Below are 67,247 nucleotides of genomic sequence, written 5' to 3'. Positions count from 1 at the left end.
TGCTGGCTGTCCTTCCAGAGAACTTGGGTTTAATTCCCAGCACCTACATGGCAGCCCACAACTGGGACTTCAATTCCAGAAGATCTGATGCCTTCTTTCAGCCTCTGGTTAACTTGTAGACATACGGTACCTGACAGCCATACAGGCAAAACACTCATATGCATAAAGTAAAATAAATCTTTAAAACAGTTAAGAGGTAGGGAGGGGAGGAATGAACAAAGGACCCAGGCCTCTACGTGGAGCGGGGACCCGGGGTAAGACTCCCAGGAAGAAGCGGGCGCTGTACCCTGTACCAAGGGATGGACTGCCAGGGGCAGTGGGAGAGACAGGAAGCTAGGCTGTCAGTGGCTTCCTGATTCCCCAGGAGGAGACCCAGGAACAGATCCGCCTGCTCATCAAGGGAAACTCAGCCAGCAAGACCAGCCTGAGCCGGGGCCCAGAGGAGGTAAGATGGGCACTGGGCAAGGTTTGTGGGCCCGGGCCACCCCACCCACCCTCTGCATCCCGCAGGTGCTGGCTCTGCTTCAGCGGAAGCTCATTCCCACCTTCGAGGCTGTAGCACCACAGAGCCAGGAACTGCTCTGCTGCTTGAAGGAAGAAGCCCAGCAGCTGCCCCACATCCCGCTGGACCCCCTGCTGCGGCGCCATGCCGAAGGGTGAGACTGGTCCAGCCCCATCTTCCCTCCTAAAACCCATTCAAATAGCTCCAACTCGAGGTTCAGTGAGAGGCGAGCCCCACCCAGAAAATAAAGGTGATCAAGAGGACATCTGACACCCACCGCGGTCCTCCACACTCACAAGTGGCCCAGGGTCCCCAGGCTGCCAACCCTCACCCCGTATCATCAGCCCCAGTGTGGTCTCCCAGTCCTTAGGCCCTGTGCCCCCGGAGCTTCTGGAAATCAAACTGCCTAGTATTCTGTTGCTTCCCCCAGGCTGGAGCTGCTACCCAGGATTCTACCATCCATCCATCAGCTGGACCCCAACACCCCAAGGGGCCCCAGCCTCATCTCTCTGAGTCACACGCTCGGGCTGCCCGTAGGGAAAGTGAGTGGCCACGCCCTGTGACTTGTCTGCCCATCCCAGTCCCAACCCTAAGAATCCTAAGAATAAGGTGACCCTGTCCCTCTCCTATCCCCAGGCACCCGAACTACTACTTCCAAAGGCTGCCTCTCTCCGCCAAGACCTTCTGTTTCTCCAGGACCAGCAGGGTCTCTTAGAAGGAAATCTCGTCCGTATGAAGACCAGTTTGCCTCTGGAACCATCTACCCAGGGTACGTTGGCCCTGTCTGCCTTCCAGACGCAGCATTGATTCCTCTGGATTGGACCACGGGCTTCCTGAAATGCTATAACCCCCACTACCGTAGTGTGCTGGAAACTTGCTTGTGTTTGCTCCAGCTGCAGAGCAAGCTCTTGCTGTGTGCCCTGCTGTTCTCCCCAGTGACAGAGCAGGGAGCGCAGGTGCGCACGGCTCAGTGGCCTGGTCACGAGGTAGAATGGAGGTTGGTGGCTGGTTCGATTTTGGGTTTTTTTGGTGTGTCTCTCACTGGGTGTGTAGCCTAGACTGGCTTCAAACTTGAAAGCCTCTGCCTACCAAGGCCCACAGCACTGCCGCCAGCAAGAGCCTGGCTACCAACCTAGACAGTCAGGTGTGGGTCTACCTCTAAGGCTGTACAACCGTTTGCCAAGTTTCCTTTCAGTGCGCATGTGTGTCCCACCCACAGCATGTTTGTGGAGGTAGAGGACAGCATGTTGGAGTCTGTCCTCTCCTTCCCACCATGGGGTCCCAGGGATCAAACTCACGTCATCGGGCTTGACAGCTAACACCCACCTTTCTCTGCTGAGCCACCTGGATAGTCCAGGGTTGTTTTGTGATGATTGTTGCTTTTTTGTTTTGTTTTTTCGAGACAGAGTTTCTCTGTGTAGCCCTGGCTGTCCTAGACTCACTCTGTAGATCAGGCTGGCCTCTAACTCACAGAGAGCCACCTGCCTCTGCCTCCCGAGTGCTGGGATTACAGGTGTGCACCACTCTTCTGGGCTGTGATGGTTATTTTCTTGAGACAAGGTTTGGCTAAGTAGCTTAAGCTGGTCTCAGACATGTGATCTGCTCCCTCAGCTTCCCAAATGCTGGCTCTTAATGTATGTATCTGTAACAACTCCTGGATTCCTCTATTCTAGAGAGTGATTTTGTTCCCTCTCTTCCTGGCTTCTTCCCCTCTCTAAAAAATCCCTAACTCCATGTCAGCTCACCAGCAAGCCCTCAGAGTCCCAAATCTGGGGATCTATATCTGTCCCCACCATACCAACCTATGATTCAGCAAATTCCCAGAGAGAGCAGGCCTAGATAAAGAGCATTTCGTCACGGTGGAGCTCATTGACCGTGGCGCTCTGAGTTAGGCTTCGGTGGAGTTCTGTTCTCGTACATGGCGAGTAGGCCTGTGCAGCATCCTGGGGTTGCTAGGAGAAACAAGGATGTTTCCCAAAGCGAGCTAAAGCTGGAATTCGGGGAGTAGCGTGCCCGCCTGGCATGCTGCAGCCCTGGCCTTCATAAGCACGGCTGCATAAACCCAGGCCAGGCGGTTGGGAATAGTGCCACACACTTTGAGTACTGGAGAGGCGAGGCAGGCGTAAATGTGCGATCAGTGTGGGCTACATGGTGAGTTCTGAGCCAGCCAGGCCTGCATGGTGAGGACCTGTCCAAAAAGAGAGGAGGTGGCTGGAGAGATGGCTCCATGCTCAAGAGCACTTGTTCTTGCAGAGGACCTGGCTCAGTCCTCAGCACCCACATGGCAGCTCCCAACCGTCTGTACCTCCAGTTCCAGGAGACCAGCTGCTGTCTTTCAGCTTCTTCGGGCACCAGGCACACATGTACCGCACATACATATGCGAAGGCAAAAACACTCACACAGTAAATGGACCTAAAGTACATAGACAAGTGCACACACAAATGCAGGCACACACCTGCAGTTCCAGTACTTGGGAAGTCAAAGCAGGAGGGTCAGGATTGAGGCTGGCCTGTACTACGTTAGACCTTTCCTCAAAAGAAAAAAGTAGGGGCCAGGTGTGGTGGCACATACCTTAAATGCCAGTACTTGGGAGTTGGAGGCAGAAGGGTCTCTACAAGTTAGAGGACAGCCTGGTCTATACATGGAGTTCCAGGACAGCCAGAGCTACATAGAGACCTTGTTTAAAAAAAAAAAAAAAAAAAAAGAGAGAGAGAGAGAGAGAGAGAAAAGAGGTATGCTGTCTCCTGTAGGCTATAGAGTTGGGGAACAGGAAGCAAGCACATAGTGCAAACTGTCAAACTGAGGAGCCCGGACTCTGCTGGGGGTGGGGGCACTGGAGAGCCAGGGGGACCAGACTTCTGAGCAGGAGAGGAAGAAAGTCAGGCTGAAAGTTCGGGGGGCTTCTGGCTCACATGGAGGGTGGCCAGAATGGAAGACTAAGGCCTGGGGCCTGGGAAAGAAGCCATAGAGAGGGAAGGGAGAAGCCGAGTTGTGTGTCAGAGGCTGGTGGGCCGGAGGGGAGAAGATGGAGAAGTCCAGGCTGTGGCCTTGAAGGTGGGGACCCCAGAGCTGCCTCCACTTGTAACCTCCAGAGCTGCTGCAGCTGCTGGCGTCCCAGGAAAAGGAACAGGAAGAGGACATGGGGCAGGCCCTGAAGAAGCTGATGAACCTGATGAAGGAGGCTCTGAAGCACATCCCTGAGCTCCAGGCGATTGTTGAGGACTGGTAAGGACGGGCATTTGAGTATGGGGGAGTTGACTGTACTTCATTACGTGACCTGCCACGATGGATGGGAGGTTTCCTCACACACCATGCCTTTCCCCAGGTGGGAGCAGCCAGGCCAAGCCACCGTCTCTGAGGAGCTCCGTCAGGGCCTGTCCCTGCCCCAGTGGCAGCTGCGCTGGGCCCAGGCCACGAGAGCGCTGCAGCAGCCATACAAATGAAGAGGAGGCTAGCAGAAGAGTCAAGAAATGCAATTTAGCCTGGTGCTGTGCATCTATTGTCTCTACTAAGGAGGCTGAGGGAAGAGGACTGCTGTTGATTTCTAAGCCAGCCTGGGCTACACAGCTGGTTCCAAGACAGTCTAGGCTACATTGTGAGATCCTATATCAAAAATAGTATTTAACCCCCCAAGCCTCACCTCCCTCATAAAATACTTGAAAGCAAGCATCACTCAGTTTTATCAGTTTTGTCTTGGCACAGACCTACATTTTCTCCCCTGATGCTATCCTGTGGCTCCTCCCAGTTCTCGCCCTGCCATTCCCACTAAAGCCAAGAGAAGGAACAAAGTGGTACTGTGGCCCATACACCTTCAGGCAGCTGCTTCACTCTCCTCCTCAGCAGATTAAATACAGGATCGCAGCGCCTGCCTTCAGGGATCTAGTGACCTAAGAGGAGGCAGCCAGCTGGCAAGTTGGATGGCTGTATGGTCCAGTGGAGCCTAGCTGGAGACTGTGAGGGGGGAGATTTTCAGGGCAGAGGTTTGCTGTAAGGGTGATAGAAAGCTCGGTGCCCTGCCAGGATGGAGAGCCCTGTGTAAGGGCAGGTCAAGAGAATATGGCCTCTTCCAGGGCTCTGCTTTAATACAGTCTGACTGTAGCCCAGGCTAGCCTGCAACTCATGAGCCTCCTGCCCCCACCACCCCACCTCAGTGTTTATATTACGTAAGGTTCCCTTCTTTCCTAAATGCTGCGACCAAAAAAATGGGTGAAAGCAACATAAGAGGGCTCATTTCGGCTCACACTTCGAGGACAGTGGGTCCTGGCAGGGACGGTAGCTGCGTGGTGCTGGTAGCTTAGAGAGTGCTTGTTCCTATCCTGATGGATCTGGAGACCGAATGTTGAGTAGAAACCAGAGATGAATAATGTTCAAGGCTCACTGCCAAGCAGCTCACTTCTAGCCAGACCCCACATCCCAGAGGTTCACTGACCTCGCAGAACAGTGCCATCACTGGGAGACCAAATGTTCAAGCATGAACCTGCGTGGGCCATTTCAGATATTTTTATGTTTAAACCTGAGACATTAGTAGTTTATCCTAGGAAAGTTATCTGACATTGTCTGACTTTACACATCCCAATAACACCTATTCAGCTTTGGGGGTCCAGTAAGATGGCTCATTGGGTAAGGGCCCAGGCCGCCAAAACTGATGACCAATCCCTGGGACCTACCTACATGGTGGGAGGAGAGGATCAGCTCCTGCCAGTTGTCCCCTGACCACCACGTGTGCTATGGTATGCACAAGGACACACAATCAAGTTTTTCATAAGAGACTCTGTAAATACCCTACAGTATTGCATTTAAGTTAGAAATACTAAAAGCAACTTAATGTTCCCAAATAATTCGTTGTAAGTAAGGTGACAACATAGTTACATGAACAATCTTAGTGCCCACACTGTGGTCTCAAGGTGTCATTTCTGACTGACCCCATCACTCTGGAGGTGGTTTGCAGGAGATGCAGGGTTCAATGTGGGTTACACAGTGAGACTCCACCATCCCCCCTTTAGAACGTAACATAACTCTATTTCTGTAAGACTGCACCAGGCTTTTTTACATGATGGGGCAAGATCTTGGCATCACCAAGGGCAGCCTACCATCATGTGCTTCTGAAGGGTACAACCAGATACAATGGGGTACAGTACAACAGCATCATGAGGTACACTGGCCTCCACACCATGAGGCTAGGTTCCACACCTGTGGATTTTATCTGTAATCCCAGCACTCAAGAGAGTTGAGCTCAGCCATGTTTTACTTTTTTTGGACAAGGTCTTAACAGTGGTGCAGACTTGCACTGAACTATCAAGTAGCCCAGGCTTGTAAAATGGCAGTAACCGGCTCTCAACTCCCTGCCAGTCCTCCTCTCAGTTTCCAGCCCAGCCCCTTCCAACGTTTCTCCCAATCGTTCCTCCCTCAGTTCCCCACAGCCTGCCTAAACAGCCCCAACACCAGCAGTTTTCCCAACACCAGCAGCTCCAAACTGTCACAGCTGTTCTAGCCTATCTGCTCTCTACTTCTGGCTTAGCTGTCTCCTAACAGTATCTCTGCTCCAACTGCCTTCTCTTCTCACTCTGCTAGACCCCCTCCACCTGCCGGTTTCAGCCCAGCCAATTATTTTTTAAATACAAATTTACTTATTTATACAGTGTTCTGCGTGCATGTACACCTGCCAGAAAAAGGGCCCCAGATATCACTATGGATGGTTGTGAGCCACCATGTGGTTGCATGGGAGTTAAACTCAGGACCTCTGGAAGAACAGCCAATGCTCTTAACCTCTGAGACATCTCTCCAGCCCTAGCTGAGTTCTTAAAAGGCCAGATGACTAGCAACCGGAGATCCTTTAATCACACTGTGCAGGATGGCCCTGAATTCACTGTACTCTGCCAGGCCCTGTCTCCTAACTCAATCACAGGTCTCCGCTAACATACCTGGTTGTACTTCACAGGTTTGTTTGTTTGGTTTTTTTTTTGTATATTTTTTTCTGAAACATATTTTCACACCAACATAATCTACTTGGTTATTGGGTAGCCTTCATCTTTAAAGAATTCTTTAAAAACTCCTCAGCTGGGTGTGATGACATATGCTTTTAATCCTAGCACTCAGGAGGCAGAGGCAGATGGATCTCTGAGTTTGTGGCCAATCTGGTCTACAGAGTGAGTCCAGGACAGCCAGGGCTACACAGAAACCCTGTCTCGAAAAACAAAACAAAACAAACAACAAAAATCCATTAAAAAAAATCCTTTTAGCTGGACTTGGTCTTGGGAAGAATAAATCCATGGCAAGAAATGTTTTTCCCTGTTTGTTTGCATGATTGTTTTGGGGATTTTTTTGTTTTGTGTGAAGTAGGACAAACAGGGTAAAGGGTAATTTGCCAAGGTCAAAAGGTCATTGTGCCTCTGCCCTAGTTTTTGTTGAGGTTATTGTCTTGGGACAGCGTCCTGTATTCTTGGCCCGTGGATGCTAACCTTGACCCTCTAGTCATTGGCCTCTTCTTCCTAAGTGCTGGGATGGTGAAAGTGCCACCATGCCTGTGGCTTCTTTGTGTGTGTTTTGGGTTTCTGTTGTTGTTGTTATTGTTTTAGATTTAAATTTTTTTATTTTTGTGTCTGAGTGTTTTGCCTTCATTAGGTGTGTGTACCGAGCAGATGCCTGGTGCCTGTCCAGGTCAAAAGAAGACATTGGATCCCATGGGACTGGAGTACAATAGTTGTGAGCCACCATTTCAGTGCTGGAATCAAAACAACAAGTGCTCTTAACCACTGAGCCATCTTTCCAGCCTTTCCTGTGCCTTAAATGCTCATTTAAATAACTGATTTTTAAAACGATTTCTCTCTATCCTGTGTGTTTGGCCTGCTTGTATGTCCTTGCATCAGGTGTGTGCAGTTCCCTCAGAGGCCAGGAGAGGGCACCAGATCCCTAGAAATGGAGCTGCAGACTGTTGTGAGCTGCCATGTGGACGCTGGGAATTGAATCCTAGTCCTCTGCAAGAGCAGCCAGTGCTCTTTACTGCTGAGCCCTCACTCCAGCCCTTAATTTAAACATAAATAAATAAAAACTGATGCTGAGTGTGGTGACCCGGGCTTTGCCAGCCCTGAGGAGGCACAGGCCAGTCTGGTCCCAGGACAGCCAGAGTGATGGAGAGAAGTCCTGTCTTAACAAAATGACCCCCACCCCAAAACAAACCAAAAACGAAACCTTTAACGGTAAACCCAGTGACTGAGAAGTCCCGAGAGGCCGATGGCCAGGGAAGTCAGTGTGCGGGACCCGGGGGAGGCCAGCGCGGGAAGGCGCGGTTCTGTACCGGTCCCCACCGCCGCGGAACAGCAGAGGTGCTATTACTTTTTGTAGCCTGCTGCAGACGTGACAAGGCGTGGTGCTGGCATGTGGTCGGTGTCTGACGGGGTGGTGTTGCTTCTGTAAGCTGATCCAGTCCCCTGTGGGAGCAGAACTTACCCTGTCAACCTCCGCCCCGGCTAAGCGTACTGCCTGGGCGGTGTTTACAAACTTCCGGAAGGCCTCCGAACTTCCGTACCTCCCCAAGGTTCCGGCTTCCACAGGGGAGGCGGGTCAAAGTGACGTTGTTCCGCTCTCACTCGCTCCTCTTCCTCCAGGAGGGCGTGACCGACGGGGGAGAGGCTCTTCCGGGCCTCGTCCTCCCCGCACTCTGATTGGCTTGTCCGCCTCCAGGGGGCGTGGCCAGGTCTCGTCGGCCACTGTTCTTCAGCCTGCGACGTCACGCGACGCACCCGTCGCGGGAGTCTGACGTCATCGGCCGGCTCCCGTCCTGAAGAGCCTGGGGCTCGGCCGTAGAACCCGCGGCGGTGGCTGAGAGTAGCGGCGAAGGCAAAGGCATCCGCGATGGCCGGGGCAGGACCGTCGCCGGGACTCCCGGTGGCGGGAGGGCCCGTGGTCCCGGGGCCTGGTGTCGGCATCCCGGGCAAAAGCGGAGAGGAACGCTTGAAAGAAATGGAGGCGGAGATGGCCCTGTAAGGCCCTGAGAAGGAGAGATCAAAGCGATTTCCGGGCATACCCACTCAACCCTGGAGCCTCCCGGTCTTCAGAGGCCTGAGAGACGGCTCCCTAAGGGGCCGTGGGACTCGAGGGACGCGGGCCATGGAGCCAGGCGCGGGGGGGCGTTGGCTGGGATGAAGGTGCTGTCGCGATGTGCCCAGTGCCCCAGCCTTGGTGAGAGGTCCTGACCTACGGTGTCTGTCCCGCTCTTCCAGGTTTGAGCAAGAAGTACTGGGAGCTCCGGTGACCGGAATCCCATCTGCGGTGCCCACGGTAGAGGCCATGCAAGTCCCAGCAGCCCCTGTGATCCGCCCAATTATAGCCACCAACACATACCAACAGGTAAGGCGAGAGCTACAGCTTTTGAGTCGTGAGAACACAATGCTTTGATCCCAAAAAGGGTTTATCTATGGGAAGCGATTGTCGTTTTGACTGGCATAGCAAATAACTCATGGTACCAGGAACTCGGGATGCAAGACAGAGTATATTTAATCCATCGGAAGCGTCCGTCCTGTTCGGTAGAACTTTTTCCGAAGTGGTAGAATGTTCCATATAAGCATCTCTTTGAAGTTTGTACTCACAGATTTGGGGTGTGCGTCAGTGGTGCAACATTTAGCCCGGGCAGAACCTTATTTTCTATGCCCACCACCGCAACAACAATCAAAATAATAGTAAAATATATATTTCTGTTAAGTCATTTCTAGGTCTCATTGATAATATTCCAGGTGCTTAACAGTCAGCTGTATATGATTAGTGGAAAGAAAAGAGGGAGGAGATATTTAAATGGAGACCAGCAGAAGAAACTTGTTAATTCTTTTCACACCTATTAGGCGGGCTGGGATGCAGCTCAGTGGGAGATCCTTGCCTAGCTTACCAAAGCCATAGGTTCAGTGCCTTGCATTGAAACAAAAAGAGGATCAAAAGCAGGTCTTTTTTTCCCTCGAGACAAAGTTTCTCTGTGTAGGCTTAAATGTTCTGGAACTCACTCTGTAGACCAGGCTGGCCTGGAACTCACAGAGATCCTCCTATCTCTGCCTCCCCTAGTGCTGGGATTACTGGCATGTGCCACTGTACCTGTCGATAAAAAGCGGCTCTTGAGGACCTTCTCTGCACTAGGCACTGTTCTAAGCAGTGAGCATATAGGAGAAAACAACACAAAAAAGTTAGTGTGGCCACCTTGGCATGACAGAATGGGAAGGAGGGCAAAGTTTCACTAGCAGTCAGGCAGGGCCTTTCTGTTTCAGTGTTAGTAAATGAGATATGAGCTGATAAAACCATGCAGGTATGTGGAGTAATAGTATCCCCGGCTAAGAGCTGCAAAGACCCTGACACAAAGTTTGTAATTGTCATCTTGTTCAAGCAGCAGCAGAGAGGTCAGTGGCTAGACAGGAGTGAATGCTTGGGAGCATGGAGATTCAGATGGTGGTGGAAGCTAGATGGTTCAGGGTCCTGTGGTCTGCTGTAAAAGTCTTAGCTTTTACGTCAGAAAGGAGGAACCACTAGAGAATCTAAGGAGAGTGGTAATGGTGCAACTTGTAGATTAAGGAGTTGGTTTCAAGGAGATGGAGGAAGAGGCTGATCTAGGTAAGGTGGACATTATTAGAGATAATGTGGGCTCTGCCCTGAACATGCCCACTCTCAGAAATGAATCAGGGACCTCTTTAGTCCTCAGGTGGGAGATAGCACTAGAGGGAAGCTGAGTCAGAGAAGTTGATCCTGGGAGATGACAATAATAGCTTTACTTGGTATATTGTAGCAGAGCCTGACTGGTCACCAGCCCCATAAATCACAGGGTAAAATAGTCTTAACCTGCTAGGGCGAGCCAGCTGGAACCGGTGAGCATCTCTGAACCAGCTCTCGTCCCCAATAGGTCCAGCAGACCCTGGAGGCCCGGGCAGCTGCTGCAGCCACGGTAGTTCCTCCCATGGTGGGAGGCCCTCCTTTTGTAGGCCCAGGTAAGTCACGAAGCAAGGGGCCCTGGATTGGGCAGGGTGGGAAGAAAGGATGGCCAGAGCTTGCCTCCCACAGTCCTCATCTGTCCTCCCCACAGTTGGCTTTGGCCCTGCTGATCGTGGTCACCTGGACAGTCCTGAGGCTCGAGAGGCCATGTTCCTGAGGCGAGCAGGTAGGTTGGGGAGCAGGGCCTCACATTTGGCCAAACATGCTTGTGTTGGTTTAGGAACTCTGGTTCTTTGCCTGAATCTGCTTTAGAGCCCTCTCTTCCTCCTGACGCGGCCTTTGTGCAGTACTTCCCTGACCATGTACTTCCTGATTGTCCCAAGTCACTCTCTTCCCAGTCTGGTCCTCTCCGGTCTAGCCATTTCCTGTCACTTCTCATTGAGAACCTCGACAGCGTCTCCCCAGCTTTTAGCACATTCTAGCAAACTCTTTGAGTTTGCTTACTATGCTTATCTTTTGCTTCCTCTGACAAGCTTTGTGAAGGGCAGAACTATTTTTACTTTATTTTATTTTATTTTATTTTTTTTGAGACAGGGTTTCTCTGTGTAGCCTTGGCTGTACAGGACTCTCTTCGCAGACCAGGCTGGCCTCAAACTCAGAGATCTGCTTGCTCTGTCTTGTCTCCCAAGTGCTGGGGTTAAGGGCATCTACCAACATGCCTAACTCCAAGGACAGAACTCTTGATTTTTTTTTAAGAGTTTTTCTTTTTCTTTTTTAAGATTTATTTATTAAATACCTTATTTAATAATAAGGTATTCTGTCTGCATGTACACCTTCATGCCAGAAAAGGGCACCAGATCTCACTAAAGATGGTTGAGAGCCACCATGTGGTTGTGGGAATTGAACTCGGAACCTCTGGAAAAGCAGACAGTGCTCTTAACCTCTGAGTGATCTCTCCAGCCCCCAGAACTTTATTTATTTGGTTGGTTGGTTGGTTTTTTTGAGGCAGGCTCGGTGTAGCCTTGGCTATCCTGGACACACTTTATAGACCAGGCTGTCCTCAAACTCACAGAGATCCGCCTGACTCCGCCTCCCACAATGCTATTACAGGTATGTGCCACCAGGATTACGGGCATGGTATGGAGGCAGAGGCAGATGGATCTCTGTGCGTTTGAGGGCAGCCTGGCCTACAAAGTGAGTCCAGACCAGCCAGGGCTCTGTTACACAGAGAAACCCTGTCTCAAAAAAAAAAAAGGGACATAGAAACACTGAGGGGAGACAGAGTGTCTAGACCAGCACTGGGTGACTCACTCGTAGTCAGGACTGTTTGTAATCTGGTTCCCTGCAGAGGCAGATCCGCAGCACAGTCAGTGTTGCAAGCATGGCTGGGGTGTCAGAGCAAGTCAAGGAACCATCCTTCTTTCTGCTTGTCATTCGCTTTAACCTTGAAGCCTTCTTGTCCGCCAGCCACTTCCTACACTAAGTCTCTTATTCATCAGGTGCACACACAAACTCACACACACAATATACTGCTGGATTTATGACATTACTTGTGAGAATGTGTGGTGAGATGTGTTCTTGGTTGGATGTAAAATTTTGTTGTGTTTTATTAATGCTTTTATGCTTTTGTTGTGTTGCGGATGGATGAAGCCCTGGCCTCGAACGTGTTCCACACTAAGCTACAGCCACACCTTGGCTTTTAGAAATAAGACCTTGCTCTGCAGCCAAGGCTGGCACCAAACATAAATCCTTGTGTCACTGACTCCTGAGCACCACAGTTAGGGGCGTGTCTCTGTCCCTGTTTGTCTTTCTTATCTGATGATGTCTGAATATTAACGTTTCTTCTTTAGTAAGTTATCAAAGTAAGAGGCTGACTCAGTTGCCCTGCCCAGCTCCCAGCTCCCTACCCTACTGTGCCCTCAGAAAGATACCATGGAAGGCTATTTTGATGCCTCCCAGTCTTTCTCCTGGGCCTCCCCAAACCCTGTGTGTTCTCTGCAGTATCCTCACCTATACTGGAGGGGAAAGGTTTTCCTTATAAATGCTCTCCCTGGTGGAGATAGTTCTCCTCACCTTTTGCTTGACTAGTTTCATTATCCGGAGGTCCTAAGTCAAGGGTCCCTTTCTCCAGGAGACGTCTTGTCCCTCTGGCTGGGTGAGAGTGCTCTGGCCCCCGACAGCTCCCGAGGCTGCCCCTCTCTGGCAATGCGTGGATTGCCTCCTCTCCTGGAGCAAGCGCTCCCTCGGACTCTGTGGTCTACTGGCTTCCCCACACTGCTCATACCAGTCTTGGGCCCACAGGAAAGCCTCTCAGTCACTTTGCCAGGCGAAGCAATGGCAAGACCACCTCATCTCGCAGAAGGCTCCTCAGCCTCCTCTCCAGGATTTCTTGGGTGCTCAGAGTACCTGTACACCTTACCCCAAGTGTCCCTTCCCCATGACACCCCCATCTCTCTCTCCCACAGCTGTGGCCCCTCAGAGGGCCCCTATCCTGCGTCCAGCCTTCGTCCCCCACGTGCTACAGAGAGCAGGTGAGGGGCCAGGGTCATAATCCCTGCCAAGCAATTTCCTGTAAGCCCTGGGACTCCCCAACTAACACCCTGACAGATTCTGCTCTCTCTTCTGCAGCTGGCGGCCCCAGACCTATGGCCCTGAGGCCTCCACACCAAGCCCTCGTTGGACCCCCTCTGCCTGGGCCTCCTGGACCACCCATGATGCTGCCCCCAATGGCTCGGGCCCCTGGACCACCCCTGGGTTCTATGGCTGCTCTGAGACCTCCCCTGGTAAGTGGGAATTGACTGCTGTGATTAAAGGTCCAGTGGGTGGGAGGCCCCAGTCCTGACATCTCAGTCTCTCTGTCCCTACTTTGTTTCAGTGTCTTTGTACCCCTATTGTTTATTTCTTTGTATGACAAAAGTCTTTGTTTTCTCTGCTCTTTGGAGGCAGAATGTGCTTGTACCTCAGGCTAGCCTGGACCTTGCTGGTCCCAAGTGGTGAGGCATGTGATGAGGCAGCTTTCTCCCATGTGGAAAAGTGTAAAGCAGAACATGGGTTGTGCATTTTTTCCACGTGTTTGTCTTTTCCTTTGATTATCCCCTGTGTTCCTGCATGCATTCACCTACATCTGTCTCCTTTGTTGCCTGCGTTTCTCTGTGTGCAGCTGATCAGATTTCTTTGCCCCCTGTTCCCTGTTCCCAGACCCTTGCTTTGTACACAATGGGGGCAGTAAGATGCGAGCTTGTGAGCTGCCCACCTGTCACATACCCTCCTCTTGTCCACAGGAAGAGCCAGCGGCTCCTCGAGAGCTGGGCCTAGGCCTTGGTTTAGGCCTGAAGGAGAAGGAAGAAGCAGTAGTGGCTGCTGCAGCGGGGCTGGAGGAAGCTAGTGCAGCAGTGGCTGTGGGAGCAGGGGGAGCCCCAGCTGGCCCTGCGGTCATTGGTCCCAGCCTCCCACTGGCCCTAGCCATGCCACTGCCAGAGCCTGAGCCTCTGCCCCTCCCTCTGGAGGTGGTGCGTGGCCTGCTGCCTCCACTGCGAATTCCTGAGCTCCTGTCTCTGCGTCCACGACCCCGGCCCCCTCGGCCTGAGCCTCCTCCTGGCCTCATGGCCCTAGAGGTAAGCAAGGAACATGCAGAGAGGAGACAGAAAGGGCTGGGAGAAAGCAGAAGCCCATGAGCTTGCACACACAGGAACACAGTCCTCTGGCCAGAGAGTGGTGGGGTGAAGCCACGGGGAGGCACCCTCTCCTATTCCACATCTGGAGCAGATCTAGCACTTGATTGGGAGTTGCCAGGGCTGGAGGCAGTGCCAAGTGTAAGAATTCCAACAGCCATCACTGCCCTACAGGTCCCAGAACCGCTGGGGGAAGACAAGAAGAAAGGCAAGCCAGAGAAATTGAAACGCTGCATTCGCACAGCGGCGGGCAGCAGTTGGGAGGACCCCAGCCTGCTGGAGTGGGATGCCGGTGAGTGGCCAGTGAGAGCTTCAACATCGCACCTCCAAGGACAGGCTGCGCCGAGCTCTCGGGGCCAGCAGGGGAAGGGAAGCAGGGTGACTGTATGCACAGTGTCTGGTGGCAGGACTCCCTCAGCACGGGTGGAAGGTGGAGGGCAGAGTTGGTCTCTGGGGCTTTGGTGATCTCTCCGTGTAGCCTAGGCTGGCCTTAACTTTCAGTCCTTGTTGTTCAGTCTCCTGAGTGATGGAATGACAGGTGTGACCCACTGTGCCCAGCTTGTTACCGAGGGCTTTCAGGCCTTTGCCCATGGGGCACCAAGGCTGCTGGAGGTCAAAAAGATGGTGCTGCAGCGTCGTGTGAAGATGGTGGCGCACACGGTGGCGGTGACTAGCTGACCTGTGACCTGTGGCCTGTGACCTACAGTTAACATTGTCTTTATTCGCCGTATCTCTGCGTGCTCACACATGCACACAGTGTGCGCTACGGATGGACCCCAGGGCCATGCATATCCTAAGCTTCCACAGAGCCCTGCCTTCACAGAGCAGTGCCCCTCCATCCTCATTTGAAACAAGAAGTGAAGTAATTATTTTGGTTGTTTTGTGAGGCAGGCCTCAGATAGCCCAGATTGGCCTCATACTTACTAGATAGCCAAAAAGGGTGTTGGATTTCTGACTCACCTGCCTCTACACCTGAGGCTGGTGTGCGCCCCCACTCTTCAGTTTATGTACGGCTGGCTGGAACCCATGTGTGAAGTCAGCTCTACCAACTACTCGGCATCCCTAGGTCTCCTTTGTTTTTCAATATCTCAGTATTCACTCCTAAGACAGACACTCTTTCATGCCATGATACTATCAGAACAGCTAAGAAAATAATAGTAATTCATTTATTTTGCTGTTGAGACGCCCTTTCCTGTGTAGCCAAGGCCAGTCTTGAGCTTAGAGTCCTTTTTAAAAAAAATTACTTTATTTACAATTGTGTTTTGCCTCCGTGTGTGTCTGTGCAAGGGTGTCAAACCCCTTGGAACTGGAGTTTCAGACAGTTGTGACTTGCCATATGGGTGCTGGGCTTTGAACCTGGGTCGTTTGGAAGAGCAGCCAGTGCTTTTAACCTCTGGACCACTCTGCAGCCTGCTCACCATCCTCTTGTGTCAGCCTCCTAAATGCTAGAATTACATACAGGTGTGCTTTGCTACACCCAGCTTCTGCTGGAGCAGGGAATGGTGGTGCGCACCTTCAGTCCCAGCACTCCGGAGGCAGAGGCAGGCAAGTCTCTGTGAGTTCGAGGCCAGCCCAGTCTATGAAGTGGGTCTGGGACAGCCAGAACTCTGTTAAACAAAGAAACCCTGTCTCAATTTAAAAAAAAAAAAAGGCTGGCCTATGGACCTGGGCACGGAGCTCAGTGGTGGAGCACTTGCCTGGCATGTGTGAGCCCCTGAGTTCCATCTCCCAACTCTGCAGAAAAACGTTAAACAAGCTGACGGTGGAGAGATGCCTCAGTGGTTAGAGGGTGCTCACAGTGCTGCAGAGGGTCCGAGTTGAGCCTGGGTGAAGCCACCCCAACTGCTTGGAACTGCAGCTCCAGGGGGTCTGACCCTTCCAGACTCCAGGGACAGCGCCGCCCACAGGTGCACTGCCCACCCACAGACACATGCACACACTTAAGAGGTAAAATCTGAGCCAGACCTCAGGGCCTGCCTCAGAGATCAAGAGCACTGGCTGCTCCTCCAAAGGTCCTGAGTTCAATTCCCAGCAACCACATGGCGGCTCGCAACCATCTCTAGTGAGATCTGGTGCCCTTTTCAGGTGCATAGGCATACATGCAGGCAAAACACTGTATAAACAATAAATATTTTTTTAGAAGTCTTTAAAAAGAAAAAGAAAAATCTTAGGCCAGGTATGGTGCTGCACTCCACAGGCAAGCAGATCTCTTGGGAGTTCAAGGCCACCCTAGTCTATCTACATAGCAGGTTCCAGGCCGGTTAGGGCTACGTAGCCAGGTGTGTTTGAGGTTGAGGCCAGCCTGGTTTATATCCAGCTTCCAGACTGATCAGGGATACACAGTGAGACCCTGTCTCAAAAACAGTAAAACAGAAGGAGCAGCAGCAGTAGCTAGCCAAGGCCTGAACCCAGAAGGGAGTGGTCATCCCAGCCACCACACCGCACCCTGCCCAAGTTGTGGACGGAGAGCCGGGCGGGCAGGGGCCGGTCTGCGTGCCTCTGCCAGCTTGAGCTCCCCTGTAGACCTTGCCCAGGTTGTCAGCCTCAGCCCTCAAAGGTGTGCTAGCTGGCCTGGCACCGTGGCACACGCTTTCATCCCAGCACTCGGGAGGCAGAAGCAGGTGGATCTCTGTGTGTTCAAGACCAGCCAGGGCTATATTGTAAGACCTTTCTCTCCACCCTCCAAAAAACGTTTTAGCTGAGGGCTCAGCTTGTGGATACTTGGCTTCAGGATACACCTCTGCAACCATTTTATAACAAGTTTCTTTTTTTTTAAGTCAATGCCCCTGCTAGAAAAATCTCTCCAGGTTGTCAGACTATTTCCTCCTGGGATAGCTTGACTCTCAAACAGTATCTTTAATCACCATGGAAACCATGAGGCAGCTTCAGCCATAGCTGAGAACAGAGCAGACTGCCTTTCACCCCAGCCCCCGCTGCTTCCTTTCCTGGAAGTCTTGCTGTGGCCTGGCGCAGTTCACTTGATCACTCAGGCCTCATGCCCCTATTTCTAAGGAGGAAGACAGCAAGTTAAGAGCATACCCAGTAGAGGTGCAGGCCCTGAAGAGAAGCCCAACAGTGGTGATACAAGTCCCCTTGGAGAGGGGCAGGCAGTGTGTTCCCATGTCCCCGTGGGATTAAAGCAGACTCCCAGAGGTGGCCGGCTGAGGAAGAGTGAGGTGGAGTGCAGCAGGCCGGTGACTGGCAGGCCTCGAAGGACCAAGGACAGAGAAGAACTGAGAGTTGGGGCTTCCTTGTAGAAATAAGTGGCCTCCATAGGTGAGGAGTGCTGCGCTGTTGGGGTCAAAGCTGTAGGCTCTGGCTGGGTGTGATGGTTCACACCTGTCATCAGTACTTGGAAGGTTGATGCAGGAAGATCAAGTCAGGCTTGCCTGGGTTACTACATAGGAAGAACCTTTAGGGGGCTGGAGAGATGGCTCAAAGATTAAGAGCACTGGCTACTCCTCCAGAGGTCCTGAGTTCAATTCCCAGCAACCACAGAGTGGCTCACAACCATCTACAGTGAGATCTCATGCCGCCTTCTGGCGTGCAGCAGAACACTATACATAATAGTTTTTTAAAAAAGAAGAACCTGCTTGGAAAGAAAACCAGGAAGATTCTAGTACATGGGTATTGGCCGTTAGTACTGGGGGCCGAGCGGGGACGCTGAACTCTTGTCTCTCCTAACCCAGATGACTTCCGGATCTTCTGTGGGGACCTGGGCAACGAGGTGAACGATGACATCTTGGCACGCGCCTTCAGCCGTTTCCCGTCCTTCCTTAAGGCTAAGGTGATCCGAGACAAGCGAACAGGCAAAACCAAGGGCTACGGCTTCGTGAGCTTCAAGGACCCCAGCGACTATGTGCGTGCCATGCGTGAGATGAACGGTGAGCGAGGCCCCTCCTGGGGGCAGCGGGTGTGGGGGCTGCTGGCTGAGCCTGACCGGAACCCTCCATCCCACAGGGAAGTACGTGGGCTCCCGCCCCATCAAGCTTCGAAAAAGCATGTGGAAGGACCGGAACCTGGATGTGGTCCGAAAGAAGCAGAAGGAAAAGAAAAAGTTGGGCCTCAGATAGGATCTGTGGCCAGGCACCCGCCCACACCCGGCCGGGCGCTTGCTCCTTCCGTCTGTGGGAACCCAGCAGACCACTCACCTGCCCCAAACCAGTTTCAATAAATTTGCCTTCGTTTCCATCCCTGACTGAATTTAGAAACTTGGCCAACAGGGCCTGGCGCACCCGACCTGAGAACATTCCGCAATGTAGTGTGTGTCCGTTACTTCTTCTGGTTTTAGTGGGGGGTTTAATGCATTTATTTTGTGTGTGAGAGCGTGTGTATGCACGTTCGTGCACGCTAGCACTCTCCTACCATGTGGGTTCCAGGGATCAAACTGGTGCTCAGACTTGGTAGCGAGCATCTTTACCTCCTGAGTCGTTGCACCAGCTCCCTCTGAGATGATCCCGTATGTCCCTGGCTGGCCTCAAACCTCCATATGGTTCACAACTGTACTCCAAGCGCTTGGGAGCGGAGGCAGGAGGATCAAGCATTTGAGGCCAGCTTGGATGACACAGCACGAACTTACTTTAAAAAGAGATCCGAAGCCAGGCAGTGTCACACTTGTAATCCCAGAGGCAGGTGGATCTCTGGGTTCGAGGCCAGCATGATCTACAAAGCGAGTCCAGGACACAGAAAACATCTTGAAAAAACAAAAAGGGTGTGTGTGGGGGGGACCCAGGGATTTGGAGATAGCTCAGCGGTTGACGGTACTGACTGCCCTTCTAAAGGATCTGGGTTCAAGTCCCAGTGTCCACCTGTCAGCTCACAAAGATCTGACACCTTCAACAGACAGGCATATGCCAGTGCACATAAAAGGAAAATAGTTTTTTAAAAGACTCATCTCTAGGGTTACATATGTGTGCTACCATACCACGTGTGGGGGTCTGGGAATTGAATTCAGGACTTTGTATACTAGAATACTAGATGGGCACCCTACCACCAGAGCCCCAGTTTTAACCCCTCGCCTCCTAAACTCTGAAGTGCACGGTGAGCAAAGCCCATTCCATCTGAGGGGAAGGGCTGGGCGAGGTGTATGATCTGTGCTTCTGACTCAAGCCTGCACTCTTGGCACCGAGGTGGGGTGTTGGGCCTTATCTAGGCCCTGCCCTTCTAGAGCGCACAGCCACCACAGGTAGGCTTCCATCTCTCCCTGGGCAATGCTGGGGTTGTCGTGATTCCAGCAGCTCTGACAGCCTGGAGTGGCTAGGCCATAGACCAGGAAGCCCAGGGGCTGACCTTAGGATAGAAACATCCTGAGTGACAGACTCTCTTGTGTGTTTTGAGGCAGTCTAGCATGAGTTAGCTTTGTAGCCCAGGCTGGCCGCTGATGATTAGTAATAGTATTGATTTATTTTTGAAGAGCAGTTATTCCTAAACCAGCTGTATACCCAAATCACCACACAGAGACTAAGATTTATTTAACTTAGAGCACAATGCTGGGCAATAATTACTCCAAGTCCGCATAGCTTCCTCCCATTCAGATTTCCCACATTATACTTGCTTTTTAGTCACATCTTAGGTCCGGTTGGTTCATTCCTTCTGGTGTTTCCAGGTCCTCTCCTCTCATATCTCTCTTCTCTCTTCCTGACTTGTCCCACTCCTTTCTCTTCCCCTCTGGGCCAGGATGTCCCACCTTATTCTCTCCATTGCTCAGCATTGGCTAGTTGTTATATTGGCAATTCAGACAACAAATGGTAGCATGTGAACACAGACTTGAGACAGGTGATGCTTAGAATAAACACCACCATGCAATGTCTGGATTGAAACCCGATAGCGGGGTAGAGAAATCAGCATTTGAATGAACGAGGGTAAAGTGTATACATTCCACAGGAACATTGTACCAACAGCTGGCCGTGAACGGGCATAACTGCCCAGTCTCCCAAGTACTGCCATCCCAGTGTATACTACCATCTCTGGCTTCGCCCCATCTTCCTTACCTTGTGGACCTCAGGTGTGTGCAGTGTCTCTGCTGAAACTATTCACCGCTAGGAATCTCCTGTAGGCTGAGCTTCCATTTCTCTTTCCTTCTGCAAACCTATCAGCTGTCTGCCTACACCTAGCTGCCCAAGAGGTGGAGACCTTTTGGACACCAGACCTAGAACTCAGATGTCCCTCTGAAGACAGCAGTGAACCTGGGAAGCTGAGACAAAGCTTAGTTATAAAGCCAGGCCTGGCTCAAAGACTGACACTTGAACCCTGATGCTGGGGTTGGGATGCATGAGAAGTCCACCACTCAGGAGGCTGAGGCAGGGGGATCCCCATGAGTTCAAGGCCAGTTCTGGGCTGCAAAATTAGACTGTCTCAAAAGCCTGCAAAATGAAATTTCTGAGCTGGCATATGCCTGTATGGGTAGGGAAGGAGAACTGCCAAGGACTACACAGAATAAGACCCAGACTTTAAAAATAGGGGTGACAACGTTGTGGCTGGATGTGGGGGCACACCTTTAATCCCAGCACTGGGAGGCAGAGGCAGGAAGATCTCTGTGAATTTGAGGCCAGCTTGGTCTACTTATTGAGTTACAGAACAACCAAGGCTACAAAGTAAGACTGTCTCAAAAAGAAAGAAAGAAAGAAGGAACAACAAAAGGAAGGAAGGAAGAAAACTATCAGGAAGGGAAATGCCTTAGCTCACCACCTTATAGAAGGTGAAGAGGCCCAAGCCAGAGGGGAGAGGTGAGGGCCTGAAGTGTACGAAAAAGGCATGGAGGCCTCCCAGAGATATGCCCATCAGAAACCGGGATTAGGGAACAAATTAAAGAAGGCTGGGGGGTGGGGGTGGAGAGACAGGGCCAAGCCTCTCCGGGAAGACCACTCAGGAGAGGTGTCAGATTTCTTCCCTTCCTGTCTTCCCCCACACCCTTCACTTTACAACTCTCTGACGTCACATTTTCCAGTCTGGCCACAAGGGTGAGGGCCTCCCTCCATGGCAGGAAGTGCCCCTTAGCCCCCTGCCACCTGGAATGGACTACTCAGCCCCCAAACCTTTAGGCTCCCTTCTCCCTGTGGCCAGTCCTTCCTACCCTGAACCCCTTTTCTCCCTGAAACTAAGAGTAAGAGAGGAGATGGGAAGGTGACCCTGGGAAAGAGGATTGTTCAAGAGCACAGGACAGAGGCTAAGGCAGGCAGGGATACAGGGGTGGAGGGAGGCAAGGCAGAGAGGCACTATCATGGCACAGTGGCTAGCAAGGAACAGAGAGACATGGAGACTGGGGAGTGACAGAGAGACAGAGTGGCCTCACCTCAAGCTAGTGAGACAGGGATCCAGGGACCACAGAGAAGAGGGAGACAGGAGAGGCCAGCTTCAGGGAAAGGAAACCTGGGGCAAGAAGGCCACCAGGCCCCTTCATGCCCCTGGTGGATGGACGAGTTGGGGGGTGGAGAGGATCAATGATTTCCCCAGGGGTTCATGGCTCACTCCACACTGGATCCAATCACAGCCCCTAGAGACTGTTCTTTCTGAGGTTCTTTTTCTCTGCAAACTAGAAGAGCAGGGCTGTGTCCCTGACCCTCCAGAACACTGAAAGCTGAAAGGGCTGTGCCAGTTCTGGAGGCCATTAAGAAGATTTGGGGCAGGGGCTGGAGAGACAGCTCAGTGGTTCAGAACACTTGCAGAGAGCACGGGTTTGGTTCCCAGTGCCCACCCCCGTGGTGGCTTGAAACCATCCGTGACTCCATGTCCAGAGAATCCACCGCTACCTTCTGATTTCCATGGGTACCGGGCATGCCCATGGTGCACGGACATACATAAAGATAAAGCCCTTGAACAGAAGCCTCTTTAATTTTTGCTAGGCATACGTGGTGCATGTCTACAATCCCAGGACCCAGGTAGACGAGGGAGGGGGACCAGCGGTTCCATCTGAGGCCAGCCTGGGCTGCACAATCAAACCCTCTCTCCAAGAACCAATGGGTGGGGTGAGATGGCTCAGTGGGTAGAAACACATTGTGGCCAAACCTGATGACCTGAGTTAGATCCCTAGGACCCACACCGTAGGAAGAGATCAGTAACCCCCACAAGGTGTCCTCTGACCTCTGACAGTGTGCACAGGCGCTCTCGTGTACACACACACACACACACACACACACACACACACACAATTAAAACGCAAACCAGTATCAGGCAAGATGGCACATGCTTTTAATCCTAGCACTAAGGCAGGCGTAAGCCGATGTCTGTGAGTTTGAGGCCAGCTAGGACAACATAGTGAGACCCTGTTCTGGAGAAGAAAGGGGGGAGGGAGAGAAAGAAGGAATAAAGGAAGGAAGGAAGAGAAATAATGAAATAAAACCCAAAGGTTTGGTGCGTGGGACGGTGGCTCTATGGCTAAAGGTGCTGGCCACACAAGCCTGATGACTCTAGCTCAGTCCCTGGAGACGACACCGTAGAGTTGTCTTCTGACCTGTGCATACATGTTCTGTCTCGTGCACAACAATAAAGTTAAGGGCAAAGGGGTAGAACACTCGCAAGATGAAGAAAGAGAAATGTTCGTATTTATTGTTTTTTAAATAGGGTCTCACTGTGAAGCCTTGGCTGGCCTGGAACTCACTCTGTTGACCAACCAGGCTGGCATTGAACTCCCAGAGATCTCTGCCTGCCTGGTGCCGGGCTTAAAGGCACACACTACCATATCTGGAAATAGGAATGCTTTTAATATTAAATGTTTACTCACTTGTAATAAGTAAATTTTTTTTTTTCGGTTTTTTTCAGACAGGGTTTCTCTGTGAATTCCTGGCTGTCCTGGTACTCACTCTGTTCTGGGCTTCAAACTCAGAGATCTACCTGCCTCTGCCTCCCCATCGCTGGGATTAAAGGTGTGCACCGCCACTGCCTGGCCAGTAAGTAAATTTTTAATGTTGAAATTAAATACTAAAATGGCCTCAAATATTTTTAATATTAAATATTTTCTAAGCAAGTACTTACTTAGAAAGATGAGCACAAATATTGCATCTGAGGCCAGGTTCCTGAAGCTAAGGCTTGCGGGCTTAGCAAACGAAAACCAAACCAAACAAAAACCAGGGCGCCTAATTACTGAGTCAGTTTAAAAACAAACAAACACTTTTTGGTACAGCCGTGTCCCAAATAGGGCGATTCTGTCCTGAAGCATTTGAAGCAAGCTGCAAACGTTACATTTCATCCCTGAATGTTTCCACCTTCTAATGAAGACATCTTTCCCACTCCGCCCCTTGCCACACATAAAATTATTCCATGCAATAATTCACATGCAGTTCATATTCAAAATGTCCCAGTTGTCTGAAACTGCTATCGCCCAGAAAGCCCAGAGAGAAAAAGAAACGGAAGAAAGCATGCCTCAATTTCCCCCTTCATAAACTTGGGATAAAAACATCTCCTCCTTAAGATTAAAGGAAGGCCCGTTGTGCATGGCTAGGAGGACCCAGCCGACCCTCATTTCGTCTTAGTTGGTTAAATTACTGTTATTATCGACCGTTCTTATGTTATTTTGATTATGATTACCGACTCTCAGGATTAGCTCCAGGACACCCTTCCCTGTGCCTGGTAGGGGATCCAGGGTTGGATTCCCTCCCCACCACCACACACCCCATCTGGCTGTCTGTCACCCTGCTGATTGTGACGTAGGCTGATGCTAGGGAAAGGGGGCATCTGGCCGGAAATCCCTCTTCCTGTTGCAGATAAGCCCAGAGCTGCCCAGCTGACCCCAGACTCTCCTCCCCCACCACCTTTCATGTCACAGCACCAAACCCTCAAGACGGGGAACCTGTCCAAGCCCCTCATCCCGTCCCCACTACCCTGTAAGCACCCCTTAGACCTCGGCACCCCCAGCCCTGCCCTGCCCCCGTTCCTCAAATACTTTCCCAAGCCCGACTCATCCCTGAAGGGGGACCGTTCCAGAGAGCACGGCGCATCCCTGAAGCAGGGGGTGCAGCTTGGCCACGCCCCCATCCCTGCAACTTGACCCGGGCTGCGACCCCCAGCTCTGACGTCTCGGAAAATTCCCCCCTCCCCTACTCAGACCCCCCGGGAAGGGTGCACGGTATGAAATGGGGCTGAGACCCCCCTGGCTAGGAGAGAAGGAACCTGCCAGAGGTGAGCTACGAACTGGGGACTGGGTGACCGGGGTGTCTGAACGAGGAATGAGCTGGGAACTCCGGGACTCGGGGAGACGGGACTGGAAACCAGTATTTCGTTTCCCGGGGAAGGAGACTGCTCAAGTCTAGACTCCGGGTCTGAGGGAAACAAGGGTTACAGTCAGAACTCTCGGGTCCCCCAATGTCACCAGCTTGTCTGCTACCCTTGGTACTTGTCTTTTCTCTACCAGAACAGTCGAGGCAAGCATCCATGGACCTGTGGAACTGGGATGACGCATCAGTACAGGAAGTGCCTCCCGGGGACAAGCTGACAGGACTGGGTAGGCTGCTGTGGCATTAAGGGTCCAAGGATGCGGGCCTCTTGACCCCTGACCCGGCCTTAACATCCTCGTTGCCCGCAGAAGGAGCGGAATTTGGTTTCTATTACCCTGAGGTGGCTCTGCAAGGGAACGCGCCGATCACACCGATGACCGTAGAGGACTGCTGGAAAGGTGGCTGCGGGGCTGGACCCCGCGGGCGCTGGGGGCGGAAGATGGCAGACGCTGGACTCTTTAGAAGGAGCCGAGGGGGCTGAGCGGGAAGGAAGTAGCATGTGTAGACTCTTGAGGGTGAAGGAGGCGAGGGTGCGTGGCCCAGGTCCCTAAGCCATTGCTCACATCTTCCCTAACGTCAGCTGCTATCTTGTCCAACCTAGGGGTCCCAGAGCCGGACTGGAGCCCCGCTTTACCCCAAGAGGAAGTACCTTTCGAGGCAGGTGAGTGTGTGGAAGAGGGTGGTGGGAAGCGAGGGATGAGGCCCTGACACACGGGCGCTCGGAGTTCGGGGCCGCCAGTCTACAGGGGAGCGGGACGAGCGCCAGCCCGCCAAAACTCCCCAGGGTGGGGGGACCGAGGCTCCCGGGCTCCCCTCACTCAAGGCCTATCCTCCTCACAGAGCCCGTTGCTCGCCCCCTTCCATGGTCGCGAGACTGGACAGACCCGGGGTGCAACACCGCGGACCCGTGGAGCTGCGCCTCCCGGTCGACAGGCCCCGCCCCTCCAGGCGCGAGCCCCGCCCCCTTCGTTGGCTTTGAAGGCGCCGCGGGCCAGAATCCCGCCACCGCGGCGGGAGGGCCCCCCTCGTGGTCGCACCCTCCGGCCGCCTGGAGCACCGCCAGCTGGGACTGTTCTCTGGGCCCCCCTAGCGCCACCCTCTGGGACCACGGCCTGGGCGGGGAAGTGAGTGAGGACTGTACGGCGTCGTGGGGCTGGTCTGCGGGTTCGGACTTCGCCACCTCGTGGACTAGTGCGCTGCAGGACGGCGGCGTCCCCGGCGAGGGCCACCGAGCGCCCACCACGCCCTCCAAGTCGAGCCGGCAGCCTGATCGGGCCTCCTTGACTCGCCACCCCAAAACTAACCACCGAGGTAAGAGGCTGCGAGCCGCAGAGGAGGTGAGGGACCCCCTGTGGGGTGGCGTCCGGGAGACTGGCAGCTGGGGAGGAGGCCGTGCATCGTGAAGCTGAGGCGGGGAGGGGGGAGAGGACACTGGCGGCTTTCTACGGACCAAGAGGACAAAGAGGTGGGACCCTGGATTCCGTGAGAGGAAGGAAAGAGGCCGAACGCCTGCATCTAAGTGGGTTTCAAGCTGCCCTGGCGTCCGTGGAACTTGCTCTTGGGTGTCTACTAGGGAGGGATCCGAACTTACAGGCGCCCGAGGAAGGACAGGGATGGACTCTTGGGTCCTAAGCCTTTTAGCCTTCGTAGTGAAGACTTCCTGACTCCCGGGGTCTGAGGAGCTTGTTCACGTGCCTGTCTCCGCCTCTCAGGCCCCATTCAGCTGTGGCAGTTCCTCCTGGAGCTGCTCCACGACGGGGCGCGCAGCAGCTGCATCCGCTGGACGGGCAACAGCCGCGAGTTCCAGCTGTGCGACCCCAAAGAGGTGGGACGGCTCCCCAGTCCCCGCGGGGACCGCTGTGCGCCCACCCTCGTCCTCAGCCCCGCCCCCGCCCGCTCGCCCCGCCCACCTCGCCCTCAGCCCCGCCCCCACCCCTAGCACCTAAGACCCAACCAACCCCTGGACCTGCTACTGACCTCCCGACTGCGTCCTAGGTGGCCCGGCTGTGGGGCGAGCGCAAGAGGAAGCCCGGGATGAATTACGAGAAGCTGAGCCGAGGCCTGCGCTACTATTACCGCCGCGACATCGTGCTCAAGAGCGGTGGGCGCAAGTACACCTACCGCTTCGGGGGGCGTGTGCCCGTCCTCGCCTGTAGGGATGACGCGGGGCACCTGCCAGGTGCAGAGAGCCAATAAAAAGAACACCCTGTCGAACGTGCGTGCTTGGCTGTTTCCAACTTTCCGCGCACACTGCCTAGACCTGTCGAGGGAGCCTGAACGGGCACCCCAACGTTTCAGTCTCCACCCAGACTCGGGCGTCTGGACCCCAATCTGTCTTTCACAAGAGTCTGAGCAAAGGCTTCTGATTCCCGGAGTCCTACATCGTCAGGGTCTTACTTCCTCCACCGAGAGGACCGAGGGGGAGCGAGGAGAACCCAGGATCTCCAAAGCCCTGCTCCCTCCCTGCCAGCCTCCGCCAGCTCTCCTTCATCAGGGGTTTTGGTATCTAGGTCCCTCCATTCCCCCACGGCCTCACAACTTGTGCGCCTCTCAGCTTGGAGATTAGTTTGGGATAAGAAATCTGTAAGGTCTACTGTGTGCCTGTCCCGTATAGAGACCTTTAAAGAAATCGGACTCGTTAAGGCTTGACACTAGCTTATCCTCAAGTTTATCTAAGAGTTTAATCCCCAGAGTTTTTACGTTAAATATGTTCAGAACTTAGAAAGCCAGCCTGTGGTAGTTAGAGATGGCCCATTTGGAAGTGACTGGATGATTAGGGTAAGATCCCCATGATCGCATTCTGGTGCTCTATAAATAGAGCTAAAGGCACACAAGGGTGTTCCCATCACATGTGACAGTTGTGAGGTTCTGCCTCAAGAAGGCAATTTGACTGAGTGGTGACGCAGGCCGCTAATTTCAGAGCATCCAGGAGACTGAGGCAGGAGAATTGTGAAATTTAGGGCCTCTAGACCTGTCTGGGCTACAAAGCAACACACTATTAAAAAAAAAATCCATTGGGGCTGGAGAAATGGCTTTTTGGTGAAGAGCACTGACTGCTCTTTCTACATGGCCATTCACAAACTGAACTGAATTTCCAGGGGTACCTGACAACCTCGCACATACACGCACGCAAAACACTAACGCACATAAGATAAAAATAAATTTTAAAAAATCCATCAAGGGCTGGCCATGGTGGCCCACGCCTTTAATCCCAGCACTGGGAGGCAGAGGCAGCCAGATCTCTGTGAGTTCAAGGCCAGCCTGTTCTACAAAGACAGTCCAGGACAGCCAAGGCTACACAAGAGAAACCCTGTCTCAAAAACCAAAGAAGGAGGAGGAGAACCTATCAAGTGATGAAATGACATAATCAGTCAATGGGGTCCTGATCAGGCTGTTAGTTACATAGTTGGGATCTTATTGCTCCAGACCATGAGCTGAAAACAAACCTACTTTCTTTATAAAGTAGCCCAACTTGATCACTTTATTAAAGTAAGAGTGTTCTTATGGCTATAAAACGCCATCACAGAAGTTCGAGGCCAGCCTGGTTTACATAGTGAGTTCCAGGACAACTAGGTCTGTGTAGAGAAACAGCGGAGAAAGAGAGACTCAGGCTCAAAAAAAAAAAAAAAAAAAAAAAAAAAAGACTTTGCTGAGTACCTTCTCGTTGTAGAAAACACTGAATAACTAGAACTATTGCACACTCCTAAGAAGCATGGGCACTCCAAGTTGGAAGACATAGAACCAGACCATCAAAAAGCCTGCTGGAGGCTTCACTCGCTCCAGGAGCCCTCCAGCAGAGCCTTCTAGGTAGCTCTCCTGTGAGTGAAGATACATCACTAACCACAGCAGTCCTGAACCCTGTTCTCAGAGTTCAGAGTGCAGAGGACAGGCATGGCTTATACTGCCACCAGAAAGGGACAGCCCAGTCCTCAGAACTGGGATGAAGAAAGTCTAGGGGGTTATGGGAGCCCAAAAGGAGGAAACTGATCTAGCCTGGGAGGCAGAGAGTCTGGTAGTGGGATGGAGAAGAGAAGTCAGAAAAGCAAAGAATGTTTTGATCAGAAGAAAAGACGCAGAGATGAAAGTTGGTTTTGTTGGTTTGGTTTAATTTTTCAAGACAGGGTTTCTCTGTAGTCCTGGCTGCCCTGGACTGTGTAGACCAGGCTGGCCTTAACTCACAGAGATCTGTCCTGACAAATTTGGAATTCTGGTTCCTTTAAAAAACACAGAAAATAGGGCTGGAGAGATGGCTCAGAGGTTAAGAACACTGCTTGCTCTTTTCTGAGTTCCTGAGTTCAATTCCCAGCAACCACATAGTGGCTGACAACCATCTATATTAAGATCTGGTGCCCTCTTCTGGCATTCAGGTGTACATGCAGGCGGAATATTGAATACATAATAAAATAAATAAATCTTAAAAAAAGAAGAAAAAATCCACAGAAATATTATAAGGATTTTTTTTCCATTCTAATCCCAGGTGTGAGGGTGTGGGGCCGCTCTGCAGCAGCTGACTATGATTTGCCTGGTGCTCTGGCAGAGGTGTGATTTTTTTTTTTCCAGCTGTAGATAGTTTCTATGATTGTGTGACGTTTGGGATTCTGGAGACTTTTCGGAGGGTATATAAATGCTAGGGCCCCCGAGAGGCAGGGTGGGTTGTTGATTGGTTGCTGGATGCTGTTGGTCAAGGTTTGTTAACTAGTTGTGGGCAAAGAAGAAACAGGAAGAAGAAAGGAGATGTCTGACACAGAAAAACAAACTTGTGCCAGGGAACTCAACACCCCTTATCAGCAGGAAGTAGTCTAAAGACAACATCACCCCCTTTCCAAACCCTGACTTTACTCTTGGATCTCTTTTCTTTCCTCTCTATCCTTTTTTTCCCCCTGTCTTATCCGTTAGGGGGTTGAAAGGATGGAATAACGGGAGTAGAGAAGGGTGGAAGAAAGAACCCACCAAGTAGCAAATGCCAGTTTCAGAGATCTGCCTGCATCTGCCTCCCAAGAGTGCTGGGATTTAAAGGCCTGTGTTCCTACCGTCCAGCCAAAGTCCACACTTCAACAGTGAAGGAGCAAGGAGGATCCAGGAGGTCACTGGGTGAAAATGCTGTATCTTTGCTTTTGTCTGTTTGTTTTGATACAGGGTTTCTCTGTGTAGCCCTGACTGTCCTGGAGCTTGCTCTATAGACCAGGCTGGCCTGGAACTCACAGATCCACCCGCCTCTGCCTTTTGATTGTTGGGATTGAAGGTGTGTGCCACCACTGCCTGGCAAGACGGAAGATCTTACGGTGCCATTCGGAAATATGCATGTGGCCATATGCCCTACAAGGAAGCCATAGGCCGTGGTCTCCAAGGCACTGGGAAGCCACAGAGGCATATAAGCAGAGATTTTAGGAAGATCCTGTTGAAAGGAATGGATGTGTTTTGCAAACAAATAACCCCACAAACAATTACAACGCTGCCTGAAAGAATATGAAGGAGACCAATTAGACCTAGACACTCAGTCAAGGACAGTACATGGGGGCCAGGGAGAAGGCAGGCTGTGTACAGGCACCGGTCATCAAGCCTGACAACCTGAATTCGACCCGGGGATCTAGATGGTGGAAAGAGAGAACTCCCTCCAGTTGTCCTTCACCTTGCACACATGTACTGGAGCACGGGAATCCCACCACCCCACATACACACATACATGCCCACGCACATGCGGTGAAGAAGGCAGCATGAGAGACTTCAGAGGCCAGGCTACCGAGAGGGGGGAAAACAGCCCTCTTTCACCTCACCCTTTCCTCGCCCCTAACTGCCTCTCATTGGCATACACATCTCCTTCACTCAGCAGACTTTATGAACGGAAAGAGAAGAACAGCCGTCTACAGGCACAACCTCCAAACTAACAGGAGGAGCAAGCACGAAAGCTAAGGGAAGCCAGCCTGTAGGTTTAAGGACCAGCTGAACTGAAGTGCAAGGAATGAGAAGAGAGTAGGCAAAGGTCATTTGTGAGGACTGTAGCTTTAGACTGGTTATGCCAGAAGCCAGCGAATGAGTTCCAGCTGATGAAAGGCCACGGTACAACTGAAGTGTTAAAGGCATCCTTACGGCAGCAGGCATACACTGGGCGACAGCAGGGAAGCTGAGATGCCCGGAAATGGACCCACTATAATAACCCAGGCTAATGGAACTGAACTGCATGTGGCCAAGGCCGGGTCTGTAAATATTTTGAAGCCTGAACCAACAGGATTACTTGATAGGTCAGGCAGACTATATAAACAAATTAAAAAAATAATTCTGCCTTGCATGGTGGTGAAGCACTCAGGGAGGCAGAGGCAGGTGGATCTCTGTGAATTCGAGGCCAGCCTCGAATCAAGTTCAGGACAGCCAAGGCTACACAGAGAAACCCTGTCTTGAAAAACCAAAATGAAATAAAATAAATGTCGTGACAAGAATGATACACTGAAACTATTGCTATCAGACACAATATTTAATTCCTAAAGTCTCCTCTGATTAACACAGAGCTCTCAGCTGCCTGAATGAGCAAATCGTGATTTCTGGGGTTTGAAAGTAATAATGAATGGGGACTGGTGTCTGATACAATGAGTGAGACTGCAGGATGAAGAGTTCATTCACTTTTCACCTTTTAACAAAGGTCTTTAAACCTGTGAAGGTTCTGTGTTTTCTTCAGCAGGGTCTTTTGTTGTTGTTATCTTTTATTTTTATTTTTTTGGCAGGGTTTCTCTGTGTAGCCCTGGCTGTCCTGGAACTTAATCTGTAGGCCAGGCTGGCCTCGAACTCAGAGATCCTCCTGTCTCTGCTTCCCAAGGGCTGCAATTAAAGATATGTGCCATCATTGCCCAGGCACCACCACTGCTCGGCCGGCAGTGCCTTCTTATAGATGTGTTTCATAAGAAGTAAGCATTCCATAAATATTTCTCACATGTGTAACAGGCCCTCAGACTTTCATACAACTGACTGTATGATGGAAGAACCGTTCAGGCCTTAAAACTCAGCACATAGCATCACCTGCCAAAGTGAAAACAAAGACCTAATCCTTTGAAGTCGATAATTCTGGGATCTTTCAAATATACTAAACTTGCTTTTTGGCTTTTTTTAGTTTCTCTTTTGGCTACTGTTGTTTGTTTGTTTGTAGTCCTGGAACTCTGTGTAGACCAGGCTGGCCTCAAACTTAAGAGATTCACTTGTCTCTGTGCTGGTATTAAAGGTATATGCCATTACTCCCCTGCTGGCTGACTGTTCTTATTAACTGAAGTATGTCAACCCAGACTATGGTTTTTGTGCTTAAAAACTCACCATGAAGAAGGGTCTGTGTTACAGCGCAATCCCAAACACCCAGTTTAGTCACTGGAACACTAATAAAAAGTGTCTACTGACTTAAAGCCAAGTCTGAGCAGCCCTCGATGGTAGAGAGCCCACAACAATGAATGCCAGGCAGTGGTGGCACACACCTTTAATCCCAGCACTCGGGAAGCAGGTGGATCTCTGAGAGTTCAAGACCAGCCTGGTGTGCAAATAGAGTCCAGGATAGCCAAGGCTACACAGAGAAACTCTGTCTCAGAGGAAAAAAAAAAAAAAGACTTAGTTACATCTGCTTCTATTTAGGGCTAGAAAAGACAGCCCAGTTAGGAGAAAAGGACCCAACGGCAGGCAATGTAGGCAGAGACAGCCCCTGTTTCCACTGGAATCCTACATGAAGATCCAGCTGCATAGGCCTAGGTCTGTCCCATTCATGCTCTCTGGTTGGCATTTTGGTCTCTATGAGCCCATAGGTTTTTTTTGGTTGGTTGGTTGGTGATGTCTTTGACTCCTTTGGGAGCAGCCACTGTTCTTAGCCATTAAACCATCTCTCCAGCCCTTTTATCCAGATCTTGAGGTAGGGTGGATAACCACAAGCTTTTTTTTTTTTTTTTTTTTTAGATTTATGTATATGAATGCTCTGCTTTCATGCACACCCGAAGATTCCATTGTAGATGGTTGTGAGCCACCATGTGGTTGCTGGGAATTGAACTCAGGACCTCTGGAAGAGCAGCACAGTGCTCTTAACCGCTGAGCCATCTTGCCAGCCCCCGACACAAGCTTTTGATTCAGATCGACACATGCCATTAATCCACACCTTTAATGGGGCCATACTTTGTGCTGGAGGCCTATATAAGGACAGTAAAAGAAGGAAGGGGTTGTTCGCTCTTCACCTGCTTCCACTCTCAGGCAGGATAGGTAGAGAGCAGACAGGAACAGGGCGGTCAGAGCGAGCCTGCCCAGGCTGATGGGCACATTCCGCCTGGAGGGCAGAGGTGTGGAGCTCTCTCTGCTTAGATGGGCTCCACTTGTGCAAGCCTGCCTTCTGGGAGGGGAAATGGCAATGTACACTTCCACCATGGGGGTGCCCACTACTCTTCCAGGGTCAGCATGGGAGGGCAGAGGAGAGGAGGCACGCCAGGGGATGGCTGCATCATGCGGCACCCTGGGAAACGCTGCCAGCAAGTCCCAGACTCCCTCGTAGATTTAACAGATAACAGAGTGCTTGAAGTATGTCGTGCCAGATCCGCAAGACCCCAAAAGACCACCAGGAGTTGAGACCGTTGCAAAGCACATGAGCTTGGGCTCACACCCCCACCGCCAGAGGGTTGAGAGCAAAGAGCCTCATGCTCAGGTTAGGTGATTTATTTAAAGAGTCCAGTCCCCCTCAGTGCGCCCAAAGCAGGGAAATTACTGCCTCGCAAGCACCTATTGGTTGAAACACAAAAGGGGATGTTGCATTTTTAATTGATTGGCTGTAGGAAGGCCCCCAAACCATTAATGGTCTGGCTTCCCTTGTTTGGCTGGAAGAGGGGCTCCCTAGGCCAGTTTCCTAGCAACTGTATCTCTACTGGGCAGGAAAAGAATGCAAGTAAGGCTTGTCCTCCCCGCAGGTGGCTGGCCATATCTCCTCCTGGCTGGCCTTCGTTCAGGCTTGTGCTTTAAACATTGAACCAACACCTCAAAAAACTAATTTTTAATTCTTTGTTTGGTCTCTCACCAGCACGCCCACTGGAGCCTACTTCTTTGGGATTCCAGCTTTGGCGGAAAACCAGCCAAAACACCCAGCCTCAGGGGACTGAGCAACCCTCCACCACGATTCCCAACATGATGATGATAATGGACCAAACCTCTGAAACTGTAAACCAGTCCCAAATTAGATGTTTGTTGCGGTCATGTTGTCTCTTCAAAGCAATAAAACCCAAACTAAGCCACCTTGTCTCGGAAAACCAAGCAAATGAATGAGTGAGTGAGTGAGTGAGTGAGTGAGTGAGTGAGTGAATCAATCAATAACTTTTGAGTCCAGGCATAGCGGTACACGCTTGTTATCCTAGCACTCCGGAATCTGTGACAGGAGGATCAAAAAGTTGGGAGGCCAGCCTGAGCTATCTAGTGAAATCCACTGTCTCAAAACACAGACCATCTAGTACATCTTCCCGTTCCCACTCTGCGGTCAGCTTCACGACTGTCCTTTTCCTCCGAAAAGGACAGGCAGGTGACAGGAACCCGCAACTGGACGTTAGGATCCTTTAGAGAGCAACGCAAAACCCCGATGGAGCCGGCAAGAAGAGAGAACAGGAACGGGCTCCCTAGCAGTGGGCGTGGCCAGACGGCTTCCGGGAACGCCTCCCGCGGCTACTCTAGCAGCTCGGAGGACCGAGTTCGGCTCCTCCTCCCTCAGCTTCCGGCCGGTCGGAATTCCGCTTCCCGTCTGACATTGGCGTCTTTGCGAAGGGTCACATTGAGCTAACGCCGCCGCTCCGGGGCAGTCTTTAGGTGAGTGCGGAGGGTCGGGAGCCCTGGGGACCCGAGTCCGGGACCGAGAAGCGGCCCGGGGCTTCCCGGATGCCTGGAAGAGACTTCCGGCTGCCGTGGCCGCCCGGGGCCTGGGGCTCTGGAGCGGACCCTTGTAGTCTTTCTTGATGATGCTGGGTCGCCTCCTGAGCAGGCTCTGTTCACTTCCTCTGTCCTCCAGCCCTACGAGCCAGGGTCTGCCGTTTTGACAGCGCTGGGGCTGGCGTGTGGAGCGCCTCAGCCGCGACTGTAAGGCGATCAGGATTTGGACCCAGATAATTGGACTCTGGTGCCTTTAGCCGCGGGGCTCGCAGGTGTGGCCACCCGCTCTCCAAGGCCGAAGCCTGTCGCCTTGTCACGTTCCTTTCCCCTCAGCATCATCTTTGACCAACTCTCAAAACTCGTTTTATTGCCCAGAATTGCTTCCCACACGGGGCCTTTTAAATCCCGCGTACCCATCCTGCCACCCCAATGACCCTGTTCTACTGTCGAGGCGCCCCAGTTCTTTGGGCCACTTGAATTGACATTGGCCCATTGGTCTGCGCACCTCAGTGGCTGTAAGGTCGTCCAGATGCTCTAGCATAGAGACAGTTTCTCTCAGGTTCGTTGATGTTCACTCTGCCATTTTTTCAGACATAAGAAGGGTTTTTGTGGTAGTTTTTTTTTTAGCCGTGGGTACTCAAGAGTCAATAGAATTTAAGGAACTAAGGTATTGGAATGCATGGAGGGGAGTTGCATGATAGTTTTATTAACCTCTAGATGAAATGCAGCATTTACTTCCGTCGGGAATGGAGGCAGCAACTTCAACAGATTGGCAACGTACCGGACTTTGTCAGCAGTCAGTCACAGATACCTGACACATTCTGGTTGCACGGGTCATAAATCACCATCTTCACTGAGGGTTGCCACCTCCAGTTGTGGTACTTGCTAAATCCTTTTAGCTCGTTTTTGGTTTTGTTTTTGTCACCTTAAAGCAGTTTTGCAATACATTTGGGCATATTCTGAGAAAACTTTATGATGATGAGTGTGTGACACAGAAAGCTTTAAAATCCTTGCTTTTGATGATGGTGGATACAGCATAACCACTGGGTGCTGTATGACCTTGGGAAGCCATTTAGGCACCCTGTCCCTTGTGTGGACAACAGAGGTAGTGATGCCTTTTAGAGTGACCATGTGGGTAGGTATGTATAGAGCACACATAGTTTGTGCTATGCACACAGGGAGTGTTAACTGGAATTTAAGGCTGAAGACTGGTTTTGCCAGCGAGACCCCTGCCCAGCCCTGCTGTATAAATGTACAGATTTTCCCTGCCCCTCATCTTTCTATGACAAGCATAATAACTTATTCGCCTTCAGCACATTCTTCTGTTCTGGACTTCTTCCATGGGCCCTGTTGGCCTGGCACCCCCATGCTCAGGCACCCCTAGAATGGTTGCCAATGTTCCCACTGTGTTTGCGTCCAGGCGCCAGCACCATGGCTGAAGACATCAAGACTAAAATCAAGAACTACAAGACCGCCCCCTTTGACAGCCGCTTCCCAAACCAGAACCAGACCAAGAACTGCTGGCAGAACTACCTGGGTAAGCAGGGCGTCAGGGTGGGAGAGGAGTGTGTGTGAATCTTGCCTGGGTCTCCATATTCCTCCTACCTCAGAAGGGAAGTTAGGAGGCCGGGGCAGGGACCTGTTGTCATTCACTGGACATACTGACTGCAGAACCCTGACAAACTCAGCAGTAGTTTTTTGAAGAGTTATGTATGCATTTTCTGTGTGTGCCACCCGTGCACACAACATACAAGTAAATACAACAGGAAAATAATGGATTCAGAAATGTCTCCTGCAGTCACTGTGCATGAAGAAAAATGGTATCACCAGCACTCCATTCTTCGCTTGCTTTGTGCCCAGTCTTCAACACAGTTCCTTTTCTCGCTCACTAGAGGCATGACGCCATTAATTGAAATTGGTCACATTTTGGTGCCCCTGCCACACTTGAGTCCATGAGACCTTCCCTCAAAAAATAAAAAATAAAAAGCAGGGTTCTGGAGGAATGGCTCAGAGGTTCGGAGCACTGGTTGCTCCCAGAGGTCCCGAGTTCAGTCCCCAGCAACCATGTGGTGGCCATAACCATCTAGAAGGAGATCTGGTGCCCTCTTCTGGCCTGCGGGCAGAACACTATGCATAATAAATAAAAAAGTAAAAAGCAAAACAAACCCAGTACCCCTTCCCGCTTTACCCACTTGTGATCAAGACCATCTTCTTTCCTAGCCCTGCCTGGACTTCCGTAATCCTGTATATGCCCCTCATACTTGGCTGTCATTCCCAGCTCCAGGGCATTCTAATTGAGCAACAGTGTCACTGCCCAGATCAGGTATAGACAACTCTTGATAGTGTACTTGTAAGTTTGCGTCCCCTCTGTATGTAGAAGCAGTCATGAAGCAAAAGGTACCTGGGAATTTTCCTCAGAAATGTGCTTGGTCTCGGTTGATCTCCGGCCTCTTCTCCTGACAGACTTTCACCGTTGTGAGAAGGCAATGAACGCAAAGGGGGGTGACGTCTCCGTGTGTGAGTGGTACCGGCGTGTGTACAAGTCCCTCTGCCCCATATCATGGGTATGTGCCTCCCCGTGGGACCCTGGGGTGTTCAGGTGGGGACCTAGTGGAGATGAGTATGGTGGCTAGTAAGAGTTCATCTCCAAGGGCCAAGGCAGGCCCAGCATGGAATGTCACGATTCCTCCTCAGTTAGGGTCCCTGAGGTCTGCCTTGCACTGTGGAAGCAGGGACTTTGACTGGGCTGTCATGACACACGCCTTTAATCCCGCACTCAGGAGGCAGACAGGTGAGTCTGTGAGTCTGTGGCCAGCCTGGCCTGCAGACCTAGGACAGCCAGGACAGCATGGCAACACAGAGGGTAAAAAAAAAAAAGGAAAAAGAAAGAAAGTGGGCGTTGGTGCTGGAGAGATGACTCAGCGGTGAAGGGCACTGACTGTTCTTCCAGAGGACCTGGGTTCAACTCCCAGCGCCCACATGGCAGCTCACAACTGTAACTTCAGGATCTGACACCTTCACATGAACATACATGGAGGCAAAATATAAATACACATAAATTTTTTTTTAATTAAAAAAAGAAAGGAAAAGAAACAAAACAAAAACATGTGTCTTAGAATCAAAATGTGATGATTTACTTTGGTGTGGTGGTAGCATGCCTGAAATCCTAGGAGGTGGATCAGAAGTTAAAGGTCATGTTGGTGTACTTGAAAACCCTATCGTTTCTTCAAATGTGTGTGTGTAAATCTGTGGCACTCACGTGTGCCTGTGGGGTGAGTAGAAGGTTTTGATCACCTGTAGTTACAGATGGTTGTGAGGCAACATTTGCATACTAGGAATCAATCCTGGGTCCTCTGCAAGAGCAACGAGTCCATTTACTTGGTGAGTCATCTCTCCAGCCCTTCATACTGGATACTGCTTTGACCTGTGGGGTGGTAGCTATTGTTAGACCAAGTCTTAGATAGTCTAGACTGTCTTCAAACTTGCTTTGTGGTCAAGAATGAGCTTGTACCCCGGAGAGCTGGGCTCCCAGGCTTAGGCCACCACACCCTGTCTGAAGCAGTGGTTTCTGTCCTAGGCAAGCAGTCTGCCAGCGGGGCCGTATCCCCAGCTGTCACTAGGTCTGCCGCCACCGCCACCCCTTCTTAAAAGACATATATTTTTTTAATTAAATTTTTATTTTTTATATTAATTACAGTTTATTCACTCTATATCCCAGCTGTAGCCCCTTCCTTCATTCCTTCCCAACCACACCCTCCCTCCCTCATCTCCTTCCATGCCCCTTTCCAAGTCCACTGATAGGGGAGGTCCTTCTCCCCTTATATCTGACCCTAGCTTATCAGGTCTCATCAGGACTAGCTGCATTGTCCTCCTGTGTGGCCTGGCAAGGCTGCGCCCCCGTCTGGGGGTGGTCAAAGAACCTGCCACTGAGTTCATGTCAGAGACCGTCTAAAAGACATTTTTAAATAACATGTAAATCCTTTTTATTTTGTTCCTGTCTTGATGGCCATATTTAAGATGTCCTGGTTACACACTCTTTCCCGTGTGTGGATGTGTGCTGTCTCAGAGGTCAGAAGAGGCCATCGCATCCCCCAGGACTAGAGTCGTGGGTAGCCATGAGCCACTGTGGGGGTGCAGCTCCTCTTCAAGAGCAGTCAGTGCTCTTAATCTCTGAACTCTCAGCGTGTCCATCTCTCCAGCCTCTATGCTTTTTGCTTTTTGGTTCCTTTTTTTGTTTTTTCAAGACAGGGTTCTCTGTGTATCACAGGCTGCTCTAGAACTCACTTTGTAGACCAGACTGGCCCTGAACTAACAGAGCCACCCACCTCTGCCACCCAAGTGCTGGGATTAAAGTTTGATTATTTGTCTCATTTATTTATTGTTTTATTAGGCAGGGTTTCTCTCTGTAGCCCTGCTGTCCTGGAACTCGCCCTGTAGACCAGGCTGTCCATAAGTACACAGAGATCTGCCCGCCTCTGCCTCCTGAGTGCTGGGATTAAAGGTGTGTGCCACCACCACCCAGATATTTTTAAATTTTTTAAAAAACTATTTTTTATGTGTGGATCTTTTACTTACATGTATGTTTTGTACCACATGCGTGCCCAGTGCACATGAGGCTAGGATCCCCTAGAACTGGAGTTACAGGTGTTTGTGAGCCACCTTGTGGGTGCTAAGAATTGAACAAATGCTCTTAACTGCCGAGCCGTCTTTCTAGCCCCCAGTTCTGACTGTTTAGGCTGTAGCTCTGACTAGCCTGGTACTTACTGTAAACACTCAGCAATCTTCTGCCTCCGCCTTCCCAGAGCTGGGATTCCAGGTATCTGGCGGCAGCTGGCCTATCAGTCTGTGCACTTGACCTCTGTTATAAGAAGCCCTGTGTCTTTCCTCTCAGCTCTCTGCTCTACCCTCTTATCTGAAGCTCCAGGATTTCTTCTTGTGTGACCTCATAGCGCCCTTGCCCAGCCTCTAGGCCTGGATTGGGTACATAGTGGCTAGGTTATAGGGAGTATGCTTCCAGTATGCCTGTGTGTGTGTGTGTGTGTGTGTGTGTGTAGGAGAGCCATTTCCTTCCTTTCATCATGTGGGTTCTGGAGTTAAATTCAGGTCATCGGGCTTCCAGAGTAAGTACATTTATGTGCTAAGCCAGTTTCTTTGTTGGCTGGTTTGTGCGTTTGTGTTTTTTTTGTTTTTTTTGTTTGTTTGTTTGTTTGTTTTTGTTTTCTTTGTTTGGTTGGTTGGTTTTTGGTTTTTCTTTTTATTTTTTGGGTTTTGTTGTTGTTGTGTCTTTTGAGACAGGGTTTCTCTGTCTGTCCTAGACTCACTTTGTAGACCAGGCTGGCCTCAAATTCACAGAGATCCAATTGCCTCTGCCTCCCAAGTGCTGGGACTACAGGCATGTGTCACCACACCTGGCAGTTTTTGTTTTTTTTTGAGGCGGAGTGTCTCTCTGTGTGGCCTGGCTGTCTTGGAACTAGGCTGGCCTCAAACAGAAGTCTGCCTACTTCTGCCTTCTGAGTGGCACCAGGCAGCTGTGCTTTGCTGTTAAGATTTTATTAATTATGTGTTTGGGTGTGTGCATTTGAGTGTAGTGCCCACAAAGGCCAGAGGAACTGGAGTCCTGATCACTTGATCGGGAGCCTTCTTTCTGGAACTGAGCTCCTCTTCACCAGAGTCAGCTTGCCACCCCCATCTGTGTGGGCTTGTCGGTATTTTGAGGTTTTTTAGCTTTTAATTACGTTTACACATATGTTGGGGTGAACGCGGATTCCTGAGGTGGCCAGAAGAAAAGGCCAGTCTGCTGAGCTGGATTTACAGGCTGCAGCTTGACGTGGATGCTGGGAACTGAACTCCAGGTCCCTGCAAGAGACAAGAGCAGCCAAAGTACTGAGGAGGCAACTCCCTAGGTGTGTGTCTGTGTGTGACTTTATAGATGTGGCTAATTCTCTGTGTTTTCCTTTTTTTGAGTAAGTATCCATGGCAAGAAATGTTTTCTCTCTGTTTGCATGATTGTTTTTTTTTTTTTTGTTTTGTTTTGTTTTGTGTGAAGTAGGACAACCAGGGTAAAGGGTAATTTGCCAAGGTCAAAAGGTCATTGTGCCTCTGCCCTAGTTTTTGTTGAGGTTATTGTCTTGGGACAACCTCATGTATTCTTGGCCCGTGGATGCTAACCTTGACCCTTTAGTCATTGGCCTCTTCTTCCTAAGTGCTGGGATGGTGAAAGTGCCACCATGCCTGTGGCTTCTTTGTGTGTGTTTTGGGTTTCTGTTGTTGTTGTTATTGTTTTAGATTTAATTTTTTTATTTTTGTGTCTGAGTGTTTTGCCTTCATTAGGTGTGTGTACCGAGCAGATGCCTGGTGCCTGTCCAGGTCAAAAGAAGACATTGGATCCCATGGGACTGGAGTACAATAGTTGTGAGCCACCATTTCAGTGCTGGAATCAAAACAACAAGTGCTCTTAACCACTGAGCCATCTTTCCAGCTCCCTTCCTGTGCCTTAAATGCTCATTTAAATAACTGATTTTTAAAACGATTTCTCTCTATCCTGTGTGTTTGGTGTTTGGCCTGCTTGTATGTCCTTGCATCAGGTGTGTGCAGTTCCCTCAGAGGCCAGGAGAGGGCACCAGATCCCTAGAAATGGAGCTGCAGACTGTTGTGAGCTGCCATGTGGACGCTGGGAATTGAATCCTAGTCCTCTGCAAGAGCAGCCAGTGCTCTTTACTGCTGAGCCCTCACTCCAGCCCTTAATTTAAACATAAATAAATAAAAACTGATGCTGAGTGTGGTGACCCGGGCTTTGCCAGCCCTGAGGAGGCACAGGCCAATCTGGTCCCAGGACAGCCAGAGTGATGGAGAGAAGTCCTGTCTTAACAAAATGACCCCCACCCCAAAACAAACCAAAAATGAAACCTTTACTGTTAAACCCAGTGACTGAGAAATCCCGAGAGGCCGATGGCCAGGGAAGTCAGTGTGCGGGACCCGGGGGAGGCCAGCGCGGGAAGGCGCGGTTCTGTACTAGTCCCCACCGCCGCGGAACAGCAGAGGTGCTATTATTTTTTGTAGCCTGCTGCAGACGTGACAAGGCGTGGTGCTGGCATGTGGTCGGTGGGCAGGCTTTCTGACGGGGTGGTGTTCTTCTGTAAGCTGATCTAGTCCCCTGTGGTTAGATTGCAGTCTTCATTATCCATGCTTTTATCTGATGATTCAGCCTCTCACAAATGTGAGAGTGAAATGGCTCAGGGGATAAATGCACTTGCTGCCAAGCCTGACGACCCGCATTGCACTCCAGGACCTACAAGGGAGAAGGACAGAAGCCTGATAACCCACACTGCATTCCAGGACCTACACGTGAGAAGGACAGAACAGTTCCTCGTGTCGTTCTCTCTCTCTCTCACACACACACACAAATTGTAGTGAAAACAGAGAGCACTTACAACTAAGTAGGGCAGGGCTGGAGAGCTGACTCAGAGGTGAAAAGCACGGTCTCCTCTTCCAGAGGTTCTAAGTTCAATTCCCAGCAACCACATGGTGGCTCACAACCATCTATAATGGGATCTGGTGCCCTGAGGCTTTTTCTCTTCTTTGTTTCTTTTCTTTCTTTCTTTTTGGAGGCATTTTCTTAGTTGAGGTTCATTCCCCTCAGATGACTTTAGCATGTGTCAGGTTGACATAAAACTAACGTACCTAGTACTCCTTTTCTTCGCTGTTCTGACAGGCAGCATACAGTATAAATTCTGGAGCTCCTCAAGTAGGGCATAGTTACAGTATTTTATCCTTCAAAGCTTTACCTGTGGGGCTGGAAGGATGGCCCCAAGCTTGATTCCTAGTACCCACGTGATGGTCACAATCATCTAGATGTGACGTTCTGGGACAGCTGATGCCTCTTCTGGCCTTCATGGGCACCAGGTCAGCACACACTCAGGCATCATGTGGATGAAATACTCATAGACGTAAAATAAAAATACATCTTTTTTTGTTTGTTTTGTTTTTGCTTTCCAAGGCAGATTTTCTCTGTGTAGCTCTAGCTATTGTAGAGCTCAGTTTGTAGACCAGGCTAGCCTTGAACTCACAGAGATCCATCCACTCCTAAATGCTGGGATTAAAGGCGGGCACCACCATTGCCCAGAAAAATAAATAAATCTTAGAAAGTACTGTTGTGGCCAGGCTGTGGTGGCGCACACCTTTAATCCTAGCGACCGGGAGGCAAAGGCAGGTGGATCTCTGAGTTTGAGGCCACCCTGATCCGCAGAGAGAGTTCCAGGGCTACACAGCGAATACCTTTCTTGAAAATACACACACACACTGTTGTGTTAGGTGCATGTGAATGCAGATACCCGAGTAGACCAGACGGTGCCAGAGCACTTGGAGTGGATTACATGTGTGAGCTCCCTGATGTGGGTGCTGCGGACCAAGCTGGGGTTCTCCGAAAGAGCAGCTTGCTGTTTACTGGCGATCCCGGGATCTGTCGCCTTCTTCCACAGACCGTCAGCTCGTTTAGAAAAGCGGTTTTTTCTTTTTGGGTCACTGATGATTCTCTGTGACCTGGGATGGTAACTGTACCCAGGAGGCAGTCGTGTGTTGGCCACAGGCATCGGTGGGTGCCCTGTGGCTTTGCCAAAGCAGGAGTTACAGCAGTTGTGTTTTGCAGGTCTCAGCCTGGGATGACCGCATTGCAGAAGGCACATTTCCTGGGAAGATCTGACCTGGCCTGCCCACCTCTCCCCTGTTCTCTTTCCCCCCCGATAGTGAAGGGGCACCTGGGTATGTGATGGTCCCTACCCCGGGACCCTGAATCATGATGCGACTGCTAATAAAAACTCTGGAAAAGTTTCACACTGTGTGTATTCGACAGCTGGACCAGGAGCTAGGGTGCCCTGGCCCAGAAGGGGTCTCGTGGTGGTTCTTTCTTGATTTTAGAATGAAAAGGAGATTTCTTTTTAAAGGTATATTTGTTTGCCTGCTTGTTTGTTATTTTATGTGCGTGTGTGTACTTGTGTAAGTGTGCCTGGGGGGACCAGAGAGAGTTGGAACTGGAGTTACAGATAGTAATGATTACCGGGAACCAAACTTCAGCTCCCTGCAAGAGCAGCAGGTATTTTGTTGTTTCATGGATGTTTTGCTTGCACATGTCTATGTGTGCGGTGTGTCTGCAGAGGCCAGAAGGGGCGTCACTTCCCTAGGGCTGGACTTACACCCTACTGTGAGCAGTCATGTGGGTGCTGGGAAGTGAGTCTGGGTCTACTGGAAGGACAGCCAGTGCTCTAACCCTGAATGGTCTCTCCAGTCTCTTGGGGTTTTTTTGGGTTTTTTTGTTTTGTTTTGTTTTGTTTTGTTTTGTTTTAGTGCTTTGTTTGGTTTTATAGACTTGGACCAGCTGTGTGACAGTGGAGTGGATGGTCATACAAAATAGCTTTAAGTCTCCAATGTGCTGAAATTAACTATGTTTCCCCTTTTCTGGATGGATTTTTTTTTCCCCTTGCCAGTACTGGGAATTGAACCCAGAGCCCCATGCATGCAAGGCTCCTAGCTGGAGTCACCAGTCCTGGACGAATGCCCCTTCCATTTCCTAACTACTCTCCTTTTCATGTTTCCTTTGGTTTCTCCTGCAGCCCAGGGTGACCTTGAACTCCAGATCTGTTTGCCTGTGCATCTCAGGTGTTGTGGTGACAGGATGCTAAGGATTATTCTATTTTTATTTCTGTGCATGTATATAGCAGGGAGCTATGTGAACAGGGGTGTAGCGCTCATGGAGGCCAGAAGAGGGTAATGAGTCTCTTGAACTTGTGTGACAGGCTAGGAGGTTATGAGCTGCCTGATACAGGTGCTGGAAACCAAGATCCGGTCCTTTGCAAGAGCAGCAAGCCTGTTTTGTTTTGTTTTGTGACAGGGTTTCTCTGTGTAGCCTTGGCTGTCCTGGACTTGTTTTGTAAACCAGGCTGGCCTTGAACTTACAGAGATTCGCCTGCCTTCCAGAGTGCTGGGATCGCAGGCATGCACCCATCACAACCAGCTAGCAGCAAGCATTCTTAACCACAGAGCCACCTCTCCAGCCCTGCCCCTTAGTTTTTAAGTAAACCTTGGAGATGCTATTTCATCCATAAGATTTTTCTCTCGCCCTCCCCTTTGCCCTTCCTCTTTCCATTGTAGCATCATTGTAGTACATGAAGTTTTTATGGTAACTGGCTGGCTTCAAACTTAAAAAATTTCATCAGCTCCATTAGTGCATGGCTTGCATACACCGCCCACTGGATATCTAGTGTTCTAAGATGCAAGAACTTTTCAGCACCTTCTTCCCCTCTGTGTATTTAGCACCAGATTGAAAGTTATAACCTGCACAAAGCCAGACCTGCACAGCAATGTATGGGAGTCGGCCTGGCCAGCCATCAAACCTCAAGGGACTCCAGGAACACTTTTGATGAGAATTCAGATGAATGGAGATGCTGCAAGTCCTGAAGATAATGGTCTTGGGTGGGATCTCTAAGACACTTGCTGAGGAGGACAATTAACCATAAGTGCTCATGTGCCTTGAGGACTATTTGTCACAAGCTTACAGAATGAGAACTGTTTTCTTTGGTCCTGGGGCCAGCCCCTCACTGGGGGGTTCTAGGCAGGGGCTCTACCACTGAGCCACACCCCAGCCCCTCACTGGGGATTCTAGGCAGGGGCTCTACCACTGAGCCACACCCCAGCCCCTCACTGGGGAATTCTAGGCGGGGGCTCTACCACTGAGCCTCACCCCAGCCCCTCACTGGGGGATTCTAGGTTGGGGCTCTACCACTGAGCCACACCCCAGCCCCTCACTAGGGGATTCTAGGCAGGGGCTCTGCCACTGAGCCACACCCCAGCCCCTCACTGGGGAATCCTAGGCAGGGGCTTTACCACTGAGCCACACCCCAGCCCCTCACTGGGGATTCTAGGCAGGGGCTCTACCACTGAGCCTCACCCCCCCTCACTGGGGGTTCTAGGCAGGGGCTCTACCACTGAGCCACACCCCAGCCCCTCACTGGGGGTTCTAGGCAGGGGCTCTACCACTGAGCCACACCCCCCTCACTGGGGGTTCTAGGCAGGGACTGGGCTACATCACCAGCTCTTTCTCTTTAAATTTATGCGGGTATGTGCCCGTGCATGTAGATGGCCTCTAGGGCCAGAAGAGGGCTTTGGATCTGGAACCATGTGGTTGTGAGCTGGTTGGATCTGGTTCCATGTGGTTGTGAGCTGCCTGATAACATTCTGGGAACCAAACCCCTTTAGAGCAGTGAATTCTCTTAACTACTGAGCCATCTTTCTGGCATCCTCACTTCTTTTTATTTTGCTTTTTGAGATAGCATCCTGCAACTGCCCAGGCTGACCTTGGGACTCACTGTGTAGTCCTTGAACACAGCCCTCTTTCTCAGCCTTCTGAGTGGCTGTTTTTACAGGTCTGTTGCACTGCACCGGCCCTGGCTGCTCAAGATATTTTATTTTACTTCTGGCGGCCAGAAGAGGGCAGCAGTTTCCCTGAGGACAGTTGGCAGGAGCAAGTTCTCCCCCACCAGCTGCGCCCGGGGGATGGAATGCGGGTCAGCAGGCCAGGTGGCAAGTGCCTCGCTGAGCCATGTGGTGGGAGGAGAGAGCGGACTCCCGGCAGCTGTCCCCACCTCCACACAGGCACTGTGGACACACACACAACGCTGGGGGATGTGGCTGGGGGATGGCTTGCCACTTTAGCGCATTTGTTGCTCTTGCAGAGGACCTGGGTTGGGTCACAAAAGTCTGTAGCTCCTGTTGTACAGGATCTGATGCCTTCTGACCTCTGCCAACACCTAGCACACATGTGCTGTACACATACATGCAGGTAAAATACTCATAAATACAACTTCAAAGCCAGGCGTGGTGGCAATCCCAGCAGTCGGGGAGGCAGAGGCAGGTGGATCACTGAATTCAAGGCCAGCCTGGTCTACAGAGTGAGCCCAGACAGCCAGGGCTACACAGAAAAATCATGTCTCAAACAAACAAAAAAAAAAAAAAAAAAACACACAAAACAAAGCTCAGCAACAAAAACCTTTTAAAGAATACAAAAAGTGGACTGGAGAGATGGCTTAGCCCTAAAGGCAAAGCTCACAACCAAAAATACAAGAAAACAAAAAAGACTGGGGGAAAAAAGTGTTAGCATGAGGCTAAATGTTCCCATGCTCACCTTTAACCCCAGCAGTCGGGAGGCAGAAGCAGGTGGATCCCTGTGAGTTCCAGGCCAGCCTGGACTACAGAATGAGTTCCAGGACAGCCAGGGCTGTGTAGAGAGACCCTGTCTCAAAAATTCTTTTAAAAAAGTACACACACACACACACACACACACATATATATGCATGACCCAATTCTTTAGCAAACTGAAACACATCTGCTGTCCATGAATTTTTGTTTAGATTTTCTTGGAAGCCCTTAAGATAGATGTAAATCAAGAGAGAAAAGGTATTTAAATCTAAAGTAGGTTGATTACTTAATTTCCAATTATTTAAATTGGAAGACATCTCCTGCCCCAGTATCTCCCACTCTGCTAACCCAGGGTCTTGACAAAGGAACTGTTTGTTTTCTGAGACAGGGTCTCTCTGTGTAGCCCTGGCTGTCCTGGAACTCACTCTTAGACCAGGCTGTCCTCGAACTCACAGAGATCCGCCTGCCTCGGTCTCCTGAATGCTGGGATTGCAGGCATGTGCCACCACCTGGCCCAGCTCGAGAAGGAAATTTGTAGTGCCAATTTTTTTTGCCCTCTTCTGAGATAGAGAAACAGCCGCTTGGGGGAGAAAGTTCAACAAAAGCCCTGGAGAAATTCTGGGGCCGGGCCCTTGCTTTAAGCAAGCACCAGGGGGAGCCGTCGGGGAGCCCGCGAGCCTCCTCTGAAGCTTTCCTTGATTCTGTCAACTGGACCGGACAAGCGCAGAAGAGACCGAGGGATTCTTGTTCCCTTTTCCCTTTCCCTTTTGTCTTCCCTCTTCCTACTCCTCTACTCACTATCCCCCTCCCTCTCCCCCCCCCCCCGTCTGCCTAGTAGCTCAGGATGGTCTTGAACCCATAATCCTCCTTACCTACAACTCCCCACTGGTGGAGTTACAATAACAGGCGTGCACTACTGTGTCTGGCTTGAACTCAGATCCTTCCCATTCTTCAGCCTGAAGAATCTGTGGGGTGGGGGTGGGGAGGTCTGCTGAAGAGACGGCTCAGTGATTATAAACGCTGGCTGTTCTTCCAGAGGACCCTGGTTCAATTCCCAGCACCCACATGGCAGCTCACAACTGTCTGTAACTCCAGTTCCGGGGGCTCTGACACCCTCCCACAGACATACAAGCAGACAAAGCATGTGTTCACAAAACAAAACAAAAAAAACTTTAAAAAAGAAGAGTGTGCGTGCGCACTGAGGGAAAGGGGCTCCTTTTCTCCCACCGTACATCTTCTTCCTTCTAGCACATTCCTTCCTCCCTCTTCATATATGCACACCTGTCTCAGACCCCCTCAAAGCTGTTGTCAGCGCCATCCTCTTCTGCAGCTGCAGCCCTAACCATGCACCTCTGAGCCCGCCCTTTAACCTCTCCCCTCACTTGCCTCCCTCTGCCCAGCCTTGGGCCTGCCCCATGCCCATGCGTCTCTGCGGGACTCTCTCTCTGGTCCTCCGCTCTCCCTCTCTCCGGGCTCCAAAGGCAGCCTTCTGTCTGGGATTCCCGGGAGGATCTATCATGGGTCTGCCCCTGCCCCCAGGAAAGCCCTCGTTGCCCCTAGGGAAAGGACACATCAGGTAGTTAGCCTGTCCCTCTCCCCGCCCCCCCCTCACCGCTGCAGCCTGGGAATTCAAGGCTCTGGCTACATACATCACCTTGCCCCAGTGACCAGGCAGGAGCACAAGCCTGAATTTCAGGTCCAGAAATCACTTGAGTGTCAGGGAGCTCATAAAATCTCTCCCGGTCAGGCTGCTGACCCCCTGTCCCCTCCTCCTCTGAGACGAGCGCAAGGAGGGGTTTGGGCATATATAGGGAGCTGCTGTGGGTGGGGCTGGCCAGAGAGGCTCTGGCAGAGAAGGTGAGGAGGTGGGAGTTGACAGGGCAGCGGGGCTGGGAGGGCATGAGCCCTTTCCTGTTCTGTAGAAGGCTCGCTGCCAGGCTGTGCGGTGCTGGGCATACGGCATCAGCCTGGGCTCTGCAGCCACTGAGCATCTCCTGACCAGCCACAGCCCTCCTTCTGTGTTCCCAGCAGGAAGATGGCTTCTGCAGCAGCAGAGGGAGAGAAGGGGTCTCCCGTGGTGGTGGGCCTGCTGGTCGTGGGCAACATCATTATTCTGGTGAGAGGCCCCAGTTCTGGGGAGCACGGGAGTGTGGCGGGGAGGGGCCAGCCCCAACCCGAGGTGGGTCCCAGGTCTACCTGCTGCTCTGCTGTAGTCTCTAATCCCAGCATCCTGGGGGGTGGGGGGGTGGGCAGGGGTCCCGGCTACCTGACCTTACAGAGGGAGCAATCTGTTCTCTGTGAGTGCTCCTTGTCTGTAACTGAGTCCTCTGTGTGGATTCAGCCAGGACTGGGGGTGGGGCTTGGTAGACAGGAACAGTGGTACACACCAGTAATCCTCACTTTTGGAAGGCTAAGGCCGGAGATCTGTGAGTTTAAGGCCAGTCTAAACCACAGAGAGGTTCAGGTTCGGGGTGGGGAGAGACAGATCAGCTGGGTCTGGTCCACACCTGTGACCCTAGCACTTGGAAAGTAGCATCAGGAAAATCAGTTAAAGGCCATCTTCAGCTACCTAGAGGTTTGGAGACCAGCATGGCTGCAGGAAACCAAATCCATTTTTATTTTTATTTTTTTAAGTTATTCTGGTTGGGTATGGTGGCCCATGTCTTTAATCCCAGCACTCAGGAGGTAGAGGCAGGTGGATCTCTGAGTTCGAGGCCAGCCTGGTGTAGAGAGAGAGTCCCAGGACAGCCAGGGCTACCCCACCATGCCCGGCTCATGTGGCGATGCTGGTTTTCAAGAAAGGGAAACTATGGGGAGCTTGTGCGTTGCCCTGAGGCAGGCAGGCTGGGTCCATATCCCAGCTCTGCTACTCTTGAGACTGGGTTAGAGGTGTGTTATCACCGTGCTTGGCTTTGCAGAGAACACAGGAGTTTTTAATTCCTTTGTCCCCACGACAACTCTGTAAGGGCCAGATTTTTGTTTTGTTTTTGTTTTGAAAGTCTCTCATGCAGCCTAGACTAGTCTCAAATTCCCTATGTAACCTTGAACTTTGGATCCTCCCTCCTCTTTGTTCCAAGTGCCGGGCTTTCAGGAATGCACCAGAAGGCCCAGTTTGCACAAGGCTGCCAGCTGAGCCCAGGGTTTTCTGCGTGACAGAAACACCCTGCTGGCTGACAGCCCCCGGCCCTTCTGATCTTTCTTTAGGCAAGCGGGAACAGATAAGCTTTTTCTCTCTGTCCAGCTTAGCTCACCCCGCTGTACGCCCTTCAGTAGCTCTCCCGGCCTCTAGGCTGCTCCGTACAGGACCACAGAATGCCAGGCCCCAGGCGTTCTGCCAGGAAGCCTCCACTCCCTTTATCACGGCGCTGCAGAAAACAGCCCTACCAGCTGGCTCCTGCCCTTCCCAAGACTACACCTGTAGAATGAACTGAGCACGCAGTTCTGCCCACCCGTAAAATCCTCAGATGGGAACCTCTAAGCATGGCGGCCAACCGGGCAGTTCCCTGTGCCCACCTTGTTTGCCAAGCCTTTTATCTTTGAAGCAACTGGCCTCTAGGATGTGCGGACTAAAGTCCTAGCTATACCGTTTCTTCCTTCTTGGCTTTTCCCTACCCTGTCCCTGCTCATAAAGATGTGAGCTGACCTCCCTTCCAAGCCCACTTTGCCCCAAGGGCATGGGAGGTTCTGGACCAGGCAAGACCTGCGTCATGGTTGGCCCGAACTTTCCCTGCCCAGCTGTCAGGCCTGGCCCTGTTTGCTGAGACAGTGTGGGTGACCGCCGACCAGTATCGCGTGTATCCGTTGATGGGCGTCTCAGGCAAGGACGACGTGTTCGCTGGCGCCTGGATCGCCATCTTCTGTGGTTTCTCCTTCTTCGTGGTGGCCAGCTTCGGCGTCGGAGCTGCACTCTGCCGCCGTCGGTACATGATCCTCACGGTGAGATCCCAGGAAGGGCTTGGTGGGACTGGGTGACAGCAGGGCCGTGAGCTTGACTCCTTCATGGGACCGCACTTAAGACCTAATTTTCCCAGGCTGGAGAGATGGCTCAGAGGTCAAGAGCACTGCCTGCTCTTCTAGAGGTCCTGAGTTCAATTCCCAGCAACCACAGGGTGGCTCACAACCATCTACAGTGAGATCTGGTGCCCTCTCCTGGCCTACAGGTGTACATGCAGGCAGAACCCTGTATAACATAATAAATAAATCTTAAAAAAAAAAAAGAAAAAACCTAATTCACCATGTTCTGGCCCCATAACTTAGTTTTAGCCATCACCCCCACTGTACAGAGGAAACTGGGGTACAAGAAGAGGGGTATTTAGCACAGCTGCTAGGAAGCTCCCAAAGGCAATATACATTACATGTACGTATATATGTATATATTTTTTAAACCAAATAATTGGGTTTCAAGTTCCCAATTTTATATGTGTATATAAATAATTTGGTTTCCAAGGTCCGTGGTGCCGAGTTGTGGCAGCAATGACAATGAAAATGCAATCATAACATAGCCATCACTTACCCAGCGCGCAGCCCATGCCAGGAGCTCAACAGTTGACGCAGATTAGCTCATTTGTGTCACGCGGCCCATTGTGAAATGCCACCACCACTGTCGTCACCTGTATGCTGTTCCACAGAAAACTGGACCTGGTTTAAAGACCAGGACCACACAGCCCAGTCACACTAGAACAAACCAGCCCCTGGCCCCACGCCAGTTTTTTGTTTAAGAAGTATTGTATGTTTTATTAGCGTGTGAATGTTCTGGTGTATGCCCAAGGAAACCGGAAGAGAAGGCCGGATCCCTGAGGCTGGAGTTACAGGTGGCTGTGAGCAGCCTGATGGGGGCGCTGGGACCTGAGCTCAGGTCCTCTGCAAAAGCAGCCCCTCTTCAGCCCCTGATTTGTCTTTTTAAGACACAGTCTCCCCGTGCAGCCCCCACTGCCTTCGCCTCTCCAGGGCTGGGATTACAGGTGTGAGCCACCTCATCGAGCCAGCCCATTGTCTTTTTGTTTTGTTTGTTTTGAGACAGGGCCTCACTATGCTTTTTGGTTGGCCTTGAATTTACTGTGTCAACTAGGCCTGCTTGGAACTGAACTGCCAGGCCCAGGAAGCCCATATTTTGATCCCTGCCACATTCAAGGAGCTCTCTCGGTCCTCCCTGAAGCCATATGAAGTTGTGCTTTTAAGCCCATTCACCGGACAGGGAACCAAACTGAAGCTCTCAGAGGGGCCCGCTGCCTCTCCTGGGCGTCCCACGCCAACAGCTCAGGGCTTCCTCCGCTGTGGAGGGTCCTCCAGGCTCCCAGGACCAACCCTTACGTAGTCAGCAAATGTTTACTGAGCAAGAAGTGCAAAGCACAACTAAGAGTCCTGGATCTGGGGGAGTGAAGGGAGCCTGGGGAAGCCAAGGAAAACCCAAAGCCACCGGACGCAAAGAAAAGCAGAGCGCAGAGCTCGGGCAGTGAGCCCAGGGTGCTTTTAAGAGTGCTCCAGGGAGAGCCAGCAGCATGAGCAAAGGTCCTGTGGCCAGAGGGGGCAGCAGTAGCTGGCATCAGGGAACAGCACAGGGTGTGGCCTGGGAGGGGAACTGGTTAGGAGACTTCGCCTTTGTTATGTATGAGATGGAGCTATCAAGGGAAGGCCTTCCTCACCACTCCCTTCTCATTTTATCCCCCACTTGCCTCTCTTGAGCCAAGGTCTCATTATGTGGACCAGGCTGCCCTCAGGCATCCGTCTGTGTCCACCTCAAGTGCGGAGGTTAAAGGCCTGCACCATCTCACCAGCTCCTGTTTGTTTCCTGCCTTTCTCCCTGTCCTCAATCAAATATTTAACTTTCTGACGTAACAATCTAACCGAAGCCCCAAAGTCAACCTAACTACTTTTTTTGTTTGTAGTTTCTTTTGAGATACGGTCTCTCTAGGTAGCCCTGGCTTTCCTGGAGCTTGCTCTATAGAGGCTAGCCTCAAACTCAGATCCTCTTGCCTCTGCCTCCCGAGTGCTGGGATTAAAGATGTGTTATCATACCTGGCCCCTAAGTACCTTTAGAAAATGTCTGGCTTGTCTCTCTCTCCATTTTTCTTTCTCCCCACCCCCACCACAGGCACAGTTTCTCTGTGCAGCCCTGGCTGTCCTGGAACTCACTCTGCAGACCAGGCTGGCCTCGAACTCACAGAGGTCTGCCTGCCTCTGCCTCCCTAGTGCTGGGATCACAGGAGTGTGCTGTCACTGACCAGCTTGCTCTCAAGTTTTCAGTCTTCCACCCCACACACTAGTTTTTCACAACTAACCCTTCTGTTGAGTGTGTGTGCACATCCTGCCGGGGACAGAACCCAGAATATTAAACAAGCTGGGTAGTGCTCGCCCACTGGACAACAGTTCCCTCTGGGGCTGGGCGTAATGGTTCACATTCAATCCCATCTCTTGTGGGGTGGGGGAGCTGGAGGGGGGATATCTGTAAATTTGAAACCAGCGTGGTCTGCATGGAGTGATCTCCAGGCTGACCAGAGAGCTCTACAGTCTAAAAACAAACAAACAGAAAAGAAGTTTTGGTTTGGTCCTTTGGCCCGAGGCACCTAGGTGTGGCCTCCTGACCCCTCGCCAAGGGCTGCCCTTGCTCTCTCCGCAGTACCTGCTGCTGATGCTCATAGTCTACATCTTTGAGTGCGCCTCCTGTATCACATCCTACACCCACCGAGACTACGTGAGCGGCTGGGGGAGGGGCGGGGCAGAACGGTGGGGGCGGGGCATCCCTAGAGTCCGAGAGGGAGATCAGGGGTGGGGGGCCTCCATCCCCAGCCAGCTGGCTCCTGCTCTTCCCTGCCCTTCCTCCTCAGATGGTGTCCAACCCGTCCCTCATCACCAAGCAAATGCTGACCTTCTACAGTGCGGACACCGACCAGGGCCAGGAGCTAACCCGCCTCTGGGACCGGATCATGATTGAGGTGGGCTGGGCTCAGGGTGCTCACTGGCGGAATGAATATTTGGAAGACGGTCACTCAGGGGACCGAGGTGGGGTAGGGGGCCTTTGGTCACTATGGTTTTATAGACAGCAGACCCAGATCCGGGGTCACCAGGTTGGTAAGTGGCAAGGTCGCCGGCATTCCAACACTGACAGCGTTCCTCCTCCCGTTACAATAACGGCAATAATAGTCTTCAGTATGTAGCCCAGGCCAACCTTGAGCCCACTGTTCGTCTGTCTCTGCCTCCCAAAACAAAGCACGCACGTGTGTGCGTGGGTGTGTGTGTGGGTGTGTGGGTGTGTGTGTTCCCTCCACTGTACATGTGTGAGTGTGAGCTTGTGTATGTGAGTGTGCGTGTTGCTGGGGATTGAATCCAAGACTTCATACATTATAGGTAAGGGTCTGCTACTTAGCTGTTCATTACCCTACCAGCCTGATCTACAGAGTGAGTTCCAGGATGTCCAGGGCTGTGAAGAGAAGGCGCATCTCTAGGGAAAATAAATAAATAAATAAATAAATAAATAAATTTTGGTCAGGATATTGAAGGAAATCTGGAGGGAATTAGAAGGAGGGAAGGATGGGGTAGATATGATTATTAAAATACATTGTACACACATGAAATTCTCAAATAATAAATGAAAAACATTAAGTAATTAAGTTTTCTGTTTTTTGAGACAAGGTTTCTCTGTAAAGTCCTGGCTGTCCTGGAACTCAGCTCTGTCTAGGAAAAAACAAAGCAAACCAACCAACCAAATAGAGCCTCAGTTTCACTGCATAGCCAACCTAGACTGTTCCAAGGCCAAGGCCTTGAACTGCCAGTCCTCTTGTTTCAGCCTCTTAGGCACTGAATCATCACAGGCCTGTTCACCCACACCCAGCCCTCAAAGCACTTTAAAGCAGGTGTTCCTGAAGTCCAGGCTCTTCTTGAACTCTTCATCCACCCAAGGATGACTTTGAGATCCTCATCCTTTGTCTTGCACTGTCCTAGTTCTGGGATTATAGGTCTGGGACAAGATGCACCCATAGTTAAGCTCAGAAGTTGCACTCTCCTGGTTTTTGTTGTTGTTGTTTTTTGATTTTTTGGTTTTTCAAGACAGGGTTTTTGTGTGTAGCCCTGGCTGTCCTGGAGCTCACAGGCCTGCGTATGAGTACTGGGATTAAAGGCATGCACCATCGTGGTTCAACCAAAAGCTGCAGTCTTAATTATATCCAACATAGTAATGCAGAAGAAGAAGAGGGGGAGGAAGAAGAGGAGGAGGAGGAAGAAGGAAGGAAAGGAAAGGAAAGGAAAGGAAAGAAGGAAGGAAGGAAGGAAGGAAGGAAGGAAGGAAGGAAGGAAGGAGGAAGGATGAAAGGAAGAACAAAGGAAAGAATCAGAACCAGAATCTGAATTAGAATCCCAGCTCAGCCAAGTCATGCAGGGGCCCAGAAACGGAACCATGTTTGAAGGGCACCTACACTTGCCTTCCTCAGCTAGGGGCCTCTGGTTGAATACCCATTTGAGCTGGCTGTTGCGGTACACCCCTGGAATCCTAGCACTTGGGAGGCTCAGGCAGGCTATCACCCGTTTGGAACCAGCCTGGGTTACCCGGTGAGACCCTGTCCCCAAAACAACCACCAACCACTCTGGTTTGAGAAAAGCCAGACATTGTCCTTTTATAAAATTTGATTTGAACTTTTTATGTGCACATGTGTGTCTGTGTGTCTGTGCATACTGGTTCGTGGGCTCCCACAGGGGGTCAGAGAGGCCATCAAATCCTCTGGAGCTGGAGTTGCAAGTGGTTATGAGCCGCCCAGCGTCGGTGCAGGGAACTGAACTTGGATCCTCCTGAAGAACAGCAAGAGCTCTTAACTGCTGGGCTGTTCATCTTCCCCGCCTGCCCCCCAAAATCTAGCTTTTGGTGTCATTTTGTCAACACAGTCATCAACAAAAGAATTTTAAAAGAAAACGAGTGTAGGTTTGGGCCAAATCTATCAGCCTCCTGGTTTAGACACACACCCACACACACACCCACACACACACTTTGAGGGCCCAGATTCTAACAGGTGGGGTCCAGCTGTGCCAAAAGCCAGTCTGCCTCTCTTCAACTGTGTGCCCTCAGCCCCAGCCCTGCCTAAACCCTGGCTCTTTCCACAGCAAGAATGTTGTGGCATGTCTGGCCCCATGGACTGGGTGAATTACACGTCAGCCTTCCGGGCAGCCACTCCAGAAGTGGTGTTCCCCTGGCCCCCGCTGTGCTGTCGTCGCACAGGAAACTTCATCCCCATCAACGAGGAAGGCTGCCGAGTGGGCCACATGGACTACCTGTTTACCAAGGTGTGTCTATTCCTTTCTCCCTTCTACTGGCCATCTGACTGTCCATCTGTCTTTCAGTCTTCTCCTCTCTGGCCTTTTCTTCCTTTTTTTTTTTTTTTTTTTTGGTTTATTTGAGGCAGGGTTTCTCTGTTTCTCTGTCCTGGACTTGCCCTGTAGACCAGATTGGCCTGGAACGCACAGAGATCTGCCTGCCTCTGCTTCTCCAGCGTTGAGACTAAGGGTGTGCGCCACTATGCCTGACCTCCCTGGCCTCTTCTTTCTTTCCCTTCTGCTTGGTCCTCCCAGCTCTTTGTATGAATCAACAGGATGCAGAAACACTCTTACTCAGATGTCTGCAGCTGGTCGGCCTGGGAATAAGAGCAGTGACAGGGGTGATATTGATGGCTAGAGCTGGGACTTGAACACGTGGCTGTCATCATACCCACTTAGTGAGCTGAGGCAGCCTGGTCATAATTCATGGCCAGCCTGAGCAACTTCGAGAGTTCCTGCCTCAGAAAGAAAAAGAAGCCAAGGACAGGGGCTCAATGGTAGAGCCCTTACCTGGAATACCCCAGTGAGGGGCTGGGGTGTGGCTCAGTGGTAGAGCCCCTACCTGGAATACCCCAGTGAGAGGTGAGGTATAGCTCAGTGGTAGAGCCTTTGCCTAGAATCCCCCAGTGAGGGGCTGGGGTGTAGCTCAGTGGTAGAGCCCCTGCCTAGAATCCCCCAGTGAGAGGTGAGGTATAGCTCAGTGGTAGAGCCCCTGCCTAGAATCCCCCAGTGAGGGGCTGGGGTGTGGCTCAGTGGTAGAGCCCCTGCCTAGAATCCCCAGTGAGGGGCTGGGGTGTGGCTCAGGGGTAGAGCCCCTGCCTAGACTCCCCCAGTGAGGGGCTGGGGTGTGGCTCAGTGGTAGAGCCCCTGCCTAGAGTCCCCTCCAGTGTGGGGCTTCAGTGTGGCTCAAGATCTCTGTTAATTCAAGGCCAGCCTGTACTACATAGCAAGTTCCATGATAGCCTGTCTCAAAAAAAAGAAAAAAAAAGAATAATAGTAGGAGGAGAGGTGTGGTGATACTTGCCCTTGATCCCAGCACTCAGGCGGGTCTCTGTGAGCTGGAGGCCAGTCTGGTATACGTAGCAGGTTCTAGGTCTCTAGGGATACATAAAGAGACCCTGTCTCAACCAAAAATTAACAACAAAATACTGTTGTGGCCAGGTGTGGTGGCGCACACCTGTGACCTCAGCACGTGGAAGGCAGAGGCAGGCACATCTCTGTGAGTTTGAGGCCAGCGTGGTCTACAGAGTCCAGGACAGCCAAGGCTACACAGAGAAACCCTCTGTCAAAAATCCAATCAACCAGACAAACAAATACTGTTGTAATAACACTAATACAAATAGCAGTGAGGGCCCACCTGGAGGGTTCCCTTATGCCAGGTGTTTTCACTCCCTCTAGTTCCTTATCTTTATCACAGCCATATGCAGGAAAGATCCTGACCTTGCTTGGCAGATGACAAAGAGGTTCGTCCCTGTGAGGGAAGAGCAGGGAGGCCAGAGCAGAAGTATAGGGCTGGCCTTGACCTGCCCCCCTCCCCCGTACCTGTAGCTACAAGTTGTGAGGTCGGACTTGGAGGGGAGGTGTCCGGGGCGCCCCCTCACCAAGGATGGACTAGAACGGTCAGTTCTCAAGCTGCAGTCCCATGCCTCTTTTTCCCAGGGTCGCCTCAGAGTCCCTGCATTGGCTCTCCATGCTGCCACTTAGCAGGCTGTAAAACCGAGGCGCAGAGAACCAGAATCATGCCTGCGTTCTACCAATAACAAAAGAGCAGAGCTAGCCCCAGACTTGCTTGCCTCTGACAGGGGCCATGTGCTCTGGACCTTTGCTCTCAGCCGTTTCCTGGCTGAAACGGGTCCAGGAAGGTGACCCTGGTATAGGGCTCTGGCCTTGCTCATCCTGCTCTCTACTGAGCAGGTATCAGGAGTGGATTTTAAACCCTCAGGGTTTGTGGGTAGCACAGAAAGCCAGGCTGAATATAACCAAGCCCATACTGACAGCTACCACCTGAAAGCCACCCACCCACTCCAGGGCTGGGTTCCACAGCAGCACTCTCCTGGCTAAGAGTCTCAGGAGGGAGGCATGGCCGTAATTCCCATCGCACAGATGGGAAAACCAAGGCAGAGGGAAGAAAGGGACGCTTCCCAGGGCATGGGTGACTCTGTCACCCACCAGCCTCCTGTGGCTTTGTCCCAAGCCCCTGCTGTCCCTCTCTGCAGGGTTGCTTCGAGCACATCGGCCATGCCATTGACAGCTATACGTGGGGTATATCGTGGTTTGGCTTCGCCATCTTGATGTGGACGGTAAGGGATGTGGCGCCTGTGGGCTGTAGAGGAGGCAGGCGGGGGTGTGGGTGTGGGCTTGGGGGAGACGCGAGGGTTAGGGCTAGAGTGCCTCATCATACCATTTGGCCACCCAGCTCCCCGTGATGCTGATAGCCATGTATTTCTACACCACTCTCTGAGGAGGAAGAGGAGACCACGTGTGCGCCTCAGCCCGAAGCCCTGCCTCTCTGCTGCACCTGGGCCTCCTCAACCTCCTCCCCACTCCACCCCACCCCACCCCACCCCACCCCACCCCTGTGTACCTCAGCCACAACCCCCCCCTGCCCACCTCCCTCCATTTTCCCTTCTTGCAGTTCCAAAATCCCTTTATAGGTGTAGGAGCTGGCCTGGACCCTCGCTGTGCCCTGGCCCTGGATTTGTGTCCCTGGACCCCCTTGGCCCTGTTTCATTTGGCTGATCTGGCAACAACAAAATGTCCTGTCCTCAGAGGCTCTTTGCTGCTCCTAACAACCCATCATGCACCTCTGTGGCCTCCAAAACTTCTTGCAAGTGTAGCCACCATTGCTCAGTAGTTTGTATCAGTAGTTTGTATCTGACAGACCAAGGCTGCTGGAAGAGGAGGGACATGTTCTGCTGTGGTCAGTGTGGGGTCGCCATCATCACCCAGCTCGCGTCTGAGCAGGGCCGGAGATCCAATAAACACTGGCTGGCTGAAGGAGCGGATGCGTCTGTTTCTGTTCTGTTTGAGATGGGGTCTTACTCTGAAGCCCAAATTGTCCCTGGAATTTATATGTAGCCCAGGCTAGCCTAGAGGCCAGGGGCAGCCCACCACAGCTGCCTCCCCAGGAAGAGGATTGCAGGTGTGAGTCCTCTCTTTGTCCCCACCTCTAGAATGCTGGTATTCCAGGCATGCAGCACTCCACCCAGCCCCAGTTTTCTTTTGGGGACAAGAGTGAGTAAGACTTCAGAAGGAAGTGGCGGAAATCCAGCCGGCCTTGATGAGGCATCACAGGGGCTTTATCAGCTTGCGCCATTGATTCAGAATGGCTGGCTTCAGGCGTGTCTGGCTGGAGGAGTTCAGCATTGGGTTTCCGGTAACCCGCTTTACTCAGACACGCTTTCTCTGACAACATCAGACTTAAGGTTTCTCTTTTTTTTTAATGTAGTCCAGGCTCACGTTTGTGTTTGTGGCTGCGTGCGCGAGCTCACTTGTGCACACACACTCAAAGGCCAGGGGAGACCAGCTGTCTTTACCTTCTTCCTCTAAGACCTGGTCTTCCTGAACCGGGAGCCAACGTTTTTCTTTTTTCAGGCTAGACTGGTGGGCCAGCAAGCCCCATCCTCCCTTCTCTGCCACATCCAGTGCTGGAGTTACTACTAGCTTTTTAAATATTCGATCTGAGCCACGTGTAGTAGCCCACACCTGTGGTCCCAGCGCTCAGGGAGGCAGAGGCAGGCAGATGTCTGTGAGTTCAAGGCCAGCCTGGTCTACAAAGTGAGTCCAGGATAGCCAGGGCTACACAGAGAAAAGCTGCCTCGAAAAACAAAACAAACAAACAAAGATACATATCTGAATTCACTTAAAAAAAAAAAAGAAATAAAAGGAAGGCCATGGTGTGGTGGGGGAGAGACTTTATTGTAGATAAAAGGGAGAGCATAGCCTGAGGCAGAGACATCTGAGAGAATCCGGAGTGTACGTGACCCTGAGCCTTGAGAGGAGAGTAAGAAAGGGGAAGGAAGATGAGAGAGAGAGGAACCAGGTTCAGCAGCCAAGAAGGCAAAAGGCAAAAAAAGGAGCCAGTACTCAAAATGGCTGGATTGTGTAGGGAAGAATTGGGTGGAGAAGTTTAGGCTAGGTCTCCCAGCCATACCTGTAACAGGTAGGGACTGAGGGATGCTGGGGGAACCTGGCTGTCAGGTCCCCTTTGATACGTTCAATAGGCAGCTCAGCCCAAGGTTTGGTTGATCCTCTTTACCCTTAGAGTCACTGCACTAGCATCACACTTTTTTTTTTCTTTTTTTTTTTTTGAGACAGGGTTTCTCTGTGTAGCCCGGACAGTCTGGAACTCACTCTATAGATCAGGCTGGCCTCAAATTCACAAAGAGGCCTCTGCCTCCTGAGCGCTGGAGATACGCGTCACCATGAGAAGCTTCCTGTCAGAGAGTTTTCAAAACATCAGCTAGATGTGATACATTCCAGGCTTTAATAAATGAGAAGAGGCTCTGCCAACTGGCTGAAATAGCTTCTCTCTAGTCCCTAGCATGAAGCTTGTCTCTTCCAACTCTAGGCACATGCTTGACTGACCTGAAATGGAGGCGTTTCATGCCAATCTGCTTTGAAACCGGGTGTCCTCCTGAGCAGGCGCACTGTGACTTAGTGTATGGCTGGGATTCTCTGGGAGAGGCGGCCCTGCATTCTCACCCGCCCCCCCAAATTGTCTGAGCCTCACTGTGTCCATCTGTGAAATGGGGATTATAACAGACCCTGTCGGACCCCGTTGCTTTCTGCTTTTTACTATTTTTTTTAAAATTTATTTACTTATTTGTTTTTTGAGACAAGGTTTTTCTCTGTGTAGCCTTGGCTTTCCTGGAACTCACTCCATAGATCAGGCTGGCCTAGAACTCAGATTCCCACTGCCTCTGCCTCCAGAGTGCTGGGACCGAAGGGTATTTATATTTATTTAGAGACCGGGTTTCTCTGTGTAGCTCCAGCTGCCCTGTAACTTTTTACACTCAGAAATCTGCCTGCTGGCCTCGGCCTCTTCCTGAGGGTCTGGGTTGAAGGCACGGGGCTCTATTACCACCAGGCAGTTTTTGCTGTTTTTTGTTTTTTTTTTTTTTTTTTTTTTTTTGGTTATTTATGTGTATGACTGTTTTGCTTGCATGTATGTTTGTGTACCACCCGCATGCAGTTCCCATGGAGGTCAGAAAAAGGTGTCGGGTCCCCTGGAACTGGAGTTACAGATGGCGGTGAACCACCATGTGGGTCTTCTGGAAGAGCAGCCAGTTCTCCTAACCACTGTTTGTTACGACTCAGGAATTTTTCTCAACCCACTGGTACCAGATGGAATACAGAAAGAAGCTGTGTGTGATGACACACACCTATAATCCCAGGACTCGGAGAAGGGTCGCTGAAGGATCAGGAGTTCGAGGATTCCAGCAAATCAGAGGCCAGTCTGGGCTACATGAGGCCCTATTTCAAACAGAACCGAACCAAACCCGAAAAGAACAGACTGAATTGGGCACACGGTGGCACACTGTGGTTTTTCCAGAACTTGAGAGGTCAGGTGAGGGTGGAGGGTGGAGAAGCAGCTGCCAATCATCCCCAGTCCTACTCTGCTACCCAGGAAGACCCGTCCATCCCAGCAGGGAAGAACCAAGGAAACCACGAGCCGGCATCACAAGGAGGTTTTTTCCTTCATTCCTTAGATATTTACATTTCCAATTAAAAAAGAAAAAAAAGCTTTTGCATGGCTGCTGGGGATCTGAACCCAACTCCTTAAGACTGAGCAGCCAGCCTTTCACCCACTGAGCCATCTCTCCAAGTCTCAGACATTTCAGTTTTAACAACTTAAAAAAGTAAGCCACGGGAGCTGGAGAAATGGCTCAGAGGTTAAGAGCGCTGCTTGCTCTTCCAGAAGTCCTGAGTTCAATTCCCAGCAACCATATGGTGGCTCACAACCATCTATAATGAGATCTGGTGTCCTCTTCTGACCTGCAGGTGTACATGCAGGCAGAACATTGTATATATAATAAAATAAATAAATCTTTAAAAAAAAATAAAAAAAAATTTAAATAAAAAAAAGTAATGCCACTCCACTGCTGGTTGTGTGAAATGTACACAGAGGGAAGAATTGTTCTGTCAAGCATTTCTGAACTTGCCCTGAGCAGTTCAGACAGGCCGGTGGGAGTTGTGTTTGGGAGCTTTTTGGCAGAACTGGCCTGTGGGGGAGGGGGTCAGGTGGGCAGACCCCCTTTTCTGTCCCAGGTGTGCCACCACTGTGTCTGGCTCCTCCTGTCCACATACCCTCGAGTGGCTCAGCTGGACTGACAGGAGTGTGGCCTGATGGAGACAGCCTGGGCTGGAAGGACAGGTTTCTCCTGCCCGGCCTCTTGCCCAGTGACCAGTGGGTAAGAGGGAAGCAGACAGGCAAGGGCCAGGTCAGAACAGGGACCGTAGAAAGGACAGGAGGCCATCTGGTGCCTTCCTCACACAAACCTCCAGCCTTTTCAAGGCTGCACTGTCCCTCCATCTCTAACTAGCCAGGGCTCGCCAGTGCCCAGGGCACATGGTCTAGTTCCTCCCCTGTTGGCTCTGTCCCTTGCCACTTCCCCATGCTTATCTCTTTCCCGGCCCGCTGAGCATCTCAGGTGAACTCACACAACAGAAAGAATAATGTAATGGTACATAGCAACCTAGCAGGGCACAGACCATTTCTGTTTCCCCCATGAAAAATAAATTAGGTTTTTGAGAGTGTTTTGTTGTTTGTTTCACTCAAACGTAAAACAATTTACGTTTTTGCTTTACACAACCGATTTTACTTCTGTGAACCTATCCTTGAGTGCTCGCTTAGAAGTCTGTGCAAACGCAAATTCACGAGGAGAGTTGAAAAGCAATAACCAGCCAGGTGTGGCAGCACACACCTGTAATGCAGGGTCCAGGAGACAGAGGTAGGAGGCCAGAGTCAGCACCACTCTGGCTACCTAGGGAGTCTGAGGCCACCTTGGGCTACACAGAGACCGTGAGATCCTATTTCAAAAACCCAACAAATAGGGGGGCTCCTGTGGTGGTGGTGCATGCCCTTAGAGGCAGGAGGATCTCCGTGAGTCTAAGACCGACTTGGCCTACACAGTGAGTTCCTGGATAGCCAGGGCCACACAGAGACACAGTGCTCTGAGCTGTGAGGACCCAGGAGAACACGGATCAGACCTTGCCGCTCTCTTTACAAAGCTTACTTTCAAAGCCAGATGTGGTGCTACTCGCTGGTTATCCCAGCACTTGGGAGGCTAAGACAGGTGAGCTCAAGTTTGGAACCAGCTTGGGCTACATAACAACACCCTGTCTCTCATTTTAATAAAAGGAGGGGGGATGCTGGGCCATGGTGGCACACGCCTTTAACCCCAGCACTCAGGAGGCAGCGGAAGGCAGATTTCTGTGAGTGTGAGGCCAGCCTGGTCTACAGGACAGCCGAAGCTATACAGAGAAACCCTATCTCCCCCTCCCCCCAATGTGTGAGGTGAATCTAGGGTGTACAGCTCAGAGTATAATACTTGCCCAGTGTGTACAGAGGCCTGGACCGTCAGTAACACAAAACCAGGAGACATGTGGGCCAGTCTGATGGCGCTGTGGGTAGAGGGCTTGTCCTGTGTGTGAGTACCTCTCTGCTGCTGTGATACAGCATATGAGTGAGGGAACTTATAGAAGAAAACATTTATTCGGGCTTTTTGTTCCGAGGGATAAGATTCTCTCCCAGAGGGGAGACGGTGTTCATGTTGGCCGGACCAGGAAGCTGACACATCACATCTCCAACTAAAAGGAAACGGAAGACGGGAGGAGAGAGGTTAAATTCCCAAAGCCTGGCCCCACTGCTGTTCCCTCCGAAAAGCCCCACCAACTGAGGACAGGGATTCAGTGCCTGAGCCTACAGGGGACACTTATTCAACACACCACAGCGTGAAAGTCTGACAACGTGAGTGCGATCAGGGAGCAGGACTCACGAGACACGCGCGTCAAAAGGCACACCCCCGTGACCTGCTCCCGTAACCAGGACCCATTCATCCACAGACAGCAGCAGGTGGATCCATTGATAAAATTAGTGCTTTTATGACCCTATTACACTTCAGTAGTCCCTCCAGCTGGGGACCAAAGATTGCACTCTTCCCGGCCTTGTTTATTTATTTATTTTTTAGTGGAGCCTTGGTTGTCCTGGACTAGCTTCTGTAGACCAGACTGACCTCGAATCAGAGATCCGCCTGCCTCTGCCTCCCCAAGTGCTGGGTTTACAGGTGTGCACCATTAGATCGGCTTTTGGTCCTCATCCTTAACCATCTTGGGAGAAATAAATCTTTCTCTCTCTTTCTGAGACAGGATCTGGTTAGGCCAATTCTTCAGATCCAAGTCTAAAATCCAAACACTTAAAACACCCCTCAAACTGGAGGCCTTTGCTCAGTGGATACGAGCACATGTTTTACAGTCAGGAGGACCTGAGTTCAAATCCCCTGAGCCCTTCGTAAAAAGCCAGTGGTGGTAAGCTGTGCCTACAACCCAGCTGATAGCGGGTGGGCATAGGAGGGTGGGGCAGGAGTGTTGCTGGGGTTTGCTAGCTGGGAGCGGAGATCTGGCCGCAGTGAGAAACTTTGTCTCAAGGCAAGAAGTTGGGAGAGCAAGGACCTCTAACATCCTCCTCGCAGAGCTGCTGGTGGGTGTGGATCCAGAAGGATCAAAATATCCATGTACAAAGTTCTGCTTTTTAACTTATTTTCCTTTATTTTTATGTGCGTTGATGTTTTGCCTACATGTATGTATGAGCGCTTCAGATCTTGGAGTGACAGACACCTGTGAGCTGCCATGTGGGTGCTGGGATTTGAACCCAGGTACTCTGGAAAAGCAGTCAGTGCCCTTAACTGCTGTGCCATCTCTCCAGTCCCCCGAAATTATTCTTAAAGGACTAATAAAAGTGTATTTTAAAAGAGACAAGTCATAATAAAAATTATAGCAAGAAAAACAACAAAAATCACGACTCCCCATTTGTAGGAAAGGGCAAATCAGACCCCATTACACATCCGCTGTGTAATAGGACCAACTGTGTCTAACCATAACGCAGTGTTTTGTTCGTTTGTCTCTCGGACAGCACCTGGACGTGCGGCTCAGACGGGTCCCAGACTAGAGTCTCCTTCAAGTTCCCAAGGGCTGGGATTACAGCCGGAACTCCCGTCGCTCTGCTCAAGCCAAGGCAGCTCGCAGGCCGGACTGTCAGGCCAACAGCGACTGAACGCGCGGCTGGCTGGGACGGTGGCTCTCGCCTCTGCGACCCTCAGAGGTCATCCCCTGCGCAGGCCGGACGAGCACAGCGGTGGAAGGGGCAGGGGCCGCCGCTGCTCAGGGCAGGGCTGCCTCTCCTCCGGGTGCTCACCCGGCTCGTCCCCTGGCAGCCCGCGGACAGGCCTGGGGAAAGGAGGCGCGCCCTGCTGCTCAGGATCCGGGCCAGCCGTCAATCAACCGCCGGAGCGGCCCCGGGGCCAACCGGAAGCGGCAGCGGCGGACGGGGCCCGCCTCCTGGAACGCGCCTTCCAGCCTCGCAGGCTGCGGGACCCGGCCCGGCTGGTGCCAGGCGCCTCCCTGGCGAGCTGCGGGGCCTGGAGATCCGGGCGCTCGGACCCGCTTTGGAGGGTCTTCCAGCTCAGCGCGGTGTTCCCCGACGGTCCCTCCCTCCCTCCCCTCACTTTGTCAGTGACCAGGCAAAGCACATACCTTCAAAGCAGCCCCGGCCTTTTCCCTCACCCGTGGGTTGGCCCGCGGGTGAGTTTATGGGTAATTTAGGCTGTAGTCAAGATGCTAATAGCCCATCTTCATTTTCTTTCCTGTCATTCTTCGCCTATCCCAACTTATACGTTTCAACTCTTTTTTTCTTTGACAGTTTGAGTTCAGTTTATTTTTAGGGTTCTGGAGGAAGGAAGTCCTGCTAATGATTGGACCCATTTCTTATTTTCTAAACGTGATTACTTTGATTTTTTTTTTCCATCGCCCTGTTAACACTACTCAAGACACAATTTTCAGTAATGAATGATTCAATGTACATTCAGTGAAAAATGTGTTATTAGTTTGAGAATGTCTCCATAGCCCACAGCTTCCTGAAAAGCATGATGTCGTTTTGTTTGTTTGTTTTCTGAGATCTTGGACATTATGTTGATTCCACGAGGCTTACTTTATTGTTTGAGAACATATTCTGTGGTCATAGTTCTTTTCTGTGTAGAGATATGTCTGAGGAAACAGGATATGTATTTAAACTCATCTACGTACAATGGGCATCGAAAATCCATGGGTATTGTCTATTAGTGTTTGACAAATATAAGCTGGATAATGTTTTTCTCCCCCCTTTGGTGATGAATCCTTTCATATTTTTTTTCAAAATATAATTACTTTGTGCCATTGACAAATGGAAACATATTGAAATATCAAAATAAAAATAGCGTGACTTGCTCAAGAGGAGGCTCAGTGGTCCTGCGCTTTCAGAGGACCCAATTTGGTTCCAGCACCCGCAGCAGGCAGTTCATAACTGTCTGTGACCCCAGCTCTAGTGGATCGGACACCTCTGTCTCCTGAGGGCACATCCTCAGAGACAGGGGGAGAGAAAGGGAGAGACAGGGAGGGAGGGAGAGGGACAGAGAGAGAGAGAGAGAGAGAGAGAGAGAGAGAGGGCGGCGACATAGTCTCATTATGTAGGTAGTCCTGCATGACCTGGCACTTGTTAGAACGGACTGCTAGAGATCCAGGGTGAAAAATAAGTCTTAAATACAAACAAAGAAACAAGACTTTCCTTTATTTTCAGATAAACTTTCACGGTACAAACTGGACCTGGGCAGTAATGTGCCCTTCCCAGAGTGTCCACGCCAAGCGGTGTGTGTAGCCTTCCTAAGAGAACCTCATCCTTCCTTTGCTGGAGCGCACACCCTTAGAAACTGCTTCCATGCTCCCCCCGTCTGCTGCAGAAGATAACTCTGTCTCCCTTCTTTATGTCTGGCCGTCTTTATTTGGACTTGGCGCTCACCAAGACGGCAAACTCTTTCTAATTCCCGCGCACATTGTAGGGGGTAGAGAGGAAAGCTTGAGTTTTCAGCTTGGAGGTGCCCAAACAGCAGGGAACAAACAGGAAAGACGGTGGTTTCCTTGAGTTCGTTTCGAAGGAGCCTCGGAGGCCATTAACAATGGCAGAGAAAGGTCGGTAGAGAGGGCAGAAGGGGGCAAAGCCCCGTAGCCAATTCGCACGGCGGGCTGGTTGACAACCCATGACGTCTCAACTTCACACCTCGCTGCTTCCACCCGTCGGGGCCAATCAGACCCAAGGCCTGAGTTCTGCGGCCAGTGAGCTGCAGGGAGAAGCCACTTGCTTCCCTGGCTGGTGGGTACCCAACTGGCACCGCTGAGAAAGGAGCAAGGCCGGCACTGCAGCCAATCAGCGTCTACCTCGGGATCAAGGATGCCGACGCTGAGCACGCGCTCTGGTGGCCTCGAGCTGCTGGCCTTGCGTTGATCCCCACTTTGTAACGGCCGCGCCGGCCTGCCCTGCCCTCGGAGGAGACCAAACTGGTGAGTGCTATGGCTTTTCTTCCTTTTATTTCTTT

At 51.3% G+C, this 67,247-nt stretch overlaps 5 protein-coding genes and 1 long non-coding RNA gene across 11 annotated transcripts in view; 5 read left to right on the top strand and 1 right to left on the bottom strand.

Moving 5' to 3' along the window:
* Positions 1-4,172, top strand: part of Haus5 (HAUS augmin like complex subunit 5) — an 11,845-nt gene extending 7,673 nt beyond the window's left edge. The window contains exons 14-19 of the mRNA XM_021641364.2: positions 365-445; positions 511-656; positions 933-1,044; positions 1,139-1,271; positions 3,596-3,728; positions 3,829-4,172. Of these exons, the coding sequence (XP_021497039.1) occupies positions 365-445; positions 511-656; positions 933-1,044; positions 1,139-1,271; positions 3,596-3,728; positions 3,829-3,946 (723 nt within the window). The 3' untranslated portion in view covers positions 3,947-4,172. The remainder of the gene's footprint in view (positions 1-364; positions 446-510; positions 657-932; positions 1,045-1,138; positions 1,272-3,595; positions 3,729-3,828) is intronic.
* A 4,016-nt stretch (positions 4,173-8,188) lies between these two features.
* On the top strand, positions 8,189-18,268 carry Rbm42 (RNA binding motif protein 42). 2 transcript variants are annotated; one of them, XM_021641346.1, is made up of 10 exons: positions 8,189-8,482; positions 8,723-8,849; positions 10,378-10,462; positions 10,558-10,632; positions 12,872-12,937; positions 13,014-13,189; positions 13,688-14,020; positions 14,252-14,369; positions 17,767-17,961; positions 18,038-18,268. In XM_021641346.1, the coding sequence occupies exons 1-10, from the start codon at positions 8,355-8,357 to the stop codon at positions 18,148-18,150; spliced, it is 1,416 nt and encodes a 471-aa protein (XP_021497021.1). In that variant the 5' UTR covers positions 8,189-8,354; the 3' UTR covers positions 18,151-18,268. The 2 variants fall into 2 exon arrangements, with proteins under 2 accessions (XP_021497021.1, XP_021497030.1); XM_021641355.2 differs by lacking the exon at positions 12,872-12,937 and having other exon boundaries at positions 8,247-8,482; positions 13,035-13,189.
* A 6,152-nt stretch (positions 18,269-24,420) lies between these two features.
* Positions 24,421-26,483, top strand: Etv2 (ETS variant transcription factor 2). Of its 2 annotated transcripts, XM_021640565.2 has the most exons (6): positions 24,421-24,512; positions 24,597-24,683; positions 24,887-24,946; positions 25,126-25,596; positions 25,998-26,110; positions 26,281-26,483. In XM_021640565.2, exons 1-6 carry the CDS (start codon positions 24,443-24,445, stop codon positions 26,479-26,481), a joined length of 1,002 nt encoding a protein of 333 aa, XP_021496240.1. In that variant the 5' UTR covers positions 24,421-24,442; the 3' UTR covers positions 26,482-26,483. The 2 variants fall into 2 exon arrangements, with proteins under 2 accessions (XP_021496240.1, XP_021496248.1); XM_021640573.2 differs by lacking the exons at positions 24,887-24,946; positions 25,126-25,596 and having other exon boundaries at positions 24,443-24,512; positions 24,594-24,683.
* Positions 26,484-35,566: 9,083 nt separating this feature from the next.
* On the top strand, positions 35,567-42,966 carry LOC110551006 (cytochrome c oxidase subunit 6B1). The gene is made up of 3 exons (XM_021641341.2): positions 35,567-35,677; positions 36,604-36,704; positions 42,785-42,966. Exons 1-3 carry the CDS (start codon positions 35,572-35,574, stop codon positions 42,836-42,838), a joined length of 261 nt encoding a protein of 86 aa, XP_021497016.1. The 5' UTR covers positions 35,567-35,571; the 3' UTR covers positions 42,839-42,966.
* Positions 42,967-43,098: 132 nt separating this feature from the next.
* Positions 43,099-62,308, top strand: Upk1a (uroplakin 1A). 4 transcript variants are annotated; one of them, XM_060366674.1, is made up of 7 exons: positions 43,099-48,442; positions 50,062-50,262; positions 52,943-53,017; positions 53,151-53,258; positions 55,414-55,593; positions 57,840-57,923; positions 60,818-62,308. In XM_060366674.1, exons 1-7 carry the CDS (start codon positions 48,362-48,364, stop codon positions 60,995-60,997), a joined length of 909 nt encoding a protein of 302 aa, XP_060222657.1. In that variant the 5' UTR covers positions 43,099-48,361; the 3' UTR covers positions 60,998-62,308. The 4 variants fall into 4 exon arrangements, with proteins under 4 accessions (XP_060222657.1, XP_060222658.1, XP_060222656.1 ...); XM_060366675.1 differs by lacking the exon at positions 60,818-62,308 and adding an exon at positions 58,278-58,628; XM_060366673.1 differs by lacking the exon at positions 60,818-62,308 and adding an exon at positions 58,089-58,628.
* A 1,013-nt stretch (positions 62,309-63,321) lies between these two features.
* Positions 63,322-65,354, bottom strand: LOC132647006 (uncharacterized). Its single transcript, XR_009585298.1, has 2 exons — positions 64,760-65,354; positions 63,322-63,435 (listed from the first exon to the last, which is right to left on the bottom strand). It is a non-coding gene; the product is annotated as an uncharacterized LOC132647006 (long non-coding RNA).
* Positions 65,355-67,247: the final 1,893 nt, after the last annotated feature.

Source organism: Meriones unguiculatus, chromosome 14 (assembly GCF_030254825.1).
Source record: "Meriones unguiculatus strain TT.TT164.6M chromosome 14, Bangor_MerUng_6.1, whole genome shotgun sequence".
Classification (NCBI taxonomy): domain Eukaryota; kingdom Metazoa; phylum Chordata; class Mammalia; order Rodentia; family Muridae; genus Meriones; species Meriones unguiculatus.
Note: the sequence above shows the minus strand (reverse complement) of the source record. Positions and strands in the feature narration are given on the sequence as shown.

What these genes read in the sequence shown, in the direction of transcription:
- Rbm42 (XM_021641346.1), top strand. Translation starts at nt 8,355, where the DNA reads ATGGCCGGGGCAGGACCGTCGCCGGGACTCCCGGTGGCGGGAGGGCCC. An exon ending in CTGGCCTCATGGCCCTAGAG is followed by an intron (nt 14,021 to 14,251) that starts GTAAGCAAGGAA and finishes ACTGCCCTACAG; the next exon opens with GTCCCAGAACCGCTGGGGGA. An exon ending in TGCCATGCGTGAGATGAACG is followed by an intron (nt 17,962 to 18,037) that starts GTGAGCGAGGCC and finishes TCCATCCCACAG; the next exon opens with GGAAGTACGTGGGCTCCCGC.
- Etv2 (XM_021640565.2), top strand. Translation starts at nt 24,443, where the DNA reads ATGGACCTGTGGAACTGGGATGACGCATCAGTACAGGAAGTGCCTCCC. An exon ending in CGTAGAGGACTGCTGGAAAG is followed by an intron (nt 24,684 to 24,886) that starts GTGGCTGCGGGG and finishes TGTCCAACCTAG; the next exon opens with GGGTCCCAGAGCCGGACTGG. An exon ending in GGAAGTACCTTTCGAGGCAG is followed by an intron (nt 24,947 to 25,125) that starts GTGAGTGTGTGG and finishes TCCTCCTCACAG; the next exon opens with AGCCCGTTGCTCGCCCCCTT.
- LOC110551006 (XM_021641341.2), top strand. Translation starts at nt 35,572, where the DNA reads ATGGCTGAAGACATCAAGACTAAAATCAAGAACTACAAGACCGCCCCC. An exon ending in CTGCTGGCAGAACTACCTGG is followed by an intron (nt 35,678 to 36,603) that starts GTAAGCAGGGCG and finishes TTCTCCTGACAG; the next exon opens with ACTTTCACCGTTGTGAGAAG. An exon ending in CCCTCTGCCCCATATCATGG is followed by an intron (nt 36,705 to 42,784) that starts GTATGTGCCTCC and finishes TGTGTTTTGCAG; the next exon opens with GTCTCAGCCTGGGATGACCG.
- Upk1a (XM_060366673.1), top strand. Translation starts at nt 48,362, where the DNA reads ATGGCTTCTGCAGCAGCAGAGGGAGAGAAGGGGTCTCCCGTGGTGGTG. An exon ending in GGGACCGGATCATGATTGAG is followed by an intron (nt 53,259 to 55,413) that starts GTGGGCTGGGCT and finishes CTCTTTCCACAG; the next exon opens with CAAGAATGTTGTGGCATGTC. An exon ending in TCGCCATCTTGATGTGGACG is followed by an intron (nt 57,924 to 58,088) that starts GTAAGGGATGTG and finishes CTCTCTGAGGAG; the next exon opens with GAAGAGGAGACCACGTGTGC.